This window comes from Lycium barbarum, chromosome 8, assembly GCF_019175385.1.
Source record: "Lycium barbarum isolate Lr01 chromosome 8, ASM1917538v2, whole genome shotgun sequence".
Lineage (NCBI taxonomy): Eukaryota > Viridiplantae > Streptophyta > Magnoliopsida > Solanales > Solanaceae > Lycium > Lycium barbarum.
In genome coordinates, this window is record NC_083344.1 from 52,245,999 (window position 1) to 52,318,087 (window position 72,089).

Genomic DNA, 72,089 nt, shown 5'->3' on the forward strand with positions numbered 1-72,089 from the left:
ACGATGATGTGATGATATGATGATATGATGATGTGATTATGGAGCCACGGATGGCATGTGATGACTTTATTCACCGAGTCCCATAATGGGCCGGGTATGATATATGATATTGATAGGTATGATTTACATTTCATAAGGCAAGTGTATTGGTATTTTGAATGTCATACTTGTCTCCTGTGATCTGTACTTCAGTTGTGATCCTCTTTATTGTATTTCATGCTTTATATACTCAGTACATATCTCGTACTGACCCCCTTTCTCCAGGGGGGCTGCGTTTCATGCCCGCAGGTACAGATACTCGATTTGGTGATCCTCCAGCTTAGGGTTTCCACTCAGCTGTCTTGGAGAGTTCTATTGTTTCGGAGCCTAGACTTTTGGTACAGATCTTTTGATGTATATATATATATATCTTTATCCAGGGGTACAGCGGGGCCCTGTCCCGTCATATTTCACTATCGATACTCTTAGAGGTTTGTAGACAAATGTGTGGGTTGTGTATAAGTTTGTTCAGCTGTGTCTATACGATGTGCTATGGATATGTTCGTCTGTAGTGGAAGCCTTGTCGGCTTGCGTATGGTATTGATATATAGTGGCAGCCTTGTCGGCCTGCGTATCATATTGATATATAGTGGCAGCCTTGTCGGCTTGCGTATCATATTGACATGTAGTGGCAGCCTTGTCGGCTCGCGTATCATATTATGTTTTGATTGGTTGTGATTCCTCGGGAGACAGGTTATCGGGATATATATATATATATATATGATGACGTTATGAACCTTTGGAGTTCTTTTGCAAGTTTCCATATTGTTCTTAGATTCAGTTTGACGATATCTAACAGGTATGTATGCGAGTGTCCAGTTCGGGCACTAGTCATGACCCATGGGGTTGGGTCGTGACAAAAGTGGTATCAGAGCAGTTCATCCTCGGAGTGTCTACAGACCGTGTCTAGTAGAGTCTTGTTTATCGGTGTGTTGTGCACCACGTCTATAAACAGGAAGCTACAGGACATTTAAGATGTTACCTTTCCTTCTTACTCTAGATCGTGCGATAGAGCCAAGAGATAGGAAATGATATCCCTTATATACTGACCTTTGATTTCAGCAGGATAATGGTGTCGACAAGAGAAGGTAAATAATGCTACTAGGAGTTACCGAAGTAAGATATTTCATCGAGGTTACGCTATCAGAAATTGTATATACAGAATGGCGAACTAGCCATCATCAAGGTAAGTTATTGTAAGTATAGTAAGAAAATGGATTGAATGTATATATGTTATACCCCGTATTTTTGCACGTTAGATTATTCGTAAGCTAATCAACATAAGTTTAAGGACAAGGTAATTTTGAGACAAGGAGTTTTCAATCCCAATTTTAATAGTGCACAGTTTGCACATTAATTACAATTAATGTAGAAATATTAGTGGAGATTAGGGATTAATTAATCATGATAAGATTATTAAGTGGGGATTAATGATTAATTAAGGTAATTAGACCACTAAGTGGGCCCCACAACACATTGTTGAACCTAATTGGTGGTTATTTTAGTGGGACACATGTCATAAGGGTGGACACGTGTCCCATGGAGGGGCAGCCTATATATTCATTTGATGACTAAGGAATCCTCATTTCCTCTTCACAAAAGAATTCAATTGAAGAAAATATGAGCAGCCATGGCTGCCAATGCTCACGGCCAGCCATGGCTTTGATTTTTTTTTTTTTGAATTGAATCATAAGGTGCTCAAAACGTTTAAGGGAGGCAGCCATGGTTGTCCAAGGCTCACGGCCAGCAGCAGCAACGAACAAACAGCCATGGACGTGCTTGTTGTTGCCAAGGGAAAACTTGCCCTTTATGGATTAATTAGCAAGTTCATTAAGAGATCAAGAACCTATATGCAACAACTTGTTTTTTTTTAAGGTAAGGTTCCATTCCACCTTTGTTTTGTTTTAAGTTTGTTTAGTCCTTAATCAACTTGTTGGGGATGGAAATTATGGAAGAGAAACTTAAACGTGTGATTAAGACTTGATGAAGTAATGGGCTGCCATGGAGCATAATATTGTGGCGCTATGTTTCATGAATCTAAACAAAGAAAGTGTATAAAGATATCGTATACGAGTGTATGTTGGACGAAACTCGTATTTTGATGTCGTAGTTTTGACGGGCTGTTTCGAGCTTGTATTAAAATGATATCGAAGTAGTTTTATTGTACATGGATGGTGGTCGATGTTGTTGTCGTGTTGTTATTAATATGGTTCATAAATTTGGAAGGAAACAAGAGTATAATGTATCATATACGAAATGTACATTGGGTTGTTTGATTTATACCCTTGTATATGGATGATTTTAGTTCAAAGGGACCTAAATGAGGTTGTTGTTGTTGTTGTTGCGGGCTGCTGGTTACATTATGGTGATTAAAAAATTGGGGAAACGCTGCCCGTTTCATTTTAGAATTGAATTATCATTTGATATACATCATATACTAGCGTTATCTAAGTTCATATACACATTCCCTTGTTATAGGATTGGCGTAAGAATTAACGAGTTCATTGTTGGTTCATTTTGGCGACTTAAGGTATGTAAAGCTAAACCTTCTTTCTTTTTGGCATGATCTTTATGAAACAAATAGACGACGTATGTATGACTTCAAGAAAGCTCCTATTCTTAGAGACACTAGGATGGCTAATGTACTTGATTCCCAGAACTTATTTTATTATGTCTTGATACGTGTCCATGATTCCAGAAGATCTATTTCGATATAATCCATAGTGACATTCGAAGGATACTTGATATGACTATTGTCTTGATTATCCAATGATGGTTCATTTTGATTGTTCTATTGAGTCTCAGATATGACTTAGTTTGCATATGGTTGTTCACTACTCTGCTCGTGCATGCCTCAATATATCTTTCACCGAGTCCCGGGCGGGGTACGTTTTTGTGCACAGTTTCACTGCATTGTTCACTGAGTCTCTCACTAGAGGGCTGGGATACGGTATATATATATATATATATATATATATATATATATATATATGATATGATGATGTGATGATATGATGATGTGATTATGGCGCCAAGGATGGTATATGATGACTTTATTCACCGAGTCCCACAATGGACCGGGTATGATATATGATATTGATATGCATGTTTTACATTTCATAAGGCAAGTGTATTGGTATTATGATTGTCATACTTGTCTCCTGTAATCTCTATTTCAGTCATGATCCTCTTTAACGTATTTCATGCTTTATATACTCAGTACATATCTCGTACTGACCCCCTTTCTTCGGGGGGCTGCGTTTCATGCCCACAGGTACAAATACTCGATTTGGTGACCCTCCAGCTTAGGACTTCTGCTTAGCTGTTTGGAGAGCTCCAATGTTTCAGAGCCCAGATATTTTGGTGCAGAGCTTCTATAGAGACTTATATATATTCCTAGGGGTACGGCGGGGCCCTGTCCCGTCATATTTCACTTTTGTACTCTTAGAGGTCTGTAGACATATGTGTGGGTTGTGTATAAGTTTTGTTCAGCTGTGTCTATACGATGTGCTATGGATATTTTCGTCTGTTGTGGCAGCCTGGTCGGCTTGCGTATCATATTGACATGTAGTGGCAGCCTTGTCGGCTTGCGTATCATATTGACATGTAGTGGTAGCCTTGTCGGCTTGCGTACCATATTATGTTTTGATTAGTTGTGACTCCTCGGGAGAATTGTTATCTGGATATATATATATATATATATATATATATATATATATATATATATATATATATATATATATATATATATATATGATGACGTTATGAACCTTTGGAGTTCTTTTGCAAGTTTCCAAATTGTTCTTACATTCAGTTTGACTATATCTAACAGGTATGTATACGATTGTCCAGCTCGGGCCCTTGTAATGGCCCACGGGGTTGGGTCGTGACAAAAGTGGTATCAAAGCAGTTCATCCTCGGAGTTTCTACAGACCATGTCTAGTAGAGTCTTGTTTATCGGTGTGTTGTGCACCACATCTATAAACAGGAAGCTACATGACATTTAGGGTGTTATCTTTCCTTCTGTCTTAGATCGTGCGATAGAGCCCAGCTGTTATATCCCGCATTTTGTGCATTCGGATAATTCAAGACAATTGCGGGATGTTGAGAGCAAGCCTATATTTTAACCTTGTTTAGCACACAAGTTGTTTATTAGAGTTATGGATGCGGAAATATTGAGGAAGGCTAAGGGCAAAATTGGAAATTGGAAAAAAATAGTTTTTATGAATTACAATTTGTCATGAAGTAATTGGGCTTGGAAAAAAAAATGGCCCAAGATGTGGCCGGCCATAGGCCATGGGCCAAGGCCCAAGTGGAATTTAATCCATGTGAATAAAAAGGATGACTACTATTATTTGTCATCATATTTCAAGAACATTCAAGAGAGAAAAAAAGAAGAAGAGAGCAACAAGAGAGAGGCCATTCGGCCAAGAAAGAAAAAGAAAAAAATTCGGAAGCCTTCCAACTTTGATCCCAAAAATTTATTTCTTCTAGTATTCCTACTAATTCAAGGGTCCTCTTCAACGTGGTATAATTGTTGAAACAAGAAAACCTCTCTTTGTTGCAAAATCACAACTATAGCTAAGTTGAGAAGTTGAGAAGAAAAGGTAAGATTTAATCTTCTTTTATATGTTATGGAAGGTTTGTCTATGTTGTAGTATGTAGAAATAGATGAAAACCATGAGAAGCATGCATATGGAGCTTGGCCGTGTGTGTATGTGTTGTGTGGGCAAGATGAATTATTTTTTATGTAGCATTCTAGTTGTGGTTGCTATATATTTTATGGTGAAAATGAGAGTTTGATAATTTAAATTGATTTTGGAATTGTTACGGGCTGATTTGGAAGCCAACGTGATTTTGGTGTCGTTTCTTTAATTGTGAGAATAATGTTATTAATATGTGGGTTGTTGGAATAGTTCATGAATTTGGAAGCAAGAAATGCATTGAAATTGTTCCTAGGGAAGTTGGGGAGTTTTTGGGTGGAGTATGGTATGTTGGTGAAATTGTTTGAATATTATGTAGATTGTTTGAAATATTCTTGGATTGTGTTTGAGTGATCTCGGATTAGTAATGAATATGTGAGCGTTGATATCGACTTGAATGTATGTAGTTGAATTGTATGTTGATGAACTATGTAGAGAAGAAGGTTACTAATGTTAGAATGCGTTTTAAGTTGATTGTTGATGTTATTAGTATGGTTGTTGGTATTGTTGGTATGGTTGTTGATGAATTTGTCCGAGTTAAATTCTCGGGTATGTTGAATTTACAGGGGAGATGCTGCCAAAATTTTTGTAGACAAGTGTTAACTTGAGGTTGAATTTCTAAATGCCTATAGTTAATGTTTGGTATTCATTGACATATTGTAGATCTTGGGAAGTCCGGAACTTGAGTTTGGATTAGCTTGAGAAGCGAACGAGGTATGTAAAGTCCTACCTTTCTTTCTTTTGGCATGTCTTAGTTATAATAGGCTATGATATAAGCCTCGGGGGAAACTCTATTCCTAGAGATCCGAGCATAGTTATGACCCTTAATCATTTCAATGTAATTGAATTATGGACCTTATGCTTTGATATGCTTTGATGGAAAAAATAGCTTAAACACTTTTTACTCCTAAAAGAGTCTTGCACCTTAAAACGTCTGTAACTTTCATAAACAGAACCGGATTGCCCTGAAACTCTCGTAGTTGACTTCATAAGGACTAAAGTTCATATACCTCGTACACCCCCTCGATTTGACCCGAGGTGGGCCCACAAATCCCGAGACCTTTTTTATACCGTTTGTGTAACTTGTTTCCGAGCGACATCCGAAGGAAACCTAGGTTGGCTATCGTTCCGACTTCTAAATGATAATTGTTTTTACTATTTCCTTGAATTCTATGTCACATTTTGTTATGTAAAAACGATCCCAGAAGTTTCGTTTTGGTATAATCCACCGCGACATCCGAAAGGTATGTACTATGATTATCGTCCGATTCGTTTCTAAATGACCTGTCGTTTGGATTGTTCGATCGAGTCTTTATAAATGTTTTATATTTTTCATTGCATTTAGTTTCTCACTACTCTACTCGTGGATGCCTCAATGCTTCCTTCACTGAGCCCGGGCAAGGATATGTTATCACGCGTAATCCTCTGCATTGTTCGCCGTGCCTCGATGTGAGGGGGCAGGTATAACATGTACATGGGTTCTGGAGTATGATGTGCCATGTACATATATTCTGATATTTGATGATATGATATGATATGGCCATCTGATATGTTATGATTTGTTACGGAGCTATTCTCTATTTGGGAGTATGTTGTGTTATGGCGCCAGTGACGGGGAGGCGACCATGTTCGGTTCACCGAGTCCCGTATTGGGGCCGGATATGGCATATGTTTTAGCATGCATCTTTTATGTTTTATAAATAAGCATTTTGGTATTCTGGACATTGCACTCATTTTTTGTACCTTCTCTTCCGGTTATGATTTTTTTTACTGTATTCCATGCTTTACATACTCAGTACATATTCCGTACTGACCCCCTTTCTTCGGGGGCTGCGTTTCATGCCTGCAGGTACAGACGTTCGATTTGCTGATCTGCTCGCTTAGGACATCTACTCTGCTGTTTTGGAGTGCTCCCTTGTCCGGAGCCCATATTTTGGTACAGACTTTTCTGTTGTATATGTATATGTTTATTCAGGGGTACGACGGGGCCCTGTCCCGTCTTATGATTCTGTTGCTACTCGTAGAGGTCTGTAGACATACATGTGGGTTGTGTATATATTTTAGGATGGTATAATCTGCGATAGCCTTATCGGCTTCCGTGCGTCACATCTGTATACATTCGATAGTTTGAAACGCCATTTGCCCATTATATCTGTATAATTCATTTATATGCTGGTTTGGGTTATTGGGTGCGTACGGGTGTCCAGCTCGGACACTAGTCGCGGCCTACGGGGTTAGGTCGTGACAAAAGTGGTATCAGAGTGGTTCGTCCTCGAAGTGTCTACAGACCGTGTCTAGTAGAGTCTTGTATATCGGTGTGTTGCGCACCACATCTATAAACAGGAGGCTACAGGACATTTAGGATGTTACCTTTCCTTCTTATCTTAGATCGTGCGATAGAGTTGTGTTATTAGAATGATTTCTTTCTGACCGATTGTTATGTTTACAGTGATGCCTCTGAAGAAGAACGACGACTGCCCCGAAGGGCAAAGCAGTAGCAGGAGAGACTAGCCAGGCCCAGAGAGTTACCAGGGCCCGTGCTCATCATGGGCCGGAGGGTGTGCCCCCGACAGCTAGTTCTGCTACGCCGCCAGCATCAGAGGGGATTAGAGCAGTACCAGCTACAGACCAGAGGGCGGCTTCACCGCCAGCCCCAGAGCTCCAGTACCCGAGCCTCCAGCTCCACAGCTAGGAGCAGAGGATAGGGCTATGCGAGATGCACTCCAATTATTGACCAGACTGGTGGCGGAGAAGGGGCACAAGTACGGATTAGGGGGTGATCAGGCGCACAGACATGACAGTTCAAGGGCCCGTGAGTTCTTGACGTGTAATACTCCAGAGTTCTTCGGGACAAAACCCGAGGAGGATCCCCAGGAGTTTATCAGACAGAGGCAGTGCACGTTACGATTGATTAAGGCTTCTGCGACCGAGTCCGTCGAGTTGGCTTCATATCGGTTGCACGAGGTAGCCGCTAACTGGTATGAGTCCTAGGAGTTGTCCAGGGGTGACGACGCTCCCCCAGCAGTGTGGGACGAGTTTACTGAGGCCTTTCTTGGCCACTTTCTGCCTCCGGAGCTGCGGCGAGCTACGGTTGACAGATTCTTACAGCTGAGGCAGAGGGGCAGGAGCGTCCGAGAGTATAGCCTATAGTTTGACTCACTGGCCAGATATGCACCCGCAATAGTAGCTGATATGGCTGACAGGGTGTACCGGTATGTCATGGGGCTAGATTGTTATTTGATTGATAGCTGCCTGGCAATGGCTTCCCAGCCAGGGATGGATATTGCCCGGGTATAGGCATACGCCCAGGGTATGGAAGACTGACATAGGGGAAGTCAGCCCGACGGAGATCATGACAGGAGCCAGCCCAAGAGGGCCAGATCAGTTGGGTATTCTGGGGAGTTTCGGAGTAGGCCGTCTCAGCAGCAGGGTAGCAGGTATTCTTCCCAGCCAGCACGGAGCATACCCCCACAGTTCTCAGGCCGGAGACCAGATAATGCAGGGTATTTAGGGGCAGGCCAGAGTTCCAGGGTTTCGGGTTCACTAGCGGACAGAGGTTCCGGTCAGACGAGGCCATCCAGACCCCAGTGTTCTTATTATGGGAGGCACCACCCTGGAGAGTGCTATCGTGCTACAGGTGCCTGTTTTTCTTGCGGCCGTCAAGGCCATACTGTGAGAGAGTGTCCATACAGAGGCGGTTCAGGTGGTGCTGCTCAGCCTACTGGGTCAGCTGTTGGTTCATCGTCTCCTTCCGTAGCTATGCGCCCTACGGGGCAGGGCGTGTCACGACCCGACTAGGGGCCGTGACGAGTACCCGATACTTGTACCGAGCACCCCTTGCTTATCCTTTTACTTTTTCTTCTTAGCAGGCCGTATGAACTGTGCCATATTTTTGTTTTTGAACATTAGCAACATCATTATGAGCATAGACTAGTCAACTTCATTATCAATTTCTACAACAACATTAACATGCTAGAACACCATATATCTAACTGTACCTGACTGACTGTACATATCTGTCTACGAGCCTCTAGACATAGTACACTTATACATAGAAAGGGTGGAGTACTGTCGTGCCCAAAAATGCATACACAAAATAGTACCACGAAAGTGGGGCTCCGGAACAACTGGAGCGCTGTCAACACTGCTGGTAAGGCTTCTAAGGATCAAATTCGCCTGTCTACTGACCTGCGCGGCATGAAACGCAGCGTCCACAAGAAGGGACGTCAGTATGAATAGTGTACCGAGTATGTAAGGCATGAATAGTAGCATACGGAAAGTATAAAACGGAAATAACGACATAAGAGGATAATAGCACATGTCCTGAGGTAAAAACATAACCTGTATATATATATACCCTTGGCAGGTGCTATGCGTACTTAGCTTTCCTTTAAGAATCTTTCCTTGTTCATATACATATACATATAAAATAGGACATCTCATATTGCCGAGGCGTCGGCAGCCGATCCATTTAACCATAAATATACACATCTCGCGTCCGGGACGATATCATATCATGTAATGCCAACTGATCAGGTGGATATGCGTTCATAACGCTCTGCCCTTACCTCCATTTCCCCCGTATACATATGCATATATCATGTACATATATCAACGTCTATAGCGCTCTAGCTCTTTTATCATATACATATACGTGTGTCATGTAGGTACATCAGCGTCTATAGAGCTCTAGCTCTTTCGTCATGTGCATATTTTAAAAATATATACGCATATCCTACATACATTTACATGTCTTATATGTATTTACGTATCCTATAAACATATATCTCATATGCACGCAGGAGAGCCCAAAGAAGCATCATGTAGCCATCGGAGTGACGTAAGGTCGGTGACCTCCAATTATATTATAGAACACTCGTGATCGCTTTGTATCACCTTGAAGGAACGAGTATTTTAAGTTGAGACTATCAACGGGGAATAATATTAAAGTATACGTAGAATGAAATCTGGGCATCATAGATGACAGTTCATAGACTTTGAAATCTTTTAGAAAATAAAGTCATAGCTAGGAAATATAAATAATATTAAAAAATTAGTTTATCATTTTCATGTTTACATAATACTTAGCTTAGTCATCTTAGTCATAGAGTCGTTCCGGTAGTACGTATCATAGGCATATTCTATTATCTAACGTCATTGTTATCATTATCGTCATGGAAGTGCCCTCGTTAGAGGAGTCATAGTATTTATCATTTGGTATCGAAATCGGGATCAAAGGTTCCCTTTGGATTCACTTCAAGTAAGTCAAGCAAGACTGTAAGGAAAAATCCGAGAGTAGCGGGCCCACCTCGGGCCGGATGAGGTAGCGTATACGATTTACGTATGTTACGTGTCATAGCGTTACTTGTGAGGGTCTTAGGGTAATCGGGTCCCATTTATACAAGTTCTAAGGGTGTAGGAGGTTTTTCCAACAATTGGCACACTTTCTAGTTCAATTCTATTGAACAAAAAGTGGAAAAATTTAGGTGCGGATTCCGGGGAACCGAGTTGTCCCCGAGGTTCGTACCCAACATATTTCAACTAAGACATGCCATAGAAAGAAGGGTGAAGCCTTACATACCTCTTTCCGCTTCTTTTGCTATTCCGAATTCAAGCTGCAAATCCGCCAAAATCTGCGATTTGGTCACATTTACCCAAACTTTCATTAGGGTACTTAGAGTTAGAATCTTAAGGAAACACTTGGCTACCGAAATTTCGGCAGCATTTCCTCTGTAAATACACCATCCTCAACATTTACCTAGCAAGTTTTCAATCAACAACAACCCGGGAATTCAAACTCGGCCAAACTATTAACATAACTCAACCACACTAACAATTTCCATATTCAATCCAAGATACATTATAACAACTTAATCAACTTACTACTTCTTTCAAAACCTTCCAACTCCAATGAAAACAATAACAACCTTATAATATATATTCCAACAACACCATACTAATATCATTATCTTCCATACATGTAAGAACATAATATTCAATTTACATAATCTTCCAAGACAAGCCTCCAACTACTAATACTTCACTAAGCTCATTAGGCTTTTGTTTGCAATATAAAATCCACAACACAACAACCAACATACTAAATAAAACTTGCTCACCATGCATTCATGATTCACCAAATATACGCGGCTATACATGTGATATACAACTCACTGCCACACAACTATATTCTTGCTATTCATGAATTTCACTCACTTTTGCACACTACAACATGCAAAAATATCCATAACATGTAAAGAATAAGTTCTTACCTTCTTCCTTGATCTTTCACTTAGCTAAGTCTTGCAACTTGCTAGAATATGAATTTTTCTTGCTCCAAAGACCACTCCACCTTGCTAGGAATCCTTTAATTGGTAGAAAATAATTTTTGAAGAAATTTTTGTCAATTTTCTTGTCAATTTTTGCACTTGGCCGAAATGGCCTTGGAGATTTCTCCTTCTTTCCTTTTTGTCAAGTGTTCTTGAAGTTTCTAATGAGATATGACTCAATAATTGATCCTTTATATTAATTATCACATGGATAATTAATAAAATCATGGGCTTGGGCCATGTTGGCCGGCCATCCCTCACAAATTTGGGCCTTATTATTATTTTTTGATTTTTTTGGGCCAACCCGGTTGGTCCCGAGTTGGGCCTAGCCCACTGACCTTTCGACCTTAAAACGTTCATATCTCCTTGTACCGACGTCACCTGGGGACCCACGACCTATGGTTGGAAAGCTAATTCAATTATCTACAACTTCTATATCTTGGTACGCTTCCAAATTCCAAACTTATAATACCGTTTTTGCCCCTTGAAGTCAGATCACCCGAAAACGTTTTCTTAAGAATATTCGTTTGGAGGACTTCCACTTTGATTTGGCCCAAGGGTCCTTCTTGAGTCGTGTTTAACTTCTCATATGTGATTCATATGAATTTTTTTAGATGTCCCAAAAAAATCTCGATGTGTGGGTCCCACCTCAGTAAATAATCTGACGTTCAAAAATACGGGATATAACATTCTCCCCCCCCTTTAGAACATTCGTCCTCGAATGTTAAACTGGCCTCATAGTGTATCATAATACTTCGGGGAGGTCTCCTTCGTAGACATCTCGCATGTCGCTTAGGTCGCTTTTATGTCGTAAGTCCATTGAGTAAGCTCTGAACGTTGGCCCTATGTTAATAAGTCCCCTTTCTGTCACGCTTTCTCCTCTTCCGTTAGTCTTCTCCGTCTCAGCCTACATGACTTTTATAGGGTTTGTAACCACTCCACACACTCTAATTTACATTGGACTACCTAGCTTAACATTCGTCTCTTGTTCCCACATTTGTGAAAATTTCAGCATATTTCCCAGGGGGTCACCCATCCTGAGATTGCTCTCACCCTAGCACGCTTAACCTTGAAACTCTGTTGCATTTTAATACGTGAACGCTGGTGTAATTTTACCGACTGCCCCATACGGCCTTTGTCACATTATTTAAAGTAAGTCGGGGTTCCAACAGCTCCCCAAACGTCCTCACGGCGGGTCCCGCTCTTATCTTCACTTTCCTAACCATACATCTACCATATTGCCTCTGCTTAAATTTTCGCTATTTACTCCTATCCATACATATAACTATCTTTTACCGGGGTTTCTAAATTCACACTGGTGGCGGGGACATCTCAGTCGCCATTACTTATAACCGTTAAATCTTTGACCCCTTTTTGAATTTCTACCTGCCGTTATTAATTAGTATTCCTGCAGAGGTTACGTATACATAGAAAGTTTTAAAGAAAATCTCATATACCTGTAGTCGATTAATCTCGAGCCTGGCCCGGGGAACTACCATGTGAAGTATATTGTTCATTCTCGTCTGTCTGCTAATCGCTCGCCCGACCCTCGTCATTTCTCACGTCAGAATCCGAAGAGAATAGCTGTGATTCCTGGTTCTCTGATGGCCGGAACAAGGGACAGGAGAAATCCGTAGCACTCTCCGAGGTGGCCGGACTGGCACGGTCCTCCATCACGGGAGTAACTGGCGTACCCCCGGAAGCCTCCTCATCCGTCATCCCAGAAGAGTGCTCTGACGGGTCTGTGCCATAACTATCCTCCTCCCTGGAGGTAAGAAGCTCCGGGGGAGTCATCGTCGAATCCTCTGAGGGATCTGTATCATAGCCACTGTCTATGGAGTCCCCTGCTCTAGGGGTCAGAATCTCTGGAGGAATTGTCGCTGGGTCCTCCGACGGATCCGTATCATAGCTGTCCTCCGCGGGATCCTCCGCTCTGGGAGTCAGGAAATCCGGAGGAGTTGTGGCTGGGTCCTCTGACGGGTCTGACTCAATCGAATAGCCGAGGCTCCCCCTACTCGGCTCTGGAGATACTCTAGGGGCCTTACTGGTGCCCCCATCATCTGAAGCTGATCTCTTCATCGACAGTACTGAAACCATAGCATAGGATTAGGAAAGGAATGTGGAAGCCTGGTAGCATAGCTCTATTGCACGATCTTAGAATACAAGGAAGGTCATATTTCCTAAATGCCCTGTAGCCTCCTGTTTATAAGTGTGGCGCGCAACACACCCATAAACAAGACTCTACTGGACACGGCTCGTAGACAAACTCCTAGGACCGAACTGCTCTTATACCACTTCTGTCACGACCTGACTAGGGGCCGTGACGAGTACCCGATACTTGTACCGAGCACCCCTTGCTTATCCTTTTACTTTTTCTTCTTAGCAGGCCATATGAACTGTGCCATATTTTTGTTTTTGAACATTAGCAGCAGCATTATGAGCATAGACTAGTCAACTTCATTATCACTTTCTACAACAACATTAACATGCTAGAACACCATATATCTAACTGTACCTGACTGACTGTACATATCTGTCTACGAGCCTCTAGACATAGTACACTTATACATAGAAAGGGTCGAGTACTTTCGTGCCCGAAAATACATACACAAAATAGTACCACGAAAGTGGGGCTCCGGAACAACTGGAGCGCTGTCAACACTGCTGGTAAGGCTTCTAAGGATCAAATTCGCCTGTCTACTGACCTGCGCGGCATGAAACGCAGCGTCCGTAAGAAGGGACGTCAGTACGAATAGTGTACCGAGTATGTAAGGCATGCATAGTAGCATACGGAAAGTATAAAACGGAAATAACGACATAAGCGGATAATAGCACATGTCCTGAGGTAAAAACATAACCTGTATATATATATACCCTTGGCAGGTGCTATGCGTACTTAGCTTTCCTTTAAGAATCTTTCCATGTTCATATACATATACATATAAAATAGGACATCTCATATTGCCGAGGCGTCGGCAGCCGATCCATTTAACCATAAATATACACATCCCGCGTCCGGGCATCCCGCGTCCGGGACGATATCATATCATGTAATGCCAACTGATCAGGTGGATATGCGTTCATAACGCTCTGCCCTTACCTCCATTTCCCCCGTATACATATGCATATATCATGTACATATATCAATGTCTATAGCGCTCTAGCTCTTTTATCATATACATATACGTGTGTCATGTAGGTACATCAGCGTCTATAGCGCTCTAGCTCTTTCGTCATGTGCATATTTTAAAAATATATACGCATATCCTACATACATTTACATGTCTTATATGTATTTACGTATCCTATAAACATATATCTCATATGCACGCAGGAGAGCCCAAAGAAGCATCATGTAGCAATCGGAGTGACGTAAGGTCGGTGACCTCCAATTATATTATAGAACACTCGTGATCTCTTTGTCTCACCTTGAAGGAACGAGTATTTTAAGGTGAGACTATCAACGGGGAATAATATTAAAGTAAACGTAGAATGAAATCGGGGCATCATAGATGACAGTTCATAGACTTTGAAATCTTTTAGAAAATAAAGTCATAGCTAGGAAATATAAATAATATTCAAAAATTAGTTTATCATTTTCATGTTTACATAAGATACTTAGCTTAGTCATCTTAGTCATAGAGTCGTTCCGGTAGTACGTATCATAGGCATATTCTCTTATCTAACGTCATTGTTATCATTATCGTCATGGAAGTGCCCTCGTTAGAGGAGTCATAGTATTTATCATTTGGTATCGAAATCGGGATCAAAGGTTCCCTTTGGATTCACTTCAAGTAAGTCAAGCAAGACTGTAAGGAAAAATCCGAGAGTAGCGGGCCTACCTCGGGCCGGATGAGGTAGCGTATACGATTTACGTATGTTACGTGTCATAGCATTACTTGTGAGGGTCTTAGGGTAATCGGGTCCCATTTATACAAGTTCTAAGGGTGTAGGAGGTTTTTCCAACAATTGACACACTTTCTAGTTCAATTCTATTGAACAAAAAGTGGAAAAATTTAGGTGCGGATTCCGGGGAACCGAGTTGTCCCCGAGGCTCGTACCCAACTTATTTCAACTAAGACATGCCATAGAAAGAAGGGTGAAGCCTTACATACCTCTTTCCGCTTCTTTTGCTATTCCGAATTCAAGCTGCAAATCCGCCAATATCTGCGATTTGGTCATATTTACCCAAACTTTCATTAGGGTACTTCGAGTTAGAATCTTAAGGAAACACTTGGCTACCGAAATTTCGGCAGCATTTCCTCTGTAAATACACCATCCTCAACATTTACCTAGCAAGGTTTCAATCAACAACAACCCGGGAATTCAAACCCGGCCAAACTATTAACATAACTCAACCACACTAACAATTTCCATATTCAATCCAAGATACATTATAACAACTTAATCAACTTACTACTTCTTTCAAAACCTTCCAACTCCAATGAAAACAATAACAACCTTATAATATATATTCCAACAACACCATACTAATATCATTATCTTCCATACATGTAAGAACATAATATTCAATTTACATAATCTTCCAAGACAAGCCTCCAACTACTAATACTTCACTAAGCTCATTAGGCTTTTGTTTGCAATATAAAATCCACAACACAACAACCAACATACTAAATAAAACTTGCTCACCATGCATTCATGATTCACCAAATATACGCGGCTATACATGTGATATACAACTCACCGCCACACAACTATATTCCTGCTATTCATGAATTTCACTCACTTTTGCACACTACAACATGCAAAAATATCCATAACATGTAAAGAATAAGTTCTTACCTTCTTCCTTGATCTTTCACTTAGCTAAGTCTTGCAACTTGCTAGAATATGAATTTTTCTTGCTCCAAAGACCACTCCACCTTGCTAGGAATCCTTTAATTGGTAGAAAATAATTTTTGAAGAAATTTTTGTCAATTTTCTTGTCAATTTTTGCACTTGGCCGAAATGGCCTTGGAGATTTCTCCTTCTTTCGTTTTTCTCAAGTGTTCTTGAAGTTTCTAATGAGATATGACTCATTAATTGATCCTTTATATTAATTATCACATGGATAATTAATCAAATCATGGGCTTGGGCCATGTTGGCCGGCCATCCCTCACAAATTTGGGCCTTATTATTATTTTTTGATTTTTTTGGCCCAACCCGGTTGGTCCCGAGTTGGGCCTAGCCCACTGACCTTTCGACCTTAAAACGTCCATATCTCCTTGTACCGACGTCACCTGGGGACCCACGACCTATGGTTGGAAAGCTAATTCAATTATCTACAACTTCTATATCTTGGTACGCTTCCAAATTCCAAACTTATAATACCGTTTTTGCCCCTTGAAGTTAGATCACCCGAAAACGTTTTCTTAAAAATATTCGTTTGGAGGACTTCCACTTTGATTTGGCCCAAGGGTCCTTCTTGAGTCGTGTTTAACTTCTCATATGTGATTCATATGAATTTTTTTAGATGTCCCAAAAAAAATCTCGATGTGGTGGTCCCACCTCAGTAAATAATCTGATGTTCAAAAATACGGGATATAACAGGGCGTGCCATCACCAGCAGGCCGCAGTAGAGGCCGCGGCGGAGTTTCCAGTTCTAGCGGTCCTTCGAACCGCATCTATGCCTTGGCTAGTCGACAGGACCCGGAGGCGCCACCAAACGCGGATACAGGTATATTATTGTTTCTTTTCCCGAAATATATGTGCATTGACAGGTCTAGGCTCTATTTTGTGGCATATTTTCCCCTGCTAGTTATTAATAGAATTGGGATAAAACCCGAATTGATAAAACCGTTGAGGTAGCCATGCATATAATAAAAGGTGAATATTGAAGATTTAGAAGGTTAATACGGTAAATGCATAATTAGAAAAAAATGAAAGATCCTCTCTAGATCGGAGTGGGACCCACTACGAGAACTTTTTGGAAATTGTTAAGACCCCGGTTTGCCCTAGACTGTGTGAAAAAGGTCGCGTGGCGAAGTGGGTGCAATTATGTCAGCATTAACGTGTCGAAATGCACTAGAGTTTCGATGTTAAGCGTGCTAGGGCCAGAGCAATTCTGGGATGGGTGACCCCCTGGGAAGTATACTAAAATTTTCACAAGTGTAGGTATAAGAGACAAATAAACCCATAAACAAGACTCTACTGGACACGGCTCGTAGACAAACTCCTAGGACCGAACTGCTCTTATACCACTTCTGTCACGACCTGACTAGGGGCCGTGACGAGTACCCGATACTTGTACCAAGCACCCCTTGCTTATCCTTTTACTTTTTCTTCTTAGCAGGCCATATGAACTGTGCCATATTTTTGTTTTTGAACATTAGCAGCAGCATTATGAGCATAGACTAGTCAACTTCATTATCACTTTCTACAACAACATTAACATGCTAGAACACCATATATCTAACTGTACCTGACTGACTGTACATATCTGTCTACGAGCCTCTAGACATAGTACACTTATACATAGAAAGGGTCGAGTACTTTCGTGCCCGAAAATACATACACAAAATAGTACCACGAAAGTGGGGCTCCGGAACAACTGGAGCGCTGTCAACACTGCTGGTAAGGCTTCTAAGGATCAAATTCGCCTGTCTACTGACCTGCGCGGCATGAAACGCAGCGTCCGTAAGAAGGGACGTCAGTACGAATAGTGTACCGAGTATGTAAGGCATGCATAGTAGCATACGGAAAGTATAAAACGGAAATAACGACATAAGCGGATAATAGCACATGTCCTGAGGTAAAAACATAACCTGTATATATATATACCCTTGGCAGGTGCTATGCGTACTTAGCTTTCCTTTAAGAATCTTTCCATGTTCATATACATATACATATAAAATAGGACATCTCATATTGCCGAGGCGTCGGCAGCCGATCCATTTAACCATAAATATACACATCCCGCGTCCGGGCATCCCGCGTCCGGGACGATATCATATCATGTAATGCCAACTGATCAGGTGGATATGCGTTCATAACGCTCTGCCCTTACCTCCATTTCCCCCGTATACATATGCATATATCATGTACATATATCAATGTCTATAGCGCTCTAGCTCTTTTATCATATACATATACGTGTGTCATGTAGGTACATCAGCGTCTATAGCGCTCTAGCTCTTTCGTCATGTGCATATTTTAAAAATATATACGCATATCCTACATACATTTACATGTCTTATATGTATTTACGTATCCTATAAACATATATCTCATATGCACGCAGGAGAGCCCAAAGAAGCATCATGTAGCAATCGGAGTGACGTAAGGTCGGTGACCTCCAATTATATTATAGAACACTCGTGATCTCTTTGTCTCACCTTGAAGGAACGAGTATTTTAAGGTGAGACTATCAACGGGGAATAATATTAAAGTAAACGTAGAATGAAATCGGGGCATCATAGATGACAGTTCATAGACTTTGAAATCTTTTAGAAAATAAAGTCATAGCTAGGAAATATAAATAATATTCAAAAATTAGTTTATCATTTTCATGTTTACATAAGATACTTAGCTTAGTCATCTTAGTCATAGAGTCGTTCCGGTAGTACGTATCATAGGCATATTCTCTTATCTAACGTCATTGTTATCATTATCGTCATGGAAGTGCCCTCGTTAGAGGAGTCATAGTATTTATCATTTGGTATCGAAATCGGGATCAAAGGTTCCCTTTGGATTCACTTCAAGTAAGTCAAGCAAGACTGTAAGGAAAAATCCGAGAGTAGCGGGCCTACCTCGGGCCGGATGAGGTAGCGTATACGATTTACGTATGTTACGTGTCATAGCATTACTTGTGAGGGTCTTAGGGTAATCGGGTCCCATTTATACAAGTTCTAAGGGTGTAGGAGGTTTTTCCAACAATTGACACACTTTCTAGTTCAATTCTATTGAACAAAAAGTGGAAAAATTTAGGTGCGGATTCCGGGGAACCGAGTTGTCCCCGAGGCTCGTACCCAACTTATTTCAACTAAGACATGCCATAGAAAGAAGGGTGAAGCCTTACATACCTCTTTCCGCTTCTTTTGCTATTCCGAATTCAAGCTGCAAATCCGCCAAAATCTGCGATTTGGTCATATTTACCCAAACTTTCATTAGGGTACTTCGAGTTAGAATCTTAAGGAAACACTTGGCTACCGAAATTTCGGCAGCATTTCCTCTGTAAATACACCATCCTCAACATTTACCTAGCAAGGTTTCAATCAACAACAACCCGGGAATTCAAACCCGGCCAAACTATTAACATAACTCAACCACACTAACAATTTCCATATTCAATCCAAGATACATTATAACAACTTAATCAACTTACTACTTCTTTCAAAACCTTCCAACTCCAATGAAAACAATAACAACCTTATAATATATATTCCAACAACACCATACTAATATCATTATCTTCCATACATGTAAGAACATAATATTCAATTTACATAATCTTCCAAGACAAGCCTCCAACTACTAATACTTCACTAAGCTCATTAGGCTTTTGTTTGCAATATAAAATCCACAACACAACAACCAACATACTAAATAAAACTTGCTCACCATGCATTCATGATTCACCAAATATACGCGGCTATACATGTGATATACAACTCACCGCCACACAACTATATTCCTGCTATTCATGAATTTCACTCACTTTTGCACACTACAATATGCAAAAATATCCATAACATGTAAAGAATAAGTTCTTACCTTCTTCCTTGATCTTTCACTTAGCTAAGTCTTGCAACTTGCTAGAATATGAATTTTTCTTGCTCCAAAGACCACTCCACCTTGCTAGGAATCCTTTAATTGGTAGAAAATAATTTTTGAAGAAATTTTTGTCAATTTTCTTGTCAATTTTTGCACTTGGCCGAAATGGCCTTGGAGATTTCTCCTTCTTTCGTTTTTCTCAAGTGTTCTTGAAGTTTCTAATGAGATATGACTCATTAATTGATCCTTTATATTAATTATCACATGGATAATTAATCAAATCATGGGCTTGGGCCATGTTGGCCGGCCATCCCTCACAAATTTGGGCCTTATTATTATTTTTTGATTTTTTTGGCCCAACCCGGTTGGTCCCGAGTTGGGCCTAGCCCACTGACCTTTCGACCTTAAAACGTCCATATCTCCTTGTACCGACGTCACCTGGGGACCCACGACCTATGGTTGGAAAGCTAATTCAATTATCTACAACTTCTATATCTTGGTACGCTTCCAAATTCCAAACTTATAATACCATTTTTGCCCCTTGAAGTTAGATCACCCGAAAACGTTTTCTTAAAAATATTCGTTTGGAGGACTTCCACTTTGATTTGGCCCAAGGGTCCTTCTTGAGTCGTGTTTAACTTCTCATATGTGATTCATATGAATTTTTTTAGATGTCCCAAAAAAAATCTCGATGTGTGGGTCCCACCTCAGTAAATAATCTGATGTTCAAAAATACGGGATATAACAGGGCGTGCCATCACCAGCAGGCCGCAGTAGAGGCCGCGGCGGAGTTTCCAGTTCTAGCGGTCCTTCGAACCGCATCTATGCCTTGGCTAGTCGACAGGACCCGGAGGCGCCACCAAACGCGGATACAGGTATATTATTGTTTCTTTTCCCGAAATATATGTGCATTGACAGGTCTAGGCTCTATTTTGTGGCATATTTTCCCCTGCTAGTTATTAATAGAATTGGGATAAAACCCGAATTGATAAAACCGTTGAGGTAGCCATGCATATAATAAAAGGTGAATATTGAAGATTTAGAAGGTTAATACGGTAAATGCATAATTAGAAAAAAATGAAAGATCCTCTCTAGATCGGAGTGGGACCCACTACGAGAACTTTTTGGAAATTGTTAAGACCCCGGTTTGCCCTAGACTGTGTGAAAAAGGTCGCGTGGCGAAGTGGGTGCAATTATGTCAGCATTAACGTGTCGAAATGCACTAGAGTTTCGATGTTAAGCGTGCTAGGGCCAGAGCAATTCTGGGATGGGTGACCCCCTGGGAAGTATACTAAAATTTTCACAAGTGTAGGTATAAGAGACAAATGGGAAATTTGGGGTAACCTAAAGGAAATTAGAATGTTCGGAGTGGCTAGAAACACTTATAGAGGTCGCGTAGGCTGAGGGGGACTAGATTGGTGAAAAATAAGAAAGCGCAACACAGCTCGGTAATCAGAGTAAATTTGAATAGCGGTTGGAAATGTTTGTAAGCGAAATGGTAGTAATTGTATATGTATGCGTAAGACCTTCCACTGGGGACTGTATTGATCGAGAGGTGAGTCCCAGCAACTAGTGTTGCGATATACGGAAGACATTATTGGAATGGGATCCAAGAGACAAAGCGAAAGGTAAGGTACAAATGTTATGAAATAAACGTACACTGATTTCACTACAAGTTAAGGTCGGAAAAATCCTAACATGACGATATTTGGAAAGGAAAGTGAGTGAGTAAATGGGAGGCAAGGAAATCAAAATGTTAGAAAAGGTAGAAAGTAAGAAACATGATTAAGCAAAGCCTTCAAAAGAGCTGACAGGCGAAGTATGAAATTATTTGCATAGAAATTTGAAGAAGAAGTCTGTAAATGAGCGAGAATGAGACGGTATGGGACAAAAAAGGAAACAAACCTGAGAGGGGGATACTTAAATAAGACAAGCGTATGGGAGTACAAAGAACACTTAAGTAAGTGGCGATAGTAAACCGATTACTCGCCAAAAAAAGACTGGGATAATGAGTTGACGCCGTCGATAAGGAAACCCAAGACATGGAATAAGGATTCATGTGAAGGTCGAGAGGTTCGATTATACAAAGAAAGAAGGATGAAGGGTAAGGAATGGGCTTGAAGGAAAAGACAGCTTGACCAACACCTCTATTGTGGGAGGATATAATCAAAAAAGGATAACTCCGCAGCCATGGTGGTATAGTTGTTTTGAACATAGGGAAGCCTTTTTGGAGGGTGACTTGAGAATGGAACCGATTTGCATGTATAAAAGAATACCTTGCGAACTTCAGAGCCGATGCTGCAACAACAAGAGAAGGAAGTAACTGGAAATGGTTATGCACCGAAAGGCTAATGACATTATTAGACGTAAAGGACCGAGGTAATTAAAAGAAAGAAATAAGAAGAAAGCGAGCGAGATAACAATGCAGTAATAAGTTATGACATGTATAGCTGAGGACACGGGTAAAATAAGTGACGGAACTATGAAAGACCAAACTATAAAAAAAAGAGATGAGCAACGAAGCAGAATGAGTGCCAGAAAATGACTGGGATGATAAGAACAAATAGGGATGAACAGGATACGTTTTGAAAAGGAGAAAGGGATTATGCAGGAGTAGTGTTTTCTGAGGGGTACAGAGGTAGCATGAGATTCTTCGTGTACAGGATAAAAGATGGACATAGACTGGGGAAATAGTAAGGAAATATTAAAGGAAGCAGCCAAGATAGACGTAATTAACTGAGTACGAGTATAAAATAAAAGGGAAATATATAGCTACAAACTTAAAGGTATAGTTATAACTAAGTAATGGTATTGTTGTAGTTGATGGACTATGGTGTATTCGTGTTGAATTAGTTATATTGCTATGAAATTATTACCACAGGGGTTAATCAAGGTCACGATCATGACAAAGGATTTATAACAATAGTGCAAGAAAAGTCTAAGATAAAGGAATTATCAAATTGGAAACAATAAAGTCGACACCAATGATAAAGCTTGAAATTGACTATAAGAAAAGGATGAGAGTAGAAACACTTGGTCTAAGGTAAGCTCATATGACCACAATACTTCTATACCCTAGGGAAATCTGCGATGGACTATGATAGACGGGCATTGTAACACAAAGATTGAAGTCCAAGAGCGGTGTCCAGGAGGTCATGTACCCTGTACATTTTCATGACTAGCTTCACGACTGGATGGTTCAGAGGGGTATACGAATTAAGCGATTAAGGAAGGTGGCTATTGCTAGTAAAGGGTTCTATGCTTTACGAGGAGAGGAAAGAGTCCACTACCATTTAACGACTTGGGGTACAATAACTATTCAGGAGGAGCATAAAATCATGGAACCGAATGGAGTGGAAGGAAATGTATCGAGGGACCTGGAAAAGCTACCTGTATGGTGAGCTTTCTGATTATGTATAGGTTGGCATAAAGACAATTTTACAAGAAAACTTTGGACACTTATCATCAGGATATAAGTGTTACCTAATTGAGAATTTGGAACGATTACAAGCGTTAAATAATTATTGAGTGGAGTGAGTGGAATGTGGCCTTAGATGAGTTGCTACATGGGTTACATTACTCGAGTACAGATGGTCAGATGAGATTTTGTACTATATATAGAAAGGGTCTCGTCGCTTCATGATTTTGTTAAGGTTTCGTACGTGGATAATCAAACTTATAAATTATAAAGAAAGACATGGATAGGGTACAGTGTACCAAGTGAATTGGAAAGAGGACCGGGTGAATTTGAGATTGGAAATAGGGACATAGGGCAGAATATAAACGGGTAATGGTATAAGTACACCCTTAAGGGGGGAAGCGGGTGAGAGAAATGCAGGTATAAGATGGAAAAATTGACACTACAATATATTTGATATGGATGCTTAAACTTTAAGTGAGATCCCTTGCTGAAACAAGTTAGTAAGATCTGAAGGCCAACAATAAATGGATAGAAGTCAAGATGGTATTTGAGACAAGACGTTTGTAAAGATCTTATATGATATGACATTAGGAAGTGGGTGCTTGTAAAAAGAAAGAGTACGACAGAAGAATGGTAACGAGTAGCTTAAGTGATATTATAAAGGATAACAATGCTATATTAGATTAGCGGCTAAGATTTGGTAACAGAGTTGTTCGCTAATGATATTGCGACTTATAAGTAGTAAGGAGAAGGGGTAGAGAATCTCCTATAGTAGGATACGAGAAAATAAAAGGGTGAATAAAGGAGGGGAAAGAAGTAGGACAAGATAGGCTACGAGCACGTTTTAGTACGGATGAATTAAGTAGAGCTTAATGAATCAGGAGAAGGAAAGGCTATGACTAAGATTGGATATGTTTTGTATAAGTTGTAAAAGAATAGTTATGCAACCTACGAATATTTGTATACTAAGGATGAGACCAAGTAAGTACTTGATAAGAAGAGTAAGGATTCAGTAATAACAATGTGGTTGTGATAGTTTAGATACATTAAGGGAAGGCATAAGATGGTTGAGCTAGACTACCGAAATGGGATTAGTACTGAGGGCGAATAGGACATGGCCATTGTTGAGCCCCAATACCGATTGAAAGGTACAAGAGAAGAATGCATGTAAAGCATAAAGACTAGCGGAACGACGCTAAGGTATTTTTCGGGCTAAACTAAGAAAAACTAAGAGCCAAATTTGGGTACAGAGGCAATAGAAGAGTTTGAATTGAAAATAAGGAGACGACACGAGATAATACGACTAAAGTATCATAAGTAGGGTCAAGGGAAATTATGAAATGGTTTAAGCGAGATGATCAGAATGAGCTGGTTGCTAGAAGACAGTGAATTTATATGTCAGACCAAATTCTTTCAGAATTATATAGTATGATTACAGAGCGGATTTATGTAAAGTTATTATATGAGGGAACTCCAACGCTACTCGATAGCCAACCCTAAAGATCGAGACTAAGAGCTAAGGGCAAAGTGACAGTTAAAGTCTTTTACAGAAGTCGAGAAGTAATACATGAGGCCAAAGATTCCAGAATATGGACTGTACAGTAGAGCAATGCAGGGTTATTGAGGTAAAATAATGTTACACCCTGGGCAATTTTGTCTTATTCGTAGAGTCTGCGAATGGATTACAGGTTACCAGAGGCATGAAATACTCCAGGGATTGTAAAGTCTAATAAATCGACGAGGGACGTCTACGCGTGAGAGGTATAATAAAGTGAACGATACGTCTTAAAGGAGTAACTATAGAAGAAGAAAGAGTCGAGTTAAGACTAAGTGCACCAGGGAGAGTGTAAGATTTCAGCGGAAGTTGTCGCAATACAATCATCAACCAACTGCGAAATGAAAAGGAGAGTAAAGACAACGGCGTGGAATTATCACCTCGAGAGGCTCGCAAGAACAAATATTATGGAAATGGTTACTGAGAGATCTGGAATGAGTTATAGTAAATTAAAGGGGAACGAGCAATGAAAGAGGCATGTGAAGGGCATAATTCAATAAGAGAACATTTGAGAAAGTATTGGGAGTGCAGGACGAGTTTAACATTCAAGGACGAATGTTGTAAAGGGGGGAAGAATGTTATACCCCATAGTTTTGCACGTTGGATTATTCGTAAGCTAATCGACAGAAGTTTAAGGACTAGGTTATTTTGAGACAAGGACTTTTCAATCCCGATTTTAATAGTGCACGGTTTGCACATTAATTACAATTAATGTAGAAATATTAGTGGAGATTAGGGATTAATTAATCATGATCAGATTATTAAGTGGGGACTAATGATTAATTAAGCTAATTAGACCACTAAGTGGGCCCCACAACACATGGCTGAACCTGATTGGTGGTTAATTGAGTGGGACACATGTCATAAGGGTGGACACGTGTCCCATGGAGGGGCAGCCTATATATTCATTTGATGACTAAGGAATCCTCATTTCATCTTCACAAAAGAATTCAACTGAAGCAAAAACATGAGCAGCCATGGCTGCCAATGCTCACGGCCAGCCATGACTTTGATTTTTTTTTTAATTGAATCATAAGGTGCTCCAAACGTTTAAGGGAGGCAGCCATGGTTGTCCAAGGCTCACGGCCAGCAGCAGCAATGAACAAGCAGCCATGGACGTGCTTGTTGTTGCCAAGGGAAAACTTGCCCTTTATGGATTAATTAGCAAGTTCATTAAGAGATCAAGAACCTATATGCAACAACTTGTTTTAATTTTAAGGTAAGGTTCCATTCCACCCATGTTTTATTTTAAGTTTGTTTAGTCCTTAATCAACTTGTTGGGGATGGAAATTATGGAAGAGAAACTTAAGCGTGTGATTAAGACTTGATGAACTAATGGGCTTCCATGGAGCATAATATTGTGGCGCTATGTTTCATGAATCTAAACAAAGAAAGTGTATAAAGATATCGTATACGAGCGTATGTTTGACGGTTCTGGTACATTCTCTTATGTGATGATGATTTAAGTTCAAAAAGGATTAATGAAGATTGTAGTTGTCGTTAATGGTTTTGTTGGTTGGAATATTGTAAATGTGTTGTCGTTATTGTTGTATTGTATTTGAGGATAATTTGTTTATGTTGAAGGGGCTGGAAATATAGTTATATGTATGTAAGGGTGTTGTTGTTCATGGTAATGCTGTACTCTTTTCCGTGTGTTAGTAAATTTGCGAAGTAAAGATCGGAACTCGTATTTTGATGTCGTAGTTTTGACGGGCTGTTTTGAGCTTGTATTAAAATGATATCGAAGTAGTTTTATTGTACATGGATGGTGGTCGATGTTGTTGTCGTGTTGTTTAAAATGGTTCATAAATTTGGAAGGAAACAAGAGTATAATGTATCGTATACGAAATGTACATTGGGCTGTTTGATGTATGCCCTTGTATATGGATGATTTTAGTTCAAAAGGACCTGAGGTTGTTGTTGTTGTTGCGGGCTGCTGGTTACATTATGGTGATTAAAGAATAGGGGAAACGCTGCCCGTTTCATTTTAGAATTGAATTATCATTTGATATACATCATATACTAGCGTCATCTAAGTTCATATACGCATTCCCTTGTTATAGGATTGGCGTAAGCATTAACGAGTTCATTGTTGGTTCATTTTGGCGACTTAAGGTATGTAAAGCTAACCCTTCTTTCTTTTTGGCATGATCTTTATGAAACAAAAGGATGACGTATATATGACTTCAAAAAAGCTCCTATTCTTAGAGACACTAGGATGGCTAATGTACTTGATTCCCAGAACTTATTTTATTATGTCTTGATACGTGTCTATGATTGCAAAAGATCTATTTCGATATAATCCATAGTGACATTCGAAGGATACTTGATATGACTATTGTCTTGATAATCAAATGATGGTTCATTTTGATTGTTCTATTGAGTCTCAGATATGACTTAGTTTGCATATGGTTGCTCACTACTCTGCTCGTGCATGCCTCAATATATCTTTCACCGATTCCCGATCCGGGGTACGTTTTTGTGCACAGTTTCACCGCATTGTTCACCGAGTCCCTCACTAGAGGCCCGGAATACGATATATATATATATATATATATATATATATATGATGTGATGATATGATGATATGATGATGTGATTATGGCGCCAAGGATGGTATATGATGACTTTATTCACCGAGTCCCACAATGGGCCGGGTATGATATATGATATTGATATGCATGTTTTATATTTCATAAGGCAAGTGTATTGGTATTATGATTATCATACTTGTCTCCTGTAATCTCTATTTCAGTCATGATCCTCTTTAATGTATTTCATGCTTTATATACTCAGTACATATCTCGTACTGACCCCCTTTCTTCGGGGGTTTGCATTTCATGCCCGCAGGTACAGATACTCGATTTGGTGACCCTCCAGCTTAGGACTTCGGCTTAGCTATTTGGAGAGCTCCATTGTTTCGGAGCCCAGATATTTTGGTGCAGAGCTTCTATATAGACTTATATATATACCCAGGGGTACGGCGGGGCCCTGTCCCGTCATATTTCACTCTTGTACTCTTAGAGGTCTGTAGACATATGTGTGGATTGTGTATAAGTTTTGTTTAGATGTGTCTATACGATGTGCTATGGATATGTTCGTCTGTTGTGGCAGCCTGGTTGGCTTGCGTATCATATTGACATGTTGTGGCAGTATTGTCGGCTTGCGTATTATATTGACTATATCTAACAGGTATGTATACGAGTGTCCCGCTCGGGCCCTAGTTATGGCCAACGGGGTTGGGTCGTGACAATATATGTTGTTGATAAGTTCAGTTATAAGGTGCGCACAGAAGAAGCTGAAGGAATCAGCAATGGTAAGTAGAATATATGTCAGCTATAGTGTGAATGTTGCAGGTATGATTGAAACATGCAGTTAAAAATTGAAAGGGAAGGTAAACAGGAAGGTGTAACAGGTACAGTTCGAGTTGGACATACGAGGTAAGTTCATCATTTTCATATTGTTATTGATATGGCGAGCCCTGTATGGCTATGATATGAGATAATATATATGTATATATGTTGGCCCTGTGAGGCATTGTTGGTATTTCCTGCGTGCAGGTTTTGAGATAGTAAGAAATACAGAGGAAACTCTGCCAAAATTTTCCTAGAAATAAAAAGAGAATGAGATATGGGTTCGTAAAAAAGTCTTGAAAGGTCATGTCAATAGTAATGATAGGATTTGACTAAGTGGTGAGTACAGCTGACTTCGAGAAATAAGTTAACTGTTGGATTGATGGTAATAGTAATCATAAGGTCGATATCGATATGGTAAAAGAGAAGATGCTAGGATAATTTGGAAGGGCTTGTGATACGAAGGGATGATTTAGAAAAGGGAGGCAAATCTTAATAAAGCATTATATTGAGGTATCGACCGAATTGATAAGCAGGGATAAATTACGACGAGTTTATAGTTAAAAGGAGTAATGGTATGATTGAGAAAAGAGTACGGAGGAGGAAGAATTGTGACGAATATAAATGTATTGATAAGACAGCTTGTGAGGTATTAAGGATAAGACTGATCAGAAAGGGTAAAAGGTTAAGCACGCCTACTCCACATAGTGTAACTAAACCATAGTAAGAATCGTGAATAAGGTTAAGAAGTGTTACACTATAGGATTGATTACGAACGGGATGTAATGTGAATATCATAAGGGTTGTTATGAAAATGAGTAAAGCCTAAGGAGGAAGTGACTAAGGGATGTGACGTGATCTAGGTGATTAAAGTATGAAGGCGAGCTATAGAATGAATAAGAAAGATTATTGTTATATCCCGTATTTTTGTACAATGGAATATTTTTAAGCTAATCGAGATAAGTTAAGGACGAGATTATTTTGGGATATGAAATAGAGACTTTTAATCCCCGACTTTTAATTAATGCACGAATTGCTTATAAATTTTATTTGGTATAGAAATATTAGTGGAGATTAGGGATTAATTAACCATGATTAGATTATTAAGTGGGGATTAGAGACTAATTATCATTAATTAGGAAATTAGTGGGCCAAGTGGACCCCACCATGGCATGGCCAAATCTGATTGGCCCATGCCATAAGCGGGGCACGTGTCCAGCCCTTGGACACCATATATATAGTGAATTGATGACTAATGGACTAGCCATTTCATTCATTTCATCTTCAACACTTTGTGAATTATAGAGATAGAGAGAGACTCGGCCATGGCTGTCCATGGTGAAGCTCAAGAATTTGTAGCAAAAAAAATAATTTTCCAAGGTATTCCAACTATTTGAAGGATCAATAGCAACATCAGTTTGGTTGTTGGGGGCAACAAGAATACTTATCTTTTAATTCACCAATTTCAGCAAATTAAGGAGCCAAGTTGTTAAGGTAAGGTTTAATCTTCTTTTACATGTTTTAGGGATGGTTTGGACTTGGATAATTTGGTAGATATGAATTGAATCTAAAGAATTGTGTATTTTGATGTTGAGATGTGGTTTGAGCCGTGTAGGGGGGGTTGTTCTAGTTAGAATTGGTGAATTAATTTTAAGTAGCATTTTGGTTGTTGTTGTCATGGATTATATGATGAGAGTGAAGGTATTAAATGGTTAATGTTGAAGTTGAATTTGTTTTGTGGGCTGTTGTAAGGACTTATTGTGATATTAATGTAGTTTTCTTGCATATGAATGAACGATGTTGTTGTCGTGTGTTTGCTGGTATAATTCACTAATTTAGATGAAAGGAGTGTATGAAATAACGTATAAGAAGCGTATGTGGTTTTCTTGGTGTATCCGTAGATGTTCGTAAGATTATCAGGCATCTCTAGTTCCATATCTTAACCATAGTTCTTAACGTCTTAATATAGGTTGAGACACTGCGGGCAACGTATACGTATTGTATTACAGATAAGCGTTGAAGGTATGTAAAGCTATCCCTTCTTTCTTTTGGCATGTCTTAGATATAAGTGACGTATGATATGAACTTTGGGATAATTCCATTCATAAGTTTCGAGTGTGATCCATGATCCTTATTCACTTCTTGATGTTAGAACTCTTAAGGTGATTGAGTTATTGCCTCTCAAGTCTTCTATATGTGTGATAGTAGTCGGTATGTATAAGCTCCTATCCTTAGAGACTCTACGATGACTAATGTTCTTGACTTCCATAAGCTATTTCACATTATCTTGGTACATGTCTATGATTCCTGAAGTTCTATTTTGATATAATCCATTGTGACATTCGAAGGATACTTGATATGATTATTGTCTTGATATTCAAGTGTTAGTTCATTCTATCTATTCTATCGAGTCTCAGATGATGATTTGATTTGCATATGGTTACTCACTACTCTGCTTGTGCACGCTGTTATTATATATTTCACCGAGTCCCCTGATGGGCCGGGATGTATTCGTGCACAGTTTCACTGCATTGTTCACCGAGTCCCTCACTAGAGGGCCGGGTACGATATATGTATATGATGATATGATGATACGATGATATGATGATATGATTATGGCACCGAGTCCCATGATGGGCCGGGTATGGTATACGTGTACACGACTTTATTCACCGAGTCCTATAATGGGCCGGGTATGGTATATGATAATGATATCCATGATTTTGTTTCGTAAGGCACAGGTACAGTGATTTCTTGATTATCATACTTGTCTCCTGGAACCTCTACTTCAATTGTGATCTTACTTAATGTATTTCATGCTTGATATACTCAGTACATATCTCGTACTGACCCCCTTTCTTCGGGGGGGCTGCGTTTCATGCCCGCAGGTGCAGATACTCGCCTTGGTGATCCTCCAGCTTAGGACTTCTACTCAGCTGTCTTGGAGTGCTCCATTGTTCCGGAGCCTAGACTTTTGGTACAAATCCTTTTGATGTATATATATGTTTATCCAGGGGTACGGCGGGGCCTTGTCCCGTCATATGTCACTGTTGATACTCTTAGAGGTCTGTAGACATATGTATGGGTTGTGTACAGATGTTGTTCGGCTGTGTTAGCATGACTTATATTTTTGGATGTTCCCGTATATAGAGGCAGCCTTTTCGGCTTGAGTATTATGTCATGCTTGATTGATTTTGACTCCTCAGGAGACAGGTTACCTTGTTGTATATATGTGACGGTTCTGAGACGACGTTTTGTTTTTACAAGTTGCCATATTATGTTTAGTTTCGGGTTGATTATAGCTAACAGGTACGTATACGAGTGTCCAGCTTGGGCACTGGTCACGGCCTACAGGGTTGGGCCGTGACAAAAGTGGTATCAGAGCAGTTCATCCTCGGAGTGTCTACAGACCGTGTCTAGTAGAGCCTTTTTATCGGTTTGTTGTGCACCATATCTATAAACAGGAAGCTACAGGACATTTAGGATGTTAACTTTCCTTCTTACTCTAGATCGTGCGATAGAGCTATATTATCAGGATAATCCCTCCCTAACAGATTATTATGTTTACAGCGATGCCTCCAAAGAAAGCGACAGCTGCCCAGAAGGGCAAATCAGTAGCAGGAGAGGCTAGCTAGACTCGGAGAGTTACTAGGGCCCGTGCCCAGTCTATGCCTGAGATTGTGTTCCAATCAGCGAGCTCTGCTACACCGCCACCTCCAGAGGAACTCAGAGCAGCAGCAGCTGCAGATCAGGGGGCGGCTCCACTGCCAGCTCCTGAGGCTCCAGCAACCGAGCCTCCAGTTCCTCAGCCAGGGGCGGAGGATAGGGCCATGAGAGATGCAGTTCAGTTGCTGACCAGATTAGTAGCAGGGCAGGCTCGCAGGTATGGATTAGGAGTTGAGCATGCGGATTGACATGATAGTTTGAGGGCTCGTGATTTCTTAAATTGTAATCCCCTAGAGTTCTACGGGTCAAGGCCCGGGGATGATCCACAGGAGTTTATTCAGCAGATGCAGCGTACGTTGAGCATAATTAGGGCTTCTGAGACTTTGTCTGTTGAGTTGGCTTCGTATCGATTGCGGGATGTAGCTGTTAATTGGTATGAGTCCTGGGAGTTGTCTAGGGGCAAGGGTGCTCCTCCAGCGGTATGGGATGAGTTTGTGGAGGCCTTCCTTGGCCACTTTCTACCTCCGGAGATGAGGCGAGCCAGAGTTGATAGATTCTTACATTTGAGGCAGAACGGTAGGAGTGTTCGAGCTTATAGTCTTGAATTTGATTCATTGGTTAGACATGCGTCCACTATTGTAGCTGATATGGCTGATAGAGGGCATCATTATGTGATGGGGCTGGATCGTTACTTGATTGATAGTTGTATGGTAATGGCTTCTCAGCCAGGTATGGATATTGCTCGAGTACAGGCATATGCACAGGGCGTAGAGGATCGACACAGAGGACGTCAGCCAGATAGAGATTATGATAGAGGCCAACATAAGAGAGCTAGATCGGCTGGTTATCCTGGTGAGTTTCGAGGCAGGCAGCCTCAGCAGTATAGTAGATATTCTTCCCAGCTAGCACGGAGTGCACCCCCGCAGTTTACAGGCAGGAGATTTGATAGTACAGGGTATTCAGGAGCCGGTCAGAGCTCCAGGGCTTCAGGTTCACAGATGAACAGGGGTTCGAGTCAGTCGAGGCCACCTTTGCCTCGGTGTTCTCGTTCTGGTAGGCCCCACTTTGGGGAATGCCATCTCGCTACAGGTGCTTGCTTTACTTGCGGCCGTCAAGGCCGTGTCATAAGAGAGTGTTTGTATGGGGGTAATCCATGTGGTGCGGCTCATCCTACTGGGTCAGTTGTTGGTTCATCTTCTTCTGTGGCTATGCGCCCTATAGGGCAGGGTATTCATACACCAGCAGGACGTGGTAGAGGTCGCGGTGGAGCTTCCAGTTCTTGCGGTCCTTCGAACCGCATATATGCTTTGGCTAGTAGACAGGACCAGGAGGCGTCACCAAATGTGGTCACAGGTATATTATTGATTTTCTCTCAGGACGTATATGCCTTGATAGATCCAGGCTCCACCTTATCATATATATCTCCCTTTGTTGCTAGTAGAATCAGAATAGAGCCTGAGTTGATAGAACCATTTGAGGTAGCTACACCGGTAGGAGATTCTGTTATAGCAAGGCAAGTATATAGAAATTGTTCGGTGGATATATATAGTCGTCATACCTTGGCAGATTTGATAGAGTTAGATATGACTGAGTTTGATGTTATTATAGGTATAGACTGGTTAGCTTCTTGTTATGCTAACGTTGATTGTAGAGAAAAGATAGTTCGATTTCAGTTCCCAGGAGAGCCAGCTATAGAGTGGTTAGGGAATACGGCATCGCCGAGGGGTAAGTTTATTTCATACCTCAAGGCAAGGAAGATGGTTAGAAAGGGTTATATTTACCATCTGGTTCGTGTGCATGACTTGAAAGCAGAGTTACCGACTCTTCAATCAGTTCCGATAGTCAACGAATTTCCAGATGTATTCTTGGATGAACTTCCAGGTCTTCCTCCTGAGCGGGAGATAGAGTTCACTATAAATGTATTGCCAGATACTCAGCCCATATCTATTACTCCTTACAGAATGGCACCTGCAGAACTAAAGGAGTTAAAGGAGCAACTCAGAGACTTGTTAGAAAAGGGCATCATTAGGCCCAGCACATTACCTTGGGGAGCACCGATACTATTTGTGAGAAAGAAAGATGGGTCCCTGCGGATGTGTATTGATTATAGGCAGCTGAATAAAGTGACAATAAAGAATAGATATCCCCTCCCCAGGATTGATGATCTATTTGACCAGTTGCAGGGTGCTAAGTGTTTCTCGAAGATAGACTTGCCGTCAGGCTATCACCAGGTGTGGGTAAAGGAGGCAGCTATCCCGAAGACTACATTCAGGACCTGATACGGGCATTATGAGTTTAGAGTAATGTCTTTTGGGCTGACCAACGCTCTAGCAGTATTTATGGATCTAATGAACCGAGTGTTCAAGCCATTCCTAGACCTGTTCTTGATTTTATTTATTGATGATATTCTGGTCTATTCACGATCAGAAGAGGAGCATGCAGATCATTTGAGGACGGTACTTAGGGTGCTCCAGCACCAGAAGTTGTATGCTAAGTTCTCTAAATGTGAATTCTAGTTGACTTCAGTAGCATTCTTGGGGCATATAATTAGAGCTGATGGTATTCGGGTAGATACACAGAAGATTGAGGCTGTCAAGACTTGGCCTAGACCTACGACACCAATTGAGGTACGTAGTTTTCTGGGGCTAACAGGATATTACAGGAGATTCATAGAGAAGTTTTCTTCGATTTCAGCGCCTTTAACAAGGCTAACTTAGAAAGCAGCTAAGTTCCAGTGACCGATATTTGTGAGCGAAGCTTCCAGTCGCTGAAAGATAAGTTGACCATGGCTCCAGTTCTAACTCTTCCTGAGGGACCAGATGGCTATGTCATTTATTGTGATGCTTCTGGTTTTTGGCTAGGTTGCGTATTGATGCAGCATGGCAGAGCTATAGCCTATGCCTCCCGGCAGCTCAGAAAGCACGAAAGGAATTATCCTACTCATGATCTGGAGTTAGCAGCGGTATTTCATGCTTTCAAGATATGGAGGCATTATTTATATGGCGTGCATGTTGATATTTACACGGATCACAAAAGTCTCCAATATATCTTTAAGCAGAAGGAACTGAATTTGTGACAGAGAAGGTGGCTAGAGTTGCTGATGGATTATGATGTTGATATTCTATACCATCCAGGAAAGGCAAACGTTGTAACAGATGCACTTAGCTGTAAGTCTATGGGTAGTTTGACGGATGTGCCACCAGAAAGGAAGGAAATAGTTCGTGAGATTTATGGACTTCATTACAGGCCTACCTCGCACTCCATGGAACTATGATTCTATATGGCTTATTTTAGATAGGCTGACAAAATTGGCCCATTTTCTTCCAGTCAGGACTACTTATTCAGCTGAGGACTATGCAAAGATATATATCAAGGAGATAGTAAGACTTCATGGGGTTCCCACATCTATTATATCAGACAGAGGAGCTCAGTTTACAGCTAACTTCTGGAGATCATTCCAGGAAGGATTGGGGACACAGGTGAGTCTTAGCACAACATTTCACCCTCAGACTGACGGACAGGCCGAGTGTACTATTCAGACGCTAGAAGATATGTTGCGGGCCTGTGTTATTGACTTCAGGGGTAGCTGGGATGATCATTTGCCACTTATCGAGTTTGCCTATAATAATAGCTACCATTCTAGCATCCGGATGGCGCCGTATGAGGCTTTGTATGGCAGGAAGTGCAGGTCACCTATTGGCTGGTTTGATGTTGGTGAGGCTAAGTTAATCAGCCCAGATATGATTCAGCAAGCTATTGATATGGTGAAGCTTATTCGGGAAAGGTTATTAGGAGCTCAGAGTCGACAGAAGTCATATGCAGATAATCGACGTGGACACTTAGAGTTCAGATTGATGATTGGGTATTCTTGAAGGTGTCACCCATGAAGGGTGTAATGAGATTCGGTAAGAGAGGGAAGCTTAGCCCGAGGTACATTGGGCCTTATCAGATTGTTCGTAGGGTAGGCAAGGTTGCCTATGAGTTGGACCTACCATCTGATTTGGAAGCAGTGCACCCAGTCTTTCACGTGTCGATGCTTCGCAAATGTATTGGTGACCCTTCTAGAGTATTCCCCGTGGATGATGTCCAAGTAACGGAGGAGTTGTCTTACGAGGAGAACCCTATAGTTATACTTGATCGTCAGGTGAGAAAGTTGCGTACTAAGGATGTGGCTTCCGTCAAGGTATTGTGGCGAAATAATAATCAGGAGGAGAGGACCTGGGAAGCCGAAGAGGAGACGAATAATAAGTATCCTTACTTGTTCCCTATGCCTACAGGTAATATAAACTCCTAAATTGATTATATTGATTGATAGATGAAACTATATGTTGTAGCAATAAAAGAGATTCCCCCGAAATCTTTATAAGACCTTATGAGGCTAGTTTAACATTTGAGGACGAATGTTCTAAAGGGGGGGAGGATGTTATATCCCGTATTTTTGTACATTTGAATATTTTTAAGCTAATCGAGATAAGTTAAGGACGAGATTATTTTGGGATATGAAATAGGGACTTTTAATCCCCGACTTTTAATTAATGCACGAATTTCTTATAAATTTTATTTGGTATAGAAATATTAGTTGAGATTAGGGATTAATTAACCATGATTAGATTATTAAGTTGGGATTAGAGACTAATTATCATTAATTAGGCAATTAGTGGGCCAAATCTGATTGGCCCATGCCATAAGTGGGGCATGTGTCCAGCCCTTGGACACCATATATATAGTGAATTGATGACTAATGGACTAGCCATTTCATTCGTTTCATCTTCAATACTTTGTGAATTATAGAGATAGAGAGAGACTCGGCCATTGCTGTCCATGGTGAAGCTCTAGAATTTGTAGCAAAAAAATTAATTTTCCAAGGTATTCCAACTATTTGAAGGATTAATAGCAACGTGAGTTTGATTGTTGGGGGCTGCAAGAATACTTGTCTTTTAATTCACCAATTTCAGCAAATTAAGGAGCCAAGTTGTTAAGGTAAGGTTTAATCTTCTTTTACATGTTTTAGGGATGGTTTGGACTTGGATAATTTGGTACATATGAATTGAATCTAAAGAATTGTGTATGTTGATGTTGTGATGTGGTTTGAGCCGTGTACGGGAGGGGGGGGGGGGTTGTTCTAGTTAGAATTGGTGAATTAATTTTGAGTAGCATTTTGGTTGTTGTTGTCATGGATTATATGATGAGAGTGAAGGAATTAAATGGTTAAAGTTGAAGTTGAATTTGTTTTATGGGCTGTTGTAAGGACTTATTGTGATATTAATGTAGTTTTCTTGCATATGAATGAATTATGTTGTTGTCGTGTGTTTGCTGGTATAATTCACTAATTTAGATGAAAGGAGTGTATGAAATAACGTATAGGAAGCGTATGTGGTTTGCTTGGTGTATCCGTAGATGTTCGTAAGATTATCGGACATCTCTATGTTGTTAATTAGGGGCTATTTTGGGCATGTTGTTATTCTTGTTGAATTGGAGGATTAAGCATAGTTAAGATTATATATTGTATTTTTGTATTGGTTGAGCTGTTACAAGGTTGTTTCGATGAAAACGTTATGACTATAGACCATTAAGGATAACTTGAATATGTCGTATCGTATGTAGATTATTATCGAATGTTGTAACATGTGGGCTGATTGGAATGTCATGTGGGCTGTTCGGAGTGTTCTCGTGTCACGACCCAACACCGTAGGCCGCGACTAGTGCCCGACATGGTCACTCGTACATACTTGCCAATCAAATTTCACTTACGTCTACTTATTATGAATTTCGTGCATACAAAATAATATATAAATCATTTAAATCATTACTGATGTCATAACATATAAATCTATCATATTAACGTGGTGTAGGAGAAAACTGGACACAAACAAAATAAGCATCAACGAACAAACACGACCCATGACCCACATACATGTCTACAAGCCTCTAATACAGACAACAGAATCATATGACGGGACAGGGCCCCGCCGTACCCCAGAATAATCATAAACACAAAGATATATACAACTGAAGGGTCTGTACCAAAAGATGGGCTCCGGACCAAAGGAGCACTCCAGACAGTAGACTGTGTATCTAGGCTGGCGGATCACCACAATAAGCGTCTGTACCTGCGTGGCATGAAGCGCAGCCCCCGAAGAAAGGGGGTCAGTACGAAATATGTACCGAGTATGTAAAGCAGGTAATACAGGAAACAGAATATACCGGATCAACAGTACAAAAGTAAATACATTATCCAGATTATCAAAGCGCTATTTCCCGATCACTAATCACGTATGCAGATGTCATATGTCAGAAAAGTGCAGACTAGGAATATCAGAATAATTATTTCCCAAATACAGATCATCTGAGCCGAAGTCGTATGTCAGAAGAAGTGCGAATCCATAATGTCAGAATGCTTGTTTTCCAGACATAGATCATATATATAAAAGTCATAGGTCAGAAGAAATACAGAGGATACAAAATACCAGAGAGCTTACTTTCCAAACGCAAACCGTGCATATCAGAATCGTTTATCATATATGTGCGTATGACAGATCCCGGCCCTTTCGTGAGGGACGCGGTAGACAGAATCATATAGAAGATCCCGGCCCTTAGTAAGGGACGCGGTAGACAGAATCGTCAAATACCAAAAACAGATATCATATATGCATGTAACAGATCCCGTCCCTTTGGTAAGGGACGCGGTGAACAGAACTATCAATGCCTGTCAGAATCATATAACATATATGCAGATAACAGATCCCGGCCCTTTACTGAGGGGCGCGGTAAATCATATGTCATGTATGCATGTAACAGAACCCGGCCCTCTGCTGCGGGATGCGGTGAATCACATATCATATGCCATCCTGGCCACCGCCCCGTATCATCATAAACATACATATAACAGAACCCAGCCAGCAGGAGAGAGGGACGTGGTGAACAATGCAGAGAAGATGCACGATAACATAACAGAACCTGGCCCGGGCGCAGTGAATGACATACTGAGGCTTGTACGAACAGAGCAGTGAGAAACCATACACACATATATCCAGACTCAAGAAATACGAACACTTACCGACATTTGAAGATCGTTTACATATTCCAAGTCGATCGGAGTTAATATGTGAAAGTTACGGACATTTTCACCACAGAGCAATTACGAACATTTCAAAGCAAATCCAAACGACAGATCAGTTCGAAGGAATCGGACAATAGTCATAATGTCCATATATACCTTTTGGATGGCACGATAGATTGTATCAAAACAAAACCTCTGGAATCATTTTACATATCGAGATATATTATAAAACTCGTTAGAATAGTCACAGCACTTACGTTTGATAAACGGAACAATAATCAAAGGTTCCCTTTGAATACCGTGCGAAGATATCACATAAGACATTTAAGGGACCCGATAGAACAACTCAAATGATAGACCATATAAAAGAATTCGAACGATAATTATAGTGTATGTCTCGCGGATGTCACAATGGGTTATGTCAAAATAATCTTTCTAGGATCATTTTACGCTTCAAAATATGTCATAAGACCCCAAGGAATAGTCAAACACTTATCGTTTAGTTGTTGAGGGAGTAGCTAAGAGTTTCCTTTAATTATTGCTCGAAGACAAATCAATAATACAATAGGAGCGGATTCGGAAATAGTGGGCCCACCTCGGGTCAACCGAGGTGGCGGACACAAATTGCGTACATTAAGTTTTATGGAGTCTCTTATGAAAGTTTAAGTGTAATCCGGTTCCCTTGGGGCAAGTTGTAGATGCTTAAGCAATGGTTTCAACAAAGCATGAAGTTCTTGATTCAATTCTATTGAATGAAAAGGGTCAAATTCAAACTCGGAATTCTAGGAATAGGGCTATCCCCGAGGCTCGTATCCAAGCCTATTATATCTAAGACATGCCAAAAGAAGGAAAGGTAGAGCTTTACATACCTTTTCCGCTCCTTACGCTACTCCAAATTCAAATCCCATTTACTCCAAAATCTACAATTGGTCACATTTACCAAACACTAATTAGAAGCCTTTAGAAGTTGAATCTTAAAGTAACGCTTGTCTACAGAAATTTCGGCAGCATTTCCCCTGTAAATGCGCCATCCCCGAGAATTCGACTCGGCCAAAATACAACAACAAATCCGACAATTTAACTCGGCCACAATATCAACAACAATACCAACAATTTGTTCTAACAATATCCACCATTGATTCAAAACGCATACTAACTTTAGCAACTTCGTTCTATAACTTCCACGGCATTTCAATTATATTCAATTCACATTTGTTCACACATTCAAGTACTAATCCAAGATCATTCAACACAATTCACAAGCATTTCCATCAATCCACATAATATTCAACCTATTCCAGCAACACACACTTCACTCGAAATCTCAACAAATGCGACAAAACTACGACGACACATTTTCTTCTCTCAAATTCACAAACTACAACAACAATTTACACATTAACCACCCTATTCCCGCAATTACATAAAATCATATTAAAGTCACATCACTTTCCCACAACAACCCTACTATAAATTTCCATACCAACTAAAACCATAAGTCTTTCATTTACATCACAAAGGCCACAACAACACAACTAATACACTAAATAAAATGAATTCATCTCCTCTCCAACACTCAATGCCATACTGCCTCACACACTCACACACACTCACACGGCCACACTCCACACATTCACAACTTCAACCAAAGTCATCAAACTTCCATTTCCAATATAGAATTCACAACAACCACAACTAGAATGCTATATAAAAATTAACTAGTCTTGCCTACACAAAACATGCATACACACGGCCATTCCATGCAAACTTCCATATTTTTATGAATTCTATCCATTTCTCCATACTACAACACAAACAAACCTTCCATACCATATAAAGAACATGACATTCTTACCTCTTCTTCAACCTTCCACTTGCCACAAACGTAGCTTTCTCACTAAAAGAATTATACCACGTTGAAGAGCGCCTCGAACTTGGTAAGGATTCAATAAGAAAAAAAAAATTGGACCAAGGATTGCTAGCTTGATTTTTTTTTTCTTTCCTTTAAGGTTCGGCCGAATGGCCACCTTGTTCTTGCTCTCATTCTTTTTTTTTGTTTTCTTGAGTTTTCTACAATGAACAAATGGTCTCTTATTTATTTAATTATCACATGATTTAATTAAGACATGGGCTTGGGCTCCTTTATTTTTCTGATTATGTAACTATCAAGTTAACCTTTTAGATTTTTAACATTCACTTTTTGTCTGCGTATATGATTACCTCAGACGGTTCTATCGATTTGGGCCTTATCCCATTCTGTTAGCAATCGAAAGAAAATATATGATAAAATAGAATCCGGATCTACCAATGCATATATATTTCAGAAAAAGGTCGACAGTATACCTGTAACCACGTCTGGTGACGCCTCTGGGTCCTGTCGGCGAGCCAAAGTATACATGCGGGTCGAAGGACCACTAGAACCGGAAGCTCCGCCACGACCTCTACCGCGGCCCACTGGTGTCGGCACACTCTTCCCCGTAGGGTGCGTCGCTACAGAAGGGGGAGATGGACAAGCAACCGATCCGGTGGGCTAGACTGAACCACCTAGACCGTTTTTAAACGGGCACTCCCTCAAAACGTGGTCCTGACGGCCACAAAAGAAACAGGCACCCATGGCACGATAACACCTCCCGGGGTGGGGCTTCCCACAGTAAGAACACCAAGGCATGGGTGGCTTTGACTGACTGAAACTTCTGCTCACCTGCGAACCCGATACCCTGGAACTTTGTCCAATTCCTGAATATCCAGTACTACCAAATCTCTCACCAGTAGACTGTGGGGGAGCATTTCGCGCTGGCCGCGAAGACTGTCTGATGTGCTATCGAGGCTGCCCGCCTCGGAACTCTCCAGAATAACCAGCTGATCTAGCCCTCTTGGGCTGGCCTCGGTCATAATCTCTGCCCGACTGATCCTCTCTGTGCCGATCCTCCATCCCTTGCGCATAAGCCTGTAACCGGGCAATGTCCATACCAGTCTGCGATGCCATTGCCATACAACTGTCAACCAGGTAGCGATCCAACCCTATCACGTACCGGTGCATCCGGTCAGCCATATCAGCCACTATAGTAGGAGCATATCTTGCTAGAGAATCAAACTCTAAGTTGTACTATCGGACACTCCTGCCATTCTGCCTCAGCTGCAAAAATCTATCGACCCTCGCTCGCCGCATCTCGGGAGGCAGAAAATGGCCGAGAAAGGCGGCTACAAACTCGTCCCATACAGCTGGTGGGGCACCCTCACCTCTGGACAACTCCCAGGACTCATACCAATTAATCTCCACATCCCGCAATCTGTGTGAAGCCAGCTACACAGACTCAGTCTCAGAAGCCCTGACTAATCTCAGCGCACGCTGCATCTGTCGAATAAAGTCCTGGGGGTCCTCCTCGGGCTTAGACCCATAAAAATCTGCTGGGTCACAAGTCAAAAAGTCACGAACCCTTAGGCTATCACGCCTATCCGCATCGTCACCCCCTAGTCCGCGTCCGCGAGCCTGCCCTGCTACTATCCTCGTCAATAACTGTACAGCGTCTCTCATTGCCCTGTCCTCCGCTCCTGGCCGAGGAGCTGGTGGGTTGGGCGTTGGAGCCTATGGAGCTAATGGCGGAGCCGCTTCCCGATCCATAGTGGCAGCGGCTGCTGCTCCAGGCTCCTCTGATAGTGGTGGTGTAGCAGCGCCCTCTAATTGGGGCATAACTTCGGGTATAGTCTGAGCACGGGCCCTGGTAAACCTCTGGGCCTGGCTAGTCTCTCCAACTGCCACTGACTTGCCCTTCTGGGCAGCTGTCGCTTTTCTCGGGGGCATCGCTGAAAACATAACAATCTGTTAGAGAAGAGCCATCCTAATAGCACAGCTCTATCGCACGATCTAAGATCCAGAGAAAGGGTAACATCCTAAATGTCTTGTAGCCTCCTGTTTATAGATGTGGTGCACAACACACCGATAAAAAAGACTCTACTAGACACGACCTGTAGACATTCTGAGGACAAACCGCTCTGATACCACTTTTGTCATGACCCAACCCCGTAGGCCGCGACTAGTGCCCGACATGGACACTCGTACATACTTGCCAATCAAATTTCACTTACGTCTAATTATTATGAATTTTGTGCATACAAAATCATATATAAATTATTTAAATCGTTACTGATGTCATAATGTCACGACCCAAACCCCGTGGGCCGCGACTGGTACCCTAACTGGGTACCCATACGTACCTACCTGATCGAATTCGAACCATACAGATTTTTTTTTTTTTTGTGTTTCAAAACAGAAGTACAGAAGTAGGCCGATACAAGTACGGCACGCGCGTAACATACGTGTATATACATATATACCTGAACATACAGATATTTACAAGTAAGCCGATAAGGCTAACATACAGACGAAACCCGTAACCCACACATCTATCTACAGGCCTCTACAGACATACAGAGTCATATGACGGGACAGGGCCCCGCCGTACCCAGAATATACAAACATACGGAGTACACAGAAGACAGAAGATATATACCAAAAGATATGCTCCAAGTCAAAGGAGCTCTTCAAAAAGCAGAGTCGGAAACCTACGCGGGCGGCGTATCACCTGGTGCGTCTGTACCTGCGGGCATGTAGCGCAGCCCCCGAAGAACGGGGGTCAGTACGGAAAATGTACCGAGTATGTAAAGCAAAAACGTAACAGATATAAACATAGTCCGAACTAGAGTCACAGAAATATAACGGGCAGAATCATAAATCAAACTGACGGACAGAGTTATGATCCAGACAGACACACAGAATCGTGTCACACACAAATGAACAGAATTATAGTTCGGGCAGACAGACGGAATCATAATGCGGACAGACGAGCAGAATCTGAATTCATACGGACATACAGAAGCAGAAGCCATACGGACATATAGAAATAGTCGTACCACAGACGGACAGACAGTAGTATGTCGGACAGAATTATGCATGCAGAGTAGCACAGAGTCATACAAAATCATACAGAGGCATGTGCTTTATAAATATAGATGGCACACGCATATATTCATACAGATCCCGGCCCTGTCTGGGGGCGCGGTAACAGAACCCGGCCCTCTTAGTACGGGACTCGGTGGACAGACAGAATCAAATCAGATCATATGCCATCCTGGCCGCCATCCCCATACACAGATCATACATACATACAGATCCCGGCCCGTACGCCGAGGGACGCGGTGAACAATGCAGAGAAATATGCACGATAACAGAACCTGGCCCGGGTCGCAGTGAAAGAATGCATTGAGACAGACACGAACCGATAAATGAGAAACCACCTACCTACAGACTCAACATACAGACTCAATCAAACTGAAGGGTGCCAAACGGCGAGCCAAAATCAGAATATCCAGATAGTATGCATAGCACGCGCCTATATCCTAGTTGGGAAGGCACGACAGATTATTACCAGAATGGGATTCTCAGATGTTCAGAGATCATAATGTATAAATTACACAAAAATAGCCATAATATACATAAAATAATAGTTCAGAAGTTTTTGGAGAAAATCGGACCAAAACAGATGTATTTTAAAATCGTACCGGAAGTATCGGGCCTTGTGGGCCCACCTCGGACCAACCCGAGGCTACATACGTAAATTATTGATAGTTGACCTTATGAGGTCACCCATACTCAATCGGAAGTGTTCCGACTCCGTTTGGGGAAATTTTGTGCAAAATCTCACTTTAAGGGCAATTTGTAAGAAAATAGGTTCAATTGAATTGAAGGAATTGGAGCGGTTTTCCGTCTCGAATTCCAGGGAACGGAGTCGGACTTAAGGCTCGCGGCCGAGCCTACCACATCCAGAACATGCCTAGGAACGTAGAGAAGTGCTTCACATACCTTGATGGCGCCTTATGCTCGCTTGGCGTCAATCCAAATTTCGTCCAAAATCTGGAAATGGTCAAGTTTACCATTTGGTTAGTTCCATTCTTTCAATACTCTAACTTTACACATAATTGCCTACCGAAATTTTGGCAGCATTTCCTCTGTATATACGACATCCCCGAGACTTAGCTCGGCTCAATTTAGCAACACAACAACCCAGAGGAGACATCCAAACAACAACAAACATCAATAAACACTAAATCATACGCTATGGCATTATTAGCCACCTTTCGACACGAAGAATCATCTTTCGTTTCAAGCTTACATTTCCAACCAAAACTTTTTTTTTTTTTTTTTTTTTCTCCAAACCCGAAATGCTCTCTCTTGCTCTCTACTCTTTCTCTTTGATTTTTTTCTTGAATGAGCGAAAATGTCGGATGTAACATCCTCCCCCCCTTTAAAAACATTCGTCCTCGAATGTTAAATTGACCTTATGGGGCGTCATACTACTTCGGGAGGGTTCCCTTTATAGTCGTCCTTTATTGACTTTCCGACATGGCTTCTTTACCAACATCATGGGGTAATTTTTCACATCACTGATTCAAATGCCTTCGTAATATATTTTCTCGTACCCCACGTAATTGTCGAACCATAAGCTATATTCTTGTAACAGACGAACGCTTTCCAGACGTCATAGTCCATACTATTCCTTGTTACACTCCTGAGATCCCTACCGCATCAATATAATCCCACTTCATACCAGACACTTACCAACAGATTCAGGACTGGAACCGGACGCGTTGAGGCATATCGGACGGATTCGTAATCGGAAGCAGACATGCTAAACTCTGGCGGGTGGATTCATAATCAAAAGAAGAGATACGGAAGTATGTCAGACAGATCTGAGATCAGAGTCAGATGTATAAATAGGTATCGGACGGATTTCGAAATCGGAATCAGGCTTACAGAAATGTATCATACAGAGTCGCACTTAGAATCAGACATGCGGAGATGTATCAGACAGATGCGTGATCACAATTAGACGTACAGAGGCACACCAGACGGATTTATGTCCGGAGTCAGAAATACAGAGGTGTGTCAGACAGATTGGTAATCGGAGTTAATCGTACAAAGATATGTCAGACAGAAACGTATTCGGAGTCAATCATACAAATCGTCTTGGGTGTCGCTTATCGACTCTTTCAAAGATTCTGCTTACTCGCTTTACTTATCTCTCTCTTACCCTACTATCCATACTCTTTTTCCTTTAACAACTATCGTCATACCAGACTAACTTACGATGTAATTGGGCGTTTTCTATCCCCTGACAACATTCGGGTCGTCGCTGACTGTTATCCAGATTCGCTAAATTTTCCGAGTGATACCACATCGGACTGTGTGGTGTTTGTAAAGGCACTAATTACTCCATACATTCTCTTTTCCTTTAGATTACCCCAAACTTTCATTTATATCAGTCATACCTACACTTGTGCAAAACTTTGCATTACTTCCCAGGGGGTCACCCATCCCAGAATTGCTCTGGCCTGAGCACGCTTAACTCCGAAACTTTCATGCATTTCGACGCGTTAGGGCAGATATAATTTCGTCGATCGCCCCGCACGACCTTTGTCACGTAATTTTAGAGCAAATCGGGGTCTTCGCAAATTTTCGGAAAGTTTTTGTAGCGGGTCCCACCCCCGGCTAAGTCGTACCACTACCATGTCGCCTTTCTGAATCTTAAACATTCACTTTCATACACATATACATATGATTACAGATAACCCACATATTTAAGTCTTCGTCACACGAATTCCGCCTCCAAATAATCGGTGGAATCTGATAAAATGTCACCGCAAGGTGTTCTTCGGCCACCGACAGAAGGAACTAAAGTCTGACAAGTATCGCGGGACCTTTTTGTACTTAATCTACATGTTTACCTCCATATCCCTGGAAAAATTTGGGCAGAGTTTCCTCTATATTTCTTACTATCTGGAACCTGTACACCAGAAATACCAGCCATGCCGCACAGGGCTAACACAGATATACTCACATACATATCATATCATGTCGTATCGCAGCCACACGGGGCTGATAACTTCAAATAAGAATTATAACGCCGTCGACACTTACCACACGTGCCCCACTCAAATGGCATCGGAGGCACTTTCCTGTTTACTTCCATCCAGGATTTCCAAAATCACTCTGACGGTGGGGACATTTAGTCGCCCTTGTCTTGGGTCACTAGATCTCTAATTCCTTTAAATTTCCGTCGTCTTCATAGAACAACGTCTTACAAATATCATACACACATAGGAAGTTCTAAAAACTCATACACTTATAAATAATCAATATCGAGTCTGACCTGGGGAGCTGCCGTGAGAGGTATGTCCACTATCATCCACGTCTGCCTGCTCCCTACCTATGCGGTCTCCATTATCACTCGCATCCGAATCGGAGGGGTATGGACGATCAGACAAATCCCGGCCCACTGGTGACCCAGGCCAAGAACAGGAGAAATCCATAGCACTCTCCGAGGTGGCCGGGCTATCAAGGTTCTCCCTAATAATAAGAGCTGGTGCATACTTGAAAATCTCCTCCTGCGTCATCCCAGAAGAATGCTCCGAAGGGCCTGCCTCATGACTATCCTCCTCCTCGGAGGTAAGAAGCTCCGGAGGGGTCATCGCCAAATCCTCCGAGATATCTGTATCGTAGCCATCCTCCACGGGATCCTCTGCTCCAGGGTTCGGAGACTCTGGAGGAGTCGTAGATGGGTCCTCCGACGGATCCGTATCGTAGCTATCCTCCGGGGAATCCTCCGAAGGACCCGTCTCGATCGAGTAACTGGGGCCCTGCCTACTCGGCCCCGGTGATAGCCTGGGGGCCTTCTTAGCACCCCCATCCTCATCGTCGGAAGCCGTCCTCTTCATTCTTCACCAACCTGCAATCACCTGCAAGGAGCGGGTCAGATACATTTCCCCCAAATACCGACACTTCTGCTCTTTGGAGCCTCGTTGTAGGTACAGCAATTCGCAAGGGAGAATCATCCTAATCATACCGCTTTATCGCACGATCTAAGAATCCAAAGAAGGGTAACATCCTAAATGCCCTGTAGCTTCCTGTTTATAGATGTGGTGCACAACACATCGATAAACAAGACTCTACTAGACACGGCCTGTAGACATACCGAGGACTAACCGCTCTGATACCACTTTTGTCACGACCCAAACCCCGTGGGCCGCGACTGGTACCCTAACTGGGTACCCATACGTACCTACCTGATCGAATTCGAACCATACAGATTTTTTTTTTTTTTTTTTCTCCAAACCCGAAATGCTCTCTCTTGCTCTCTACTCTTTCTCTTTGATTTTTTTCTTGAATGAGCGAAAATGTCGGATGTAACACATAACACCTAAATCTATCATATTAAGGTGGTGTAGGAGAAAACCGGACACAAACCAAATACGCATCACTGAACAAACACGACCCATGACCCACATACATGTCTACAGGCCTCTAATACAGAAAACAGAATCATATGACGGGACAGGGCCCCGCCGTACCCCAGAATAATCATAAACACAAAGATATATACAACTGAAGGGTCTGTACCAAAAGATGGGCTCCGGACCAAAGGAGCACTACAGACAGCAGACTGTGTATCTAGGCTGGCGGATCACCACAATAAGCGTCTGTACCTGCGTGGCATGAAGCGCAGCCCCCGAAGAAAGGGGGTCAGTACGAAATATGTACCGAGTATGTAAAGCAGGGAATACAGGAAACAGAATATACCGGATCAACAGTACAAAAGTAAATACATTATCCAGATTATCAAAGCGCTATTTCCCGATCACTAATCACGTATGCAGATGTCATATGTCAGAAAAGTGCAGACTAGGAATATCAGAATAATTATTTCCCAAATACAGATCATCTGAGCCGAAGTCGTATGTCAGAAGAAGTGCAAATCCATAATGTCAGAATGCTTGTTTTCCAGACACAGATCATATATATCAAAGTCATAGGTGAGAAGAAATACAGAGGATACAGAATACCAGAGAGCTTACTTTCCAAATGCAAACCGTGCATATCAGAATCGTATATCATATATGTGCGTATGACAGATCTCGACCCTTTCGTGAGGGACGCGGTGGACAGAATCATATAGCAGATCCCGGCCCTTAGTAAGGGACGCGATAGACAGAATCGTCAAATACCAAAAACAGATATCATATATGCATGTAACAGAGCCCGTCCCTTTGGTAAGGGACGCGGTGAACAGAACTATCAATGCCTGTCAGAATCATATAACATATATGCAGATAACAGATCCCGGCCCTTTACTGAGGGGAGCGATAAATCATATGTCATGTATGCATGTAACAGAACCCGGCCCTCTGCTGCGGGACGCGGTGAATCACATATCATATGCCATCCTGACCACCGCCCCGTATCATCATAAACATACATATAACAGAACTCGGCCCGCAGGAGAGAGGGACGCGGTGAACAATGCAGAGAAGATGCACGATAACTGTTATATCCCGTGTTTTCACACGTTGGGAAAAATTTGGAGATATCCTTGACTTGTAAGAAATAAGGTCATAATTAATTTTTATTTGACATTGGAGTTGTGCATGAAAGGATAGAGTCATGAAAGTGTGGGACAAGGCTAAGGGCAATTTTGGAATTTTGGAAATTAGTTTCGGGAATTACAAGATGTGATTCACAAGTTAATGGGCTTGTAAAATAAGAAGCAAAATTTGGGCCCAATCTCAAAGAGGTGGCCGGCCATGTGGAGGCCCAAACCCACCCCTTTTATTAAACATTTTACATGTGCTATTAATATATATGAAGGGATCCTTATCCTTTAGTTGGTTCAAGAAACTTAGCACAAAAAAAAAACAAGAGAAGCTAGACCAAGAAGGAGAAGCTCTCGGCTTGGCTATGGAAAATTGACTATCCAAAATATTATCCAAAAAATTTGTGTCTTGTGATTTTTATACTAAGTTGAGGTCCCTTTTTGACTTGGTGTAGTTGCTTTGGAAGAAAGGAGCCTTGATTCTTCAAAGTGACCACTTGATCAAGTGAAGAAGACTAAGGTAAAAGGTGAGAATTTATCCCTAATCTTTGTACTATTAAGTCTTATTTGTGTTGTAGTATATAGAAGTGTGTTGATTGTGTGGAAAAATAGAAGTTTGCAAAATGGGTTTGGGGTATGGTTTGTAGCTGTGGGCATGTGTGTGTTGTGTGGTGATAATGTGTTGGATTTATGTTATATTCAAGTTATGATTGTGATGAAATGCATATTGGGATTGAAAGTTGAATGATTTAGTTGAACTTGCCAAAGAAGGCTTGTGGCCGTGACCTATGTTGAAGTTGGGATGGAAATGAATTAAGTTGTTTAGGGTGTTAGTGTGTTATTGTGATGGTTGCAATGTAAATGAAGTTAGAATGATATAAGTTTGTATTGAATTAGAATGTAGAAACTTATGTCGTTTTAGTATGACTTTGATGGAAAGTTGTATATTATGTATATCGAGTGTATAACTTGAGGAAAACGATATGAAATGTTTCTAGAACTATATGGTGATGATCTTGATTGTTGATGAATGTGAAATTATTGATATTAGTTGAAAGTTGGGTTGAAATGAAGGTTATGTCAACTTGTTAGGAAGATGACTAGTTGAAGGATATTTGTGTTTTTAATGTTCGTTGTTGATATTGATGTTGTCGTTTGGGTTGTTGTTGATGATTTCTAGCTGAGTTGAATTCTCGGGGTGCTATATGTATAGGGGAAGTGCTGCCGAAATTTCGGTAGACAAATATGCATTAAGTTGAAACTTTGGTATTCATAACTCACAATTGGTAAACTTGACCAATTACAGATTTTTGACGAAACGGGAAGTGAGTTTGGAAAGGCGTAAAGAGCTTGAAAGGTATGTAAAGCAACCCCAATTCTTCCCTTGGCATGCCCTTAGTGTGTTAGGGTCGGATCCGGGCCTCGAAAGACTTCTTGGCCCTCGGAATCCGCAAGAGAAATTCTCCGTTTTTTCCTTCAGTAGAATTGAACCATTTTGGTATGCTTTTCTTGAAATTATGCAATTTTGTTCTAAATTACTTGGAAAGTCATAGAATGTCTGTAGAACCTTTTTAGGTGATACCATAAGCTTAGAGGGCATAATTTGAGCCCGCCGCCTTGTTTGTTCCGAGGCGGGCCCACTATTCCCGGTTTTGCCCTTAATGTACTAAAGCTTCCCTTTTAAGCGATTTTTGAAAGAAATGTTTTGACTATCCTACTAATCGCCTAATAAACATTGTTTTAAATATTCTATTAAATCTTATAAATTATTTTGACACCCGGAATGACTTCGGGAAGGTAATACTTCTGTAATTTATTATGATATCCGAAATGCATTTATTATGATCCCGTCCGACTCCATTGGATTTGTTTGGCTTTGATACGCTTCATCGAGTCTTTGAAAACATTTATGATATTTTTAAATTGCATTAGTCTCTCACTACTCCATTCGTGGATGTCCCAATGTTTCCCACACTGAGCCCGGGCCAGGATATGTTGTCAAGCGTGATCCTTTGCATTGTTCGTCGTGCCTCGATGTGAGGGGGCAGGTATACGCGTACATGGGTTTGTGGAGTATGCTGTGCCATGTACGTTTGTTCTGATATGATTTGCTATGGATATCTGATTTGATATATTATGTGACGGGGTTATGCCCCATTCTGATTCTTCTGTGTTGTGGCACCAGCGTCGGGAGGGTGGCCACATTCTGTCTACCGAGTCCCTTGGCAGGGGCCGGATTTGATATGACATATGTTTCTGTACACACTCTGCATGTTTTGAAATTATGTATCTGATACTTTGGATTTTCTGTTTATTTTCTGTATGTCCTGCACCAGTTATGATTTTGTCTCCATACTTCAGGCTTTACATATTCAGTACATATTTCGTACTGACCCCCTTTCTTCGGGGGCTGCGTTTTCATGCCGCGCAGGTACCGACGACAGGTTTGCTGATCCGTCCGCTTAGGATCTTATTCTGCCATTTGGAGTGCTCTCTTATTCAGAGCCATCTTTTGGTATAGTCTGTCACTTCTACATATGTATATTCTCGTTCATGGGTACGGCGGGGCCCTGTCCCGTCATATGAGTTTGTCGATCTGTTTAGAGGTCTGTGGACATGGTTGTGGGTTGGGGTCTTTCTGTACAGTTGTGTACTTATGTTGTGTTTGGGCGATCCCATTCGCCGCGGCGGCCGGTCCGCATATATTTAAATGTTGCTTTGTTGGCCCTGTGTGGCCTTGTTGGTATTTTCTGCGTGCAGGGTATATGGGATAGTCCGTAAAACAACGGAAACTCTGCCGAAATTTTTCTGGAAATTAATTAAATTTGAAATAAAGCCTTGTCGGCTTCTGCCATATACTAGAATGTGTTTGAGTGCCCAGATCGGGCACTAGTCACGGCCTACGGGGTTGGGTCGTGACAAAAGTGGTATCAGAGCGGTTCGTCCTCGGAATGTCCACAGACCGTGTCTAGTAGAGTCTTGTTTATCGGTGTGTTGTGCACCACACATATAAACAGGAGGCTACAGGGCATTTAGGATCCTACCCTTCTTTCTGTCTTAGATCGTGCGATAGAGCTGTGTTATCAGGATGATTCCTCCCTAACGAATTGTTACATTTGCAGTTATGCCTCCAAAAAAGGCGACAGCGGCCCAAAAGGCCAAAGCAGCAGCTGTGGGAGAGACTAGTCAGGCCCAGAGGGTTACCAGGGCCCCTGCACATATTGCTCCTGATATTTTTCCCCCGGCAGAGGGCTCTTCCATACCGCCACTTGTAGAGGAGGTTGGAGCAGCAGCAGCTGCAGGTCGAGGGGCGGCTCCACCGCCAGCTCCCGAGATTCCAGTACCTGAGCCCCCAGCTCCACGGCCAGGCACTGAGGATCAGTCCATGAGAGAGGCAGTCCAGCTATTGACCAGACTTGTGGCAGGACAGGTTCAGAGGCACGGATTGGGAGGTGACCGGGCTTACAGACGTGACAGTTCGAGAGCCCGTGAGTTCTTGACTTGTGGTCCTCCAGAGTTCTTCGGGACTAAGCCCGAGGAGTATCCTGAGGAGTTTATCAGGAAGATGCGGCGCACTTTACAGCTAATTAATGCTTCCGAGACAGAGTCAGTTTGTTATGTCCCGTATTTTCATACGTCGGGACGTTTTAAAATAAGTGCGACGAGTTAAAGGCAAGACTATCTTAAGATATGAAGTAGAGATTTTAACTTCCGGTTTCGTGTCGAGTCACAATTTATCCACAACTTTCGTGTGGCATTAAACGAGTAATGGAAAATTGGGATTAAACTAACCATAATTGGATTAAAAAGTGGGATTGGAAAGAAAAAAAAAATCAGTCCACTTTATGCCTTGTTTGGCCGTGCCATGTAAGGCTTTGGTCAAAGAATCTTGACCCAATTTAGTGTAATCCACATGGCCAACTCAATGAGGGGAACATATTGACACAAAGTCTGATCACTCCACACCTTCACAACATAATTTTCATCACCACAAGTCAAGAAACATTTAGAGATAGAAAGAGTAGAGAGAGGTGCTCTCGGCTAAGAGCTAGCCGAGAGGGTGGGGTGATATTGTGCCCAGAAATTCCAGTTTTTCTCCATCAAAACTATCCCTCATCTAGTGTGTAAGAAAGTGTATTAGTTGTTGAAGAGAAACAAGAAAGTGAAGCACTCAATAGAGTTGAAAATTCGGCCAAGTGAAGCACAAGATTGAAAGGTAAGAATGTTTGTTGTTTCTTGTGTTGCATGATGATTTGAATGTATAGTTCATGCATGTTGTTGTTGGATTGTGGTTGTAGTTGAAGTAGAGAGTGAGCCGTGTGTGAGGTGAGTTTATGACTGATTTCATTGTGCATGTATTGTTAGTGAATTGAATATGTATCAACATATGTAAATGAACAAAGATTGTGGGAGTTTGGTTGTGATGTTGCATGTTGGCTATTGGACTGTTTTTGCTCGAATTTAAAATGAATCATGTGTTGAAGATTCTGATGAAGTCATGCTTAATCTTGTTGAACATGTATTGGAAATGAATTGAATGCATTGTAGTTGGATAAACGAATGAAAATCATGAAGTTGGAGTAGTTGTGATGAAACCGGGTAGGGGGCTGTTTTTGACGAATTCATGGACTGTTTTGGGCTATAATTTGATTGTTGTTGTTGTGGACATTGTAGTGTATTGTATGCATGTTGAATATGTAAATTAAGGTGTTCAAGAAACGAATTATGTTGAGGGGTAGGGGCAGTCCAAAAACCGTGGACAGTTTTAGGGATTAGAAGTGAAATTGTGTGTGTTGAATGTTGGTTTTTGTTGCAAACGTGTAGTGAATGTAAAATGCCATGATTCAAGTTAAAACTGAACTGATTGTGGGCTGTTGTAAGAGTGAAGATGATGCTAAAACAGTTCCAAGATTTCATGAAAGTAAAGTCATGAAAAGTGTTGTGTTGTTTGCAAGTTAAAACTGGAAAATTGCTATGTAAGAATGGAAATGATGTGTGTGTTGGGTTGCCGTGTGTATGAGACTATTTTGGGTGGTGTAGGGACTGCCCAAGTTCCCTAAGTCATGCTTAAACAAGTTTTGATCAATATATGAAATAACGACAAGCCATGTTAGCTTGTAACGCTAGTTGGGTTAAATGCGAACGAAACGTCGTTTAATTGTTAGAAAGGAGTTGTGAATGTCACAATACGTGTTGAATGCCCTTGTAGACTAATTGTAGTTCTTCACATCTTGATATAGGATAAGTATTGTTGGGCAGCAAGTACAAGTTAGAATACAACTAAACGCAAAAGGTATGTAAAGCCTATTCCTTCTTTCTTTTGGCATGTCCTAGACGTAAGAATGAAACGATATGAATTTTGGGGTAAATTCTATTCTCTAGTTCATGTATGGCTTATGAATCTATATTTCACTAATGTTATTGTCATGTACCTACAGTATGAGTGACTAATGAACGATGCATGAAAGTTCCTATACTTAAAGAATTGCACAACTAAAGACATACTTGACTTCCAAAAGCTATACCATATTAAAGTGACATATGTACATGAAGTCTAAAACGTTTCTTGTAATAGTTTGTTATGAGACTTGAAATGAACTGAAGGTGAACATTATTTTGACACTTAGAGCGGGTTAGTTGCTTATCCCTTGAGTCTAAAAAGATGATTTGCATATATGTGGTTGCTTATTATTCTGCTCGTGCTTACCGCTATATCCTTCACTAAGTCCCGGGCCAGGGTACGTTTTCGTGCGCACATTTATTATATTAATCACCGAGCCCCTCACTAGAGGGCCGGGACACGTTATGTATATATATATGATGATGATATGATGATGTGATGATATGATGATATGATGATATGGAGATGATGGTGGCCAGGAGGGCATATTCCTTATTACCGAGTCCCTCAGGAAATGGCCGGGACACGTCTATGTTTATGTTATGATGCTATGATTTTAAATTACCGAGTCCCTCATAAAAAGGGCCGGGACACGTCATGTATGTTTTATACAGAATGATTATGCAGCTTTGACTACAAAACTCTATAATAGCAATGATATGAGAATGATACAGATGAAATATGTTCAAAGGCAAGTTTTATGAAATTCTGTTGTTGCAATGCATCCTATGTACCGTGTCTCAATATAAGTCTATACTATGTTTCAAGCTTTACATATTCAGTACATATTCCGTACTGACCCCCTTCCTTCGGGGGGCTGCGTTCATGCCCGCAGGTACAGACGCTCGCTTTGGAGATCCGCCAGCTTAGATCATCCTTCAGCTATTTTGGACTGCTCCTTTGTTCCGGAGCTAGCTTGTGGTATAACCTCCTTATGTTGTGTCCGTATGTGTTTATTTGGGTACGGCGGGGCCCTGTCCCACCACATAATACGGTCGTTACTCTTAGAAGTCTGTGGACATCGGTGTGGGTCTGTTTACAGTTGTTGATGCGTTTTATGTTTTGACTTAAGTTTGGGGCGTACCCAGTTGTAATGGCAGCCTTGTCGGCTTGCTTAGGAATATATATAAATGTTGTTGTTTGATAAGTGCAACTCCTTGGGAGATGGATGACTAAGGCATACAGAACTTGACAAATCTAAATAACTCACCATCTTCTTACATACAAATGAGATCATGACATGCTAATTATAAATTATTAGAGTTAACAGATAAATATGAGTGTCCAATTCGGGCACAAGTCACGGCCTACGGGGTTGGGTCGTGACAAAAGTGGTATCAGAGCGGTTAAATCCTAGAAGTGTCCACAGACTGTGTCTAGTAGAGTCTTGTTTATCGATGTGTTGTGCACCACGTTTATAAACAGGAAGCTACAGGACATTTAGGATGTCATCTTTTCTTCTCATTCTAGATCGTGCGATAGAGCTGTATTATCAGGATAAATTTTTCCCTAACAGATTGCTATGTTTTCAGCGATGCCTCCAAAGAAGGCGACAGCCGCCCAGAAGGGCAAAGCGGTAGTTGGGGAGACCAGTGGGACCCGGAGAGTCACTAGAGCTTATTCCCAATATGTGCCTGGGATTAGAATTCAGTCAGCGAGCTCCGCTACACCATCACTATCAGAGGAGCCTAGGGCAGCAGCAGCTGCAGGTCAGGAGACAGACTTACCACCAGCTCCTGCGGCTCCAGCAACCGAGCCTCCAGCTCCCCAGCCAGGGGCAGAGGATAGGGCTATGCGTGAAGCAGTACAGTTATTGACTAGGTTGGTATCGGGACAGGCTCGCAGACGTGGGTTAGGAGGTGATGATGCGGATAGACGCGACAGTTTGAGGGTTCGCGATTTTCTGACTTGTAAACCCCCAGAGTTCTATGGGTCAAAGCCCGCAGAGGATCCACAGGAGTTTATTCGACAGATGCTGCGTACGTTGCGGGTGACTAAATCTTCCGAGACTGAGTCGGTCGAATTGGCTTCCTATCAGTTGCGGGATGTGGCAGTTAATTGGTATGAGTCCTGGGAGTTGTCCAGGGGTGAGGATGCTCCACCAGCAGTATGGGACGAGTTCGTAGAAGCTTTTCTGGGTCAATTTCTGCCTCCAGAGACGAGGCGAGCCAGAGTTGACAGATTTATACACCTGAGGCAGAATGGTAGAAGTGTTCGGGACTATAGCATCGAGTTTGATTCGCTGGCTAGGTACGCGCCCGCTATGGTAGCTGACATGGCAGATAGGGTGCATCGTTATGTAATGGGCTTGGATAATTATTTGATTGATAGCTGCATGGCAATGGCATCTCAGTCCGGTATAAATATCGCTCGAGTGCAGGCATATGCCCAGGGAGTTGAGGGTCGACAGAGAGGGCGTCGATTTGATAGGGAGCAGGACAGGGGTCAACATAAGAGAGCTAGATCAGCTGGGTATCATTCTGGTGACTTTCGTGGCGGGCAGCCCCAACAGCAGTATAGTCGATATCCTTCCCAGCCGGCACGGAGTGCACCTTCACGATTTACTGGTAGAAGGTTTGATAGCATGGGGTATTCGGGAGCTGGTCAAAGCTCCATGACTTCAGGGTTCCAGACGCACAGGAATTCGGGCCAGATGAGACCACCTGTACCCCCATGTCCTCGATGTGGCAGACGCCATCCAGGGGAATGCCGTCTTATTACTGGTGCTTGCTTTTCTTGCGGCCGTCAGGGCCATACTATGAGGGAATGTCGATTTGGGGGTGGGGCAGGTGGGCCAGCTCAGCCTACGGGATCAGTTGCGGGTTCTTCTTCTTCTTTAGTTGCTATGCGCCCTATGGGGCAAGGTATTCCGACACCAGCAGGCCGTGGCAGAGGCCGTGGAGGGGCTTCTAGTTCTGGCGGTCCTTCCAACCGCTTATATGCTTTAGCCAGCAGACAGGATCAGGAAGCGTCGCCAAATGTGGTCACAGGTACATTATCGATTTTCTCCCGAGATGTATACGCATTGATAGACCCCGGTTCCACATTATCATATATTTCCCCTTTTGTTGCTAGTAAAATTGGGATAAAATCTGAACCTATAGAACCATTTGAGGTAGCTACACCAGTAGGGGATTTTATCTTGGCAGAGCTAGTATATAAAGATTGTTTGGTAGTCATATGTAATCGCTGTACCAGGGCAGATTTGATAGAGTTAGCTATGACTGAGTTCGATGTTATTATGGGGATGGATTGGTTAGCTTCCTGCTATGCTAACGTTGATTGCCGAGGCAAATTAGTTCGGTTTCAGTTTCCAGGGGAACCAATTATAGAGTGGAGGGGGAACACAGCATCGCCGAGGGGTAAGTTTATTTCATACCTCAAGGCAAGGAAGATGGTTAGAAAAGGCTATATTTATCACCTGGTTCGTGTGCATGACTTGAAAGCAGAATCACCGACTCTACAATCTGTCCCGGTGGTTAATGAATTTCCAGGTGTATTTCCAGATGAACTTCCAGGCCTTCCTCCTGAACGTGAGATAGAGTTCACTATAGATGTATTGCCAGACACTCAACCTATATCTATTCCTCCTTACAGAATGGCACCTGCAGAGTTGAGAGAATTGAAGGAGCAACTGAGAGATTTGCTGGAAAAGGGTTTCATCAGGCCCAGTACATCACCTTGGGGAGCACCAGTATTATTTGTACGGAAGAAAGATGGGTCGCTGCGAATGTGCATTGATTATAGGCAGCTGAACAAAATCACGATAAAGAACAGATATCCCCTCCCCAGGATTGATGATTTATTTGATCAGTTGCAGGGTGCTAAATGCTTCTCAAAGATAGACTTGCGGTCAGGTTATCACCAGGTGCGGGTAAGGGAGACAGATATTCCGAAGACTGCATTCAGGACTAGATATGGACATTACGAGTTTAGAGTGATGTCTCTTGGGCTGACCAATGCTCCAGCAGTGTTCATGGACTTGATGAACAGGGTGTTTAAGCCATTCCTTGACTTGTTCGTGATTGTATTCATTGATGATATTCTGATCTATTCACGATCGGAAGAAGAGCATGCAGAGCATTTGAGGACAGCACTCAGGGTACTCCAGCTCCAGAAGTTATATGCTAAGTTCTCTAAATGTGAATTCTGGTTGACTTCTGTAGCAATGCTGGGGCATATTGTTGGAGCAGATGGTATTCGGGTAGATTCGCAGAAAATTGAGGCCGTCAAAACTTGGCCTAGACCTACGACGCCTACTGAGGTACGTAGTTTTCTGGGGCTGGCAGGGTATTACAGGAGATTTGTAGAAAATTTTGCCTCTATTTCAGCGCCTTTAACAAGGCTAACACAGAAGGCAGCCAAATTCCAGTGGACCGATGCTTGTGAACGGAGTTTTCAATTATTGAAAGATAAGTTGACTATAGCTCCTGTTCTAACTCTTCCTGAGGGGCCAGATGGCTATGTTGTTTATTGTGATGCTTTCGGTGTTGGGTTGGGTTGCGTGTTGATGCAGCACGGCAGAGTTATAGCCTATGCCTCCCGACAACTCAGGAAACATGAGAGAAATTATCCTACACATGACCTGGAGTTGGCAGCAGTGATACATGCTTTGAAGATATGGAGACATTATCTGTATGGCGTGCATGTTGATATTTATACAGATCATAAGAGTCTCCAGTATATTTTTAAGCAGAAGGAACTGAATTTGCGACAGAGGAGATGGTTAGAGTTGCTGAAGGATTATGATGTTGATATTCTATATCACCCAGGAAAGGCTAATGTGGTAGCAGATGCACTCAGCCGTAAATCTATGGCTTGTTTGGCCGGCGTACAACCAGAAAAGAAGGAGATAGTTCGTGAGATCCATCAGCTAGCTAGTCTTGGAGTTCGTTTGGCTGATGCTGATAATGGTAGCATTACTGTACGAGGTGTTGCTGAGTCCTCTATTGTAGAAGAGGTAAAGAGACGGCAATATGAGGATCCTGTTCTGGTACATTATAGAGATACAACACTTCAGAAGGATGAGACCCCATTTAAGATGTCAGCCGATGGAGTACTACGATACAGAGACAGATTATGTGTACCTGAGATTGCAGGGTTGCGGCAGCAGGTAATGGGGGAAGCACACTATGCTCGTTATTCTATTCACCCAGGATCGACAAAAATGTATCATGATCTTAGGTGTTTGTACTGGTGGAACGGCATGAAAAAGGACATAGCAGAATTTGTGGCATACAAAGAATGAATGATTGATTATAAAACGGGAGAAAACAAGATAAATTGAGGAGGAAGGAATAAGAACGAGAATAGAGAGAGAAGGAAATACACGAAGTACGCGAGGAAACGACTAAGGATGTGACAAGTTTTATATGAATAAAGAGTGAATGCAAGTGTGAAACCAACAAGCGAGCCATGGGGCAGTAGATGAGAAAGCTTATAAGACCTTGTTAAGGGAAAGTCCAGCATAGGGATTCCTCCATGACAAAAATGATAGCCAGCAAAAAGGGGAAGTCAACTTGAAAATGAAATCAGAGGAAAGTGATATGGCAAAGTAGAAGTAGTTTGTGATTGGCATAACCGAGAGCATGAGTGATATCTTTAGCTAGATGTAAAAGACCAAGACTACAGAAAGATGAATAACGAAATAGGACGATTATTAAGAAGAGGATCAACACAATAAGGGTGAGAGGGGATGATCAAAATGAACAGAATAAGTTTTGGAAACAAAGAATGGATTGTACAAAGGTAGTATATTCTAAAGGAGAAAAGTGGATGTACTCAGTTAGGGATAGGGTTCCTCATACAAAGAATGAATGATTGATTATAAAACGGGAGAAAACAAGATAAATTGAGGAGGAAGGAATAAGAACGAGAATAGAGAGAGAAGGAAATACACGAAGTACGCGTGCTTAAGAAGTAGTTGCGTTATAATTAAAGGGAGATGCATTCCCTTCGAATATCCTGTACCAAGTTAGAACGAGTAAAGTATATGAAGTAAAGAGTCGAAAAGAAAAAGATGATCATGAGTTATGAGTTTACTGTACAACGACAAAGCGTTAGAGTAAAGCTATCATCAACGACAAATATAATATGATTATGATAAGTTTTGAAATCAGTGTTGAGTGCAAAACAAAAGTAAAAGAATAAGAGGCATGAGGGGTAATAGTGGCGTATGAGACTTAGGCTCTAGAAAATAAAGATGACGTTACAAGTGAACTTTGAGCACCGAAGAAGAGGGAAAGTGACATTATATGGATGGTAAGGATAACTGGATCTACTACTATGGTGAGCATCCCTATGGGACAAAAGTTGTTAGTTGGAGCAGATTTAGACATTGACTCATAACTACCAGATGAGCTAAGTAAAATACATCCTTGTTCGGATTGCTATATCGGTTGTATTAAATGGTTACAAGATTACAAGGTGAGTATCTTAAGACTTCACAAATGAATTATCGTAGCTATGAATTACGAGGAAATGGCATGAATAAGATGTAGTGTAGTAAGGGATGTATGAATTCAAGATTCGAAGGAGAGGCAATGGATTTGAGAATGGTACAAGTAAAACCCTTAAAGGGGGGAAGCGAGTAAAGGGAATTCAAGTGTAGAAATTGGGGAAGATGGATCCTAAAATGAGACAGATATAGTGTTACACCTCGAAAAATCTTCCGTTAGTACGCAAGTGAATGAACTAGTAAGGAGTATGAGTAAACGATGTTTTGATGAGCGAGCGATGACATTAGATGATTCTAGATGAGAGTTCAAAGATGTTAGAGATGGGGGAAGAGGATTGCCAAGAGAAGGCAAAGTATTTGATAAGCATCGGAAAGAAATTATGAGTGATGAGTTAGTAAGGGCTTAATGATGTCTTGGAGAAGAGTGATAACGTCCCTTGGATTGGTATTGAAGTGTTGAGCAAGTGTTAAGAAGGTTCCATAAGGATTGGAGATCAAACGAGACGACGAAACGAACATCGGGATCACTGGGGATTATACGAAACATACTCGCCGTATAATTTATACGATCCCTATGTTTGGGACCGTATAATCAACCCAGATTGGCCAAACTCTCTGGACCAATTGTACGACCAAACATACGGCCCGTATATTTGGTCGGGACAGATTTTGTCCAATATATGTAAGGGACCAAGGTTATTTCATTTCATTTCTTCTTGACACCCCTTCTCTCTAAAACATCTCTCTACATATATTCCACAAGTTTTCAAGGGTTTTTAGTGATCAACAACACAAAACAAGTGAATCAAATGTAAGCAAACCCATTAAAGATCATTCAAGTCAAGAAATCCAAATGGAGAAAAACTAGGGTTTTTGCTCAAGTGGAGTATTTTGACGAAGGCTTGTTCCTACAACATATAAGGTAAGATTTATGGTATTTATATGTTGTTTAAGGTATTTGGAAGTTGAAATGCTTGGATTTTAGAAGAGTATAGAAAAATGGGTCATGAATATGAATAGTGACGTTTTGAGAAATAGTTTGAATTGAATCATGATTGTTGTTGTGTTGTGACATGAATGGGTTATAAATGACATTAAGATCATCAAATGGACATTGTATGTGAATGGACGAAATCGTGTGTTATGATCTTGAATATGGATAATTGGAAGTGAATTAAGAATGTGATTAGTGTAAATGATCAAAGGCTATTGTTATGATATTGTAAATGTATTGTTGACATTTGGGAGTTGAATTATGATATGGAGGAATGTTGTATAAGTAAAGGAGATGCTGTCCGATTTTCCCTAGCTTTAGCCATTTATGCTAGTTGTCAATTCTAACGATAGTATGACCTTGATGAAGGTATAAACACAAGCGTGGAAGGGAACGTGCAAGTGTTATATAGTCGAACGAAAAGGTATTTAAGGCTAAACCTTCTTTCATAAGGCATGGTTCTTTGGCCAAACGTCTAAATCTCCTATAAGGCTAAGATTCCCTTCAAACGATTTGATTCTTCGAGCTAGTAAGCTCCCGATGCTCGATGTGCTACGATTGTACTAAGTTCCTCTTATGACGAGTAAGCCTATAGGGTAGATGTAACGATAATGACAATGATAGTAATGATGATGAGAGTAAAATGATGCTAAATATGCTTATGAGCTATTATATGTATGTGTGCCTATGAAGGGCTATAATAAGACCCCGAGCTTATGACGCCGAGTAAGAATATATGTGTATGAATATGTATAGAGTATGTATATGATTATGAAATGCGCGCGCACTTCTGCTGAAGGTACGGATAACCCTGATGCCTTGGTAGGGCCAGGTATGTATGACCTTGAGCCTTGGTTGGCTAAGTATGTATGAAACACCGAACCTTCATGATCGGGCACGCTATAGCTATATATATATATATGTGTGTGTGTGTGTGTGTGTGTGTATGACATCAATATGAGTACGAAAATGTTATAAAAATGAATGTGAAGGTAAATAAATATGGATATGGATGTATGTACACGGATACGCAATAGAAATAGAATGTCCTTGTTGAAAGCAAGTAAGTGCTATGACGAAGATATTATTATCTCCCATGCTATGCTATCTCATATGTTGACTCTTAATCTTTCATATTGATATTGATCATGCTTTACATACTCAGTACATTCTTCGTACTGACGTCCTTTTGTTTGTAGACGATGCGTCATGCCCGCAGGTGCACAGGGAGACAGGCTTGATCCATATCTATATTTTCAGGGACTACATAGCGGAGCTCCATTTCATTCGGAGCTATACCTTTTGGGTACTTATTCTTTTGGGTACATAAATATGGGCATAGCGGGGTCCTGTCCCGCTTATGTGATATGTTATAACCTTCTTAGAGGCTCGTAGACATGTGTATGTGGTTAGATGTGTGTGGCCTTGTCGGGCTATATTTTGCATATCATTTTGTCGGCCTCGTCGGCCCATGTACATTGATGTGGCATAGATGCCTATGATGATATAAGAAATGTTGTCGTCGAATTGGGACTAGTATAATTGATAGCTAGAATGCATGATTTGATTTATGGCTCACCTAGACGTTATGTGAAAGTGTGTTAAAGGGGTGCCCGGGTGGGGTGGCGCCGGGTGCTCGTCGCGGCCCTAGTCGGGTCGTGACAAAAGTGGTATCAGAGCAGTTCAGTCTACGAGCCGTGTCTACGAGCCGTGTCTAGTAGAGTCTTGGTTATGGGTGTGTTGCACGCCACGCTTATAAACAGGAAGCTGCGGACATTTTAGGAATGAATGACCTTCCTTCTTCGTATGAATCGTGCGATAGAGCTATGGTCTAAGAAATTCTTGTTCCTAAATCGTGTGTTGTGTATTTCAGAGATGCCTAAAAAGAGAAAGACTACGCAGCCCAAAAGGGCAAGACGGTGGCAGGAAATCGGGCTGAAAGAGCACCGCCACCGGTAGTAGAGGAAAATGAGTCCCAGAGTGCGGCTCAATCTCAGTCCTCCCAGACAATGCCTATTACTAAGTCGCGTGAGGGAGCCTCAGCCCCAGCTCCAGCACCTCCAGCTCCTCCACCGGATGCTTCTGGCAAAGATGTATAAGAGGCCATACATTTGCTTACACAATTTGTTGTTGCTCAGACTCAGCGGCAAAGTATAGGGCAGGGTGACAGGGCTGTTAGTACAAGGGCCCGTGACTTCATTACTTTAAACTCTCCGGAATTCTTTGGGTCAAAGCTGGAGGAGGATCCTCAGGATTTCATAGATGGTATGTTGAGGATGCTTCGATTGATACATGCTTCAGACACCAAGTCGGTGGAGCTAGCGTCATATAGATTGAGAGATGTCTCGATCCAATGGTACACGGTTTGGATGGCTTCACGGGGAGCCAATGCACCTCTCCCGATATATTAAGAGTTTGTTGATGCTTTTCTCCGTCATTATATGTCTCCAGAAGTTCGGCGAGCTAGGGCCGATAAATTCTTAATTTTGAGGCAGAGTAGCATGAGTGCTCTAGAGTACAGTCTCCGCTTCAATTCCTTGGCAAAGTATGCTTCAGCCATGGTAGCGGATATGGGTGACCGGGTACACTGATTTATGAAGGGCTTAGGACCACACTCGATGGATAGATGCTTGACTGCGTCCCTTCAGGACGGTATGGATATTGCACGCATTCAGGCACATGCTCAGAACTTAGAAGAAAGCCTACAGCAGCGGAGAAGTGAACGCGAGCAGGATAGGGGTCATAGCAAGAGGGCCAGATCTTCAGGCCCGATGAGTGAGTCCAGAGGCAGACACAGGCAGCAGTTCCCTAGACATTCAGGCTATTCTATGACCAGTGCATCTCCACGGTTTTCAGGCCAAGCCTTGACAGATCTGCTCGTTCACGGCCGTGTCCGAGGTATTCAGGACCTAAGTTCAGAGATGATTCAGGCCAGTCAAGGCCACCTGTACCACGATGTTCCTAGTGTGGGAAGTTGCATTGGGGTCGATGCCGAGTGAGCTCAGATGGTTGCTATTCATGTAGTCGACCAGGCCATATCATGCATGATTTCCCCTCAGTACATGGTAGAGGAAGGACCCAACCATCAGGGTCGGCAGCCGGATCTTCAGCATCTGTATGCCCTACGGGGCCAGGTTCACATGTGCCAGTCGGCCATAGTAGAGGCAGAGGGAGAGCTCCCACTTCTAGTGGTCCTCAGCACTGTATTTATGCTTTGGCCGGACGCCAAGATCTTGAGTCTTCTCTTGACGTGGTCACAGGTATATTATCGGTATTCTCTCATGATGTATATGCTTTGATTGATCCGGGCTCGATATTGTCCTATGTTACTCCATATATTGCGGGTCGATTTGAAGTCGAGCCGGAGTCGATCAAACCTTTCGAGGTGTCTACACCCGTGGGTGAATCGGTAATAGTTAGCCGAGTATATAGAGATTGTGTAGTTGTGATAGGTGACCGCCGTACTATAGTTGACTTGCATGAGCTAAAGATGGTAGATTTTGATGTCATTATGGGCATAGATTGGTTGGCTTCTTGTTATGCCAATGTTGATTGTAGGATGAAGATGGTTCGTTTCTAGTTACCGGGAGAACCAGTTTTAGAAGGGAAAGGAAATACGGCTCACCAAAAGGTAGGTTTATTTCCTATCTAAAGGGTGTATTTATCATCTAGTACGAGTTCAAGATGTAGAAGATGAGTCGCCGACTCTACAGTCAGTTCAAATGGTGAATGAATTCCCGGATGTGTTCCCGGAAGAGCTTCCAGGCCATCCTCCCGAACGAGAGATTGATTTTGCTATTTAGGTGTTGTCAGACACTAAGCCTATATCTATTCCTCCCTATAGAATGGCTCCCGCAGAATTGAAAGAGTTGAAGGAGCAATTGAAAGATTTGCTTGATAAAGGCTTCATTAGGCCTAGTTCATCCCCGTGTGGAGCACCCGTATTGTTTGTCCGAAAGAAAGATGGCTCGTTGAGAATGTACATTGATTATCGGCAATTGAATAAGGTGGCGATTAAGAACAAATATCCTCTACCGAGGATTGATGACTTATTTCATCAATTACAAGGTGCCAAGTGGTTTTCAAAGATTGATTTGAGGTCCGGGTATCACCAAGTGAGAGTTAGGGAGAAAGATATCCCTAAGACAGCCTTCAGAAGAAGATATGGTCATTTTGAGTTCCGGGTAATGTCATTTGGGCTATCTCATGCACCGGCGGTGTTTATGGATTTGATGAACAATATGTTCAGGCCCTTTCTGGATTTGTTCATGATTGTATTCATCGACGATATCTTGGTGTATTCTAGATCCGAGGTAGAACATGTGGATCATTTGCATATTGTCCTTGGAGTTCTTCGAACTCGAGAGTTGTTTGCAAAGTTTTCCAAATGCGAGTTCTGATTGAACTCAGTGGCATTCCTAGGGCATATTGTTGCAGCCGACGGTATTCGAGTGGATAGTGAAAAGATTGAGGCCGTGAAAACTTGGCCAAGGCCCACAAGACCTACGGAGGTACGTAGCTTTCTGGGCTTAGCAGGTTATTACAGGAGATTCGTTGAGGGTTTTTCTTCTATTTCTGTACCACTTACAAGATTGACCCAGAAATCGACAAAGTTTCAGTGGACAGATGCTTGCGAACGTAGTTTCCAAGAGTTGAAAGATAGGTTGACTTCTGCACCAGTCTTGACACTTCTATAGGATTGGAAGGATATGTTGTTTATTGTGATGCCTCATGTTATATCCCATATTTTGTACGCTCGGAAATTTCAAGGTAGTCGTGGTAAGTTAAGGGCAAGACTATGTTCCAAAATTATTTTAATATACAAGTTGTTTATTAGTATGGAAATATTGAAAAAGGTTAAGGGTAAAAAGGGGAATTCACAAAATGGCTCATGGTAATATTGTGGAAGGCTAGGGGCAAAATGGGAATTTCACAAAATGTTCAAGAAAAATTCTTGAAGAAGGCCACTTGGACGTGTGGCATGTATATATATATATATATATGTATATATATATATAAATATGGAGATGAGATAACAAAATAAAACAATTAGTCATCTTGTTTTTTTTAATATTAAAGAAGTTTCAAGAAAGAGGACATGTGTCCATATTTTTATTTGAGGGGCCTAACTATATATATAGATAAGTGGTGGCAAATAAGACATAAATTCTTTAAATCAAGAAGCTTGGAGAAGAAGAGAGAAAGAAGAAAAAATGTTGAAGGCATTCGGCCATGGCTCCTAGAATTGAGCCATGGGAAATTGATCAAGAAAAAATATTTTCTTCCAGTATTTCCACCAAATGGAAGGTCCTTTTTAACATGGAGTGGTAGTTGGAGCTAATAAACCATTGGTTCTTGCAAGTTGCAACTCTAGCCGAGGGAGAAGTGAAGTGGAAAAGGTAAGATTTAATCTTCTCTTCATATGTTATGGATGATTTGTATATGTTGTAGAGTGAATAAATGGATGAAATATATGAAAACATGTATGTCAGAGTGTTTGCCGAATAGGGGCTATGTGGGTGAGATGTGATGAATTGATTTTACTTAGTATTTTAATTGTTGTTGTGATAGATTCTATGATGTAAAATAAGAATTTAATGGTTTGAAATGAAGTTGTAAGCGTTTATGGATTATGGAAGAAGTTAATGTGATATTAGTATGGTTTCTTATGATTATAAGAATGAATGATATTGCTAAAGTATAGATTGTTGATGTAGTTTATGAATTTGGAAGAAAGGAAATGTGTTGTTAGTGTTCTTGTGGAATTTGGAAGGTTTCGAGTGGAGTAGTATGTTGATTGGGTTTCTTTGAATATTATGTGAATTGTTTAAAGTGTTCTTGAATCATGTAAGAAGGATTTCAGATTAATACTTGAATGTGGGATCGTTGGTGTTAGCTTGATTATGTGTGATTGAATTGAATACAAATGGAATGTCGTTGAATTGTGTGACGAAGGTTGTTAATGTTAGAATGCATCTTGAATTGATTGTTGATGTTGTTGGTATGATTGTTGGTATTGTTGTTGATACTTTGGCCGAGTTGAATTCTCGGATTGTGGATTGATAAATTGGCCGAGTTAGATTCTCGGGGATGGTGTATTTACAGGGAAGATGCTGCCGAAATTTTGGCAGATCGTAAGTGAATTTGTTTGAAAAACTAAGACAAGTATATGTCGATGAATCTAACGATTGTGTCAATCTTCTTGAATGTAGACTAGTGATAGCGAGCTTGGACAATTAAGCATAGCTAATAGAACGTGGAGCAGGTATGTTAAGGCTCGTCCCTTTCTTTCAAAGGCATGATTCCTGCGTTATGAATTTATAAATGTTTCCATATCTTTCTTGTCTTCAAAAGTTTGAAGTCTATGGTCCCAAGGCAATGATTACTTTCCCGATAACCCGTCAATGTTTTACAAAATGTCCGTATTTTTCCAAAACAAAGGTTTATGGTATTGTAAGCTTTTATGACAATAACAATCGATATGTCTTACAACGACATTGATGATGTCGAGGATGAGAATATTTCTATGATGACTATGATAAGAATGACTTCATGCTCGAAAGGTACTTGATATGATTATTTCTTTGATTTTCCAAAAATAGCTTTTGAAACATTCGTAGAAGGTTCTGTATTTCAAACGCTCATAACTTTCTTATACTAAATCGGATTGACCCGAAACTTGTTTCTGAGTCTTCAAGTGTCGATTTATATACGTACCCATCGAGTCTTAAAAATTTATTCTATGTGCATATGTATATGAAGCAACGCCTTATGAGATTTATGATCTTATTCTATGTTCTCTTAACGTTGTTATTCGTTGCTAGTCTCATCTTATAATAATTGCTCCTTCAAGGTGAGACAAAGTCATGATGATTATTCTATAATGTAATCGGAGGTTACCGACCTTACGTCACTCCGATGGAGTTATAGCTTTTGATTTGGCTCTTACGCATGCTTACGTTGTGATAATTACACCGCGCCTATACGGCCGGGCAGCACCGCCAAGGCGGGCGGCTTATGGATGATTACACCGCGCCTATACGGCCGGGCAGCACCGCTAAGGCGGGCGGCTTATGGATGATAACACCGTGCCTATATGGCACGGGCAGCACCACTAGTGGGCGGCGTGAGATGACTACCCCGGACGCGGGCTAATGATGTTATTTGATTCAGACAGCTTATGTAAGCATGAAAGTGAAAGTGAGCATGCATGATTCCACCTTAAGAGGCAAGCAGTTATAGTCATACCTTTTCTTTTCCATGTTTCCTTATTATGTTGTTGTTCATGTTCTGTCCATATTGTCATGTATCATTCATGCCTTACATACTCAGTACATTGCTCGTACTGACGTCCCTTCTTGTGGACGCTGCGTTTCATGCCGCGCAGGTACACCCAGATGAGTAGAAGCTATTATAGAAGATGTTCCAGCGGAGTTGGCAAGCTCCATTTGCCCTGGAGTGGTGCCGGGTCAGAGTACTATGCTATGACGTCTTGTTCGAAGTTAGAGATTTTGCAGACAGAGTCGTGGGTATAGAATGTCGGTTTTGTAAGCGGCTCCATCAGCCGATGTGTCTTATTGTATTATGATTACAGATTATATTTGATTCGAGTACGATGAAAGGAAAGTTTTTGAAAGTTTTACTATGTTTTTCATTTCTTATTGATGTAAGAGTCTAAAGAGATTAAGTATGTAATAAGAGTCAGCGGGTTCGCTCGGCTCTGAGTATGGGGTCGGTTGCCCATCACACCCTAGTGAGATCGGGGTGTGACACCTCAGGTGTTGGGCTAGGTTGTGTATTGATGCAGCACGATAAATATATGCTTCAAGGCAACTGCGGAAACATGAGCAGAATTATCCGACCCACGATCTAGAATTGGCCGCAGTGGTTCATGATTTAAAGATATGGAGACATTATTTATATGGTGTCCATGTGGATATTTATACCGATCATAAGAGCCTTCAGTATATCTTCAAGCAGAAAGAGTTTAATCTACGTCAACGACGTTGGTTAGAATTGCTAAAAGACTATGATGTTGATATTTTGTATCACCCCGGAAAGGAAAATGTTGTGGCTGGTGCTCTTAGCGGTAGATCGATGGAAAGTCTATGTGATGTACGGCCAGAGAAGAGAGAAATGGCTTGTGAGCTCCAACAGTTAGCTAGCCTAGGTGTCCGAGTAGTGGACTCAGGTAGCAGCAGAGCTACTATTCGGAATTCTGCAGTCTCGTCGCTAGTAGCAGAGGTGAAGGAGCGACAATATGAGGATCCCATGCTAATACAGTACAGAGATACACTCCCTCAGAAAGAGGAGTCATCATTTGATATTTCAGGAGACGTAGTTCTCCGATGCCAATGCAGATTATGTGTCCCTGATGTGGCAAGTTTACGCCACCAGATTTTGAGAGAAGCTCATTGTTCTCGTTATTCTGTTCACCCCGGAGCGATGAAAATGTATCATGATCTTAAGTCCATATACTGGTGGAATGGAATGAAGAAATATATAGCGGAATTCGTAGCTCAATGTCCAAATTGTCAACAAGTGAAAATCGAGCACCAAAAGTCGGGTGGATTGCTGCAAGCTATAGAAATCCCAACATGGAAGTGGGAAGTGATTAATATGGACTTCATTTCAGGTTTACCCCATTCTCGACGTAAGTATGATTCCATATGGGTGATTGTTGATAGACTCACAAAGTCAGCTCACTTCTTGTCAGTCAGGACGACCTATGTGGCAGAAGATTATGCAAGGCTTTACCTTAAAGAGATAGTGAGACTCCATGGCGTTTTGATATCTATTATCTCCGATAGAGGGACTCAGTTTACGGCTAACTTTTGGAAGTCTTTCCAAGCGGGTTTAGGGACCCAAGTGAGCCTTAGCATGACATTTCATCCACAGACCGAGGGACAAGCCGAACGTACTATTAAGACTCTTGAAGATATGTTACGGGCATGTATGATAGATTTTGGAGGTAGTTGGGATGATCATTTGCCACTCATTGAATTTGCTTACAATAATAGTTATCATTCTAGCATTCAAATGGCACCGTATGAGGCTTTATATGGGCGAAAATGTTGATCCCCAATTGGGTGTTTTGAAGTAGGAGAGGCTCAGTTGATAGGGCCAGACTTGGTCCAGCAAGCCATAGAGAAAGCCAAGCTCATACAAGATCAGTTGTTAGCGGCTCAAAGTCGTCAGAAGTCCTATGCAGATAATCATCGAAGAGACTTAGAGTTCCAAGTTAAGGATTGGGTATTGTTGAAAGTGTCGCCAATGAAGGGCGTTATGAGATTTGGCAAAAAGGGGAAGCTTAGTCCTCGGTAAATTGGGCCTTATGAGATTGTGCGCAAGATAGGCAAGGAGGCATATGAGTTAGATCTACCTCCCGATTTGGAGTCAGTTCATCCAGTTTTCCACGTCTCGATGCTCCAGAAATGTATTGGAGATCCTACCAGGATCATCCTAGTAAATGATGTGCAAGTGACAGAGAAATTGACCTATGAAGAAGTACCCATTGCCATACTAGATAGGCAAGTATGGAGGCTTAGAAACAAAGAGGTGGCCTCAGTTAAGGTTCTATGGAGAAGGAGTAAATGAGAGGAAATGACGTGGGAAGCGGAAGAAAGCATGCGATCCAGATACCCGCAGTTATTTCAGCCCTTGGAAGAGATCCAAGATGAGACGTCAAGATCATAAGGTATGTATGTTTTGCTTTTATGCTTTTGGGTCGTGTGTGGCCAAATTATATTGCTATTATGTTGTTGCCCTGTGAGGCATTATTATTGTGGGCTGTTGTGACAGGATGGTAGTTTCATATTACAGAGGAAACTCTGGCAAATTTTTTATAAAATCCCTGAAGACTTTAACATTCGAGGACAAATGTTGTTAAGGGGGGGAGAATGTTACACCTCGGAAAATATTCCGTTGGTACGCAAGTGAATGAACTAGTAAGGAGTATGAGTATACGATGT